The following is a 72,089-nucleotide window of genomic DNA, read 5'->3' on the forward strand; positions in this document are numbered from 1 at the left end:
GCCCCCTTTCTGGCGTCCAGCGCCCAAGGAGCAGAGCCCGGCATCCAAACGCCCAGAGAGGACTCCCTAGCCGACGTTTCACGCCCAAGAGACCTTATGGCACGTGGATCTCATTAAAGATCAGCTCAAACACTCACCAAGTGGACCCCAGAAGTAGATATTAGCACTAAAAAGACTATTTTACACTTACTAGTCATTAGTTTAGTATTTAAGGGATTTAATTTATGTTATTCGAACTTCTTTGACCATCATTCAGCATATTTTCGTGTATCACATTGTTTTTCACATCAGTATGAGTTTCTAAACCTCTTAAGTTGAAGGGAGGACCCTTGCTGAGTGCTATAAATAAATAAAAGTATTACTGTTTCTCTTCGATCCGTTTTTGATTAATTCTAAGATGTATATTTGTTCTTCATCAATATGAATGCGTTGAACTGGCATAAGGTTATCACATTCTACATGGGTTCAGAGTGCATCTTTCATCGGACAATGATGAACCACCAGCTTGAATATACGTCTCTCAGACGGCTAATCCACGACTTCGTTGGAGACTTCTCGAGACACTAGTTCAGCCGATTTACAGAGAGATTAGGGTCTCTGTGGTATAGGCTAGAACCCAATGATGCAGCATTCTCTGATCCGGAAGATCCGACCTTGTCTGTGACGTTTTGAGTAGGATCATTAAGGAGAATGGACTGTACGCGCTTCACCCTCAAGTAGAGATGGATCCACACTAACCCTGAGGTTCAGATTTGGAGGAACATTGATGACCTCTCAATAAAGGCATTAATCACTTACAGCCTGCCATTGAAGAGATCACTCACAAGAAAAGAAGACAGTAATACCAGAGTTAATTCAGAAAAGCTAAGCAACTCCAATCCTCGATTATAACCCTTTTACTAATTTCATTGACAAAATACCTTATACCCTTCTCTCATATTCTTTTTTATGCAATTAAAAATAACATACCAATATCTCCTACTCTTTCATTCACCTGACTAAGAACTGCAGGATAACCATAGCTTGCTTCAAATCACAATCCTCATGGGATCGACCCTGACTCACTCAGGTATTACTTGGATGACCCAGTGCACTTGATGGTACAAATGTACAAAAGTGTGGAGATTCGTGCTACCCCTCTACACACACACACACATAGAGAGAGAGAGAGAGAGGAAATTTGGGATTAGGTTTTCTCTGTTTTATTGTCGTTTCTTTTTTACTTGGCATCAAATCGATGTCATTTCTGAAGGTGATTACAGAATCGGGCCTTCAAAAAATAAAACCAATTTTTTCACCAATTTTTTATAGGACGGTTCTGGGTTCAACTAGACCAGCCAAATAACTAATTCTCGGTCACCCCGGTCAATCTGGTCAGTCTTGTCTAGTTTTCAGAATCTTTGTTAAACTGAATTGACTCGATATAAATTTAGTATATACAGATTTGTAAATTTTATATACTAAAGTAATAAAATTTACTTTTAAAAATTAAATTTAAAAAATGTTATATCATATTAATATAAAAATAAATTAGTTTAAAACAAAAATAATATCTTGTAATATAAAAAACATTAATTGAAGTATATAGGTATAATTTTACTCTAAAATATATTTTTATTATAAAAAATAACTTGTGGCCAGACCAGGTGACTCGAAGCATAATTCGAACCTCGACCTGAAAATAACACCGAGTATAAATAATAAATCCAAACTTGGCAAAATATATTTTAGGTCCAGATCAAATTTTGGGTCATATCGAATCTAACACTCCTACTGTAAAGTCTTTTTTGTTTGGAGGAAAATATTTTGTATTTTTATTTAAATAAAAAATTCATTAATTCTCAACTTACTTACGTATAGACCTAGTTTGGATAAATTTTTTAAATAAGCTATTTCAAAAAAGGAGCTTAAAATATAAGAACTTTTAATAATAGTAACTTATAAATAAGTTATTTTGTTTTTAAATTTTTAGTTATAGAAGTACTGATTTTAAAGTTGTAGCGTTTGAATAAATGACTCAAAAAATACAATTCTTTTTACACAAAGATAATGAATATTAAAATAACGATGATAACAAATACCTTTTAATATTGAATGTTGATTTTACATCACTTAGTCATTGAGATTTGATACCACATACAATATTAAATACAAATTTAATAATAAAAATAGAGTAGTAGAATGATAAAACAAATTAGCGGAAGGAACATATGTAGCAGGTGATTCAGATGGAACATTGTGTGAAAATAATAGTGGAGGGTTAGTACTTTCAGCAGATAAAACATTGCGTGAAAATAGTAGTAGAAGGCTAATACTTCTAGTAGATGGAACATTGTGTGAAAATGGTGGTAAAGGGCTAATATTTCGAGTAAAAACAGGAAATATTTTTTACAGAGCCAAGAATGAAAGTAGCACAATAGTCTCTTTTATTTTGAAGTCAATTTTTTTAATGGGAGTGATAAAATAACTTTTGAAAAAGAAGTCATATTTTTTTACTTCTTCAAAAGCTCCCAATTAACTCTTCGAGAAATTAAAAAAATTTCTCAAAAAAATGGTACCAAACATGCATCAACGGGCCTGTTTGGGAAGTTTCAAAAGTTATTTTTTTGAGCTTTTGATTTATGAAAAGTAGTAGTATTAGTGTTTGGTTTAATTTTTAAAACTAAATTGATGTTAAAAAATGACTTCTCTCATAATAAAATTTTTTTTATCACATTTCTTTTAAAATAAACACTTTTAGAACTAAAAAAACAAATATAAAATAACTTATTTATAAGCTACTTTCAATATAAATATTTATTGTAATGTAACTTTTCATAATTCAAAAATTAAAAAAAAAAATAATTTTTGCTATTTCCCAAACAGGCGAGAATAATATATATCGATTTTGCATAATCGATTTTGTAGAATAACAAATTTACAGTCACAGAGGGTGAAATTAGTAATAAATAGATTTTCAATCTAATTTTGCAAGAATTATAAATGAAATAGAAATAAATCAAAATTAAAAGAAATTTATTTGCATTCAAATAAAGTATAAAAGTATCAAAACTAATAAGAATAAAAATTCAACATTAGTGTGTGATTCAAATTCTAAAAAATATTTTTAAACTTTATAAATTGGAAATAAAATAATTAATTTTTTTAAAATTTATTAAAAATCATGATTCATATTTCATTGATATCTAAAAAATAATTATCGAGATTTTTTATGTTAAAAAAGTTAATCTAATGTATAATCCTCTAAAGTGGTATAGTAATTAAAATTTGAATTTTGCATAATTAAAAGTAACAAAATAATTAAGATTTTGTTATTCACTATTTCAAAAATTAAATGATTTTTTTTTGTAGAGTGCTTTTTTTCAAAGTTATATTTTTTATTTCAAAAAGATAGGACTAAAAAAACAACTATAAACATAGTACATTGACTTTGTTGGGATATAGAAAAGAAAATGAGAGGAAAAAAATAGAAGAAAAAGTAAAATTATTTATGTGTTGTTTGAATGAAGAGAAAATAGATGAAAAGAAAATAGAGAAAAAAATTTTCTTTTGTTTGGATGGAAAGAAAAGTGAGAAGAAAGAAAATCGTAATGGTATAAAACTATATGTAAATTATAATTTATTAATGATAAGGGATAAATGTATAATTTTATTAATATTTGTTACATTTTTCTCTATTTTTATCTCATCTTTGTGGTGAAAATATTTTAGTAGTTTTCACACTATTTTTTTCTTTTCACTCTTTTTTCTTCTCCTCCAAACAACAAAAAATTTATTTTTTCATCTATTTTCTCTTTTTCTATTTTTTTGCCCTTCAAATTCTCCCAGTCCAAACAACTTGTAAGAAGGGAACTATCCAAAAAGTCCAAATTAGGCAAAAGAATGACAAAAACCTTAAAAGAAGAAATGGAGTCCGACCTGCTTAAAAGAAGTCCAACAGTTGAATGGCCGGCTTGCGGCATTATCCAGATTTTTGGCAGGGTCAGCTTTAAGATCGTTTCCACTTTTTTTACTACTCAAAAAAGGACGCTTATTTGAATGGACTCCTGAATGCGAAAAAGCTTTTCAAAAGTTCAAAGACCTTTTAATCTAACTACCAATCATTACTCGTCCAAAAGTAGGAGAGGAACTGGTATTATACTTAGCCGTTACTGACAAGGCGGTAGCTTCAGCTCTGATTCGGGAAGATGAAGGCGGATAGCATTCCATCTATTTCACTAGCAAGGTCTTACAAGGACCAGAATTGAGGTATCAAAAAATAGAAAAATTCGCATATGCCTTAATTATGGGGTCTAGAAGACTCTAACCTTACTCCAAGCATACACTATAAAGGTCCGAACTAATCAACCCATGAAGCATATCCTCTAAAAAACAGACATAGCAGGTCGGATAGTACAATGGGCCATAGAGTTGTCTGAGTTCGATCTGAAATATGAAACTCATACAATCATTAAGACCCAATACCTCACTGATTTTTTGGCAGAATACACTGGTGACAAGGCTGAAACCTCCACAACCTGGAGCCTATATATGGACGAATCTTCTAATAAAGTCGGGAGTGGTGCAGGAATGATCTTGGTCAACGAAAAAGGGACTCAAATAGAGCTCTCCCTAAAATTTGAATTCCCTATTTTTAACAATCAGGTCGAGTATGAAGCCATGATTGTAGGCTTAAAACTTGTCAAAGAAGTCGGAGCAACAAAGGTCATAGTTTTTAGTGATTCTCAAATGGTAACTTCTCAAATTAATGGAGAGTATCAAACAAAGGACCCCAATATGAAAAGGAACTTAGAGAAAACACTCAAACAACTTCAACAATTTCTTGAGACTGAGGTCTGACATATAGCTCGAGAACTTAATAGTAGAGCTGATGCCCTTTTCAAATAGGCAAGTACTAAGCTAGGGGAAATAATAGAAGCTTAATTCAAGAAACTCTCAAAGAGCCATCAATCAGGAAATCAGACAATAAGTCGGACATATTGCCCATCTTCGGTATAGACCTCGGATGGATGCATCCCTTTATCGAATATTTGAAATTCAACATCCTCCTCGAGGTACAGAAGAAGGACAAAAGAATCCGAAGGAAAACCCAAAACTACACCTTAGTGCACAATGTCCTCTATAGAAGAGGGATATCAACACCCTTACTAAAATTGTCCCGACCTGTAGAATCGAAGAAGTCTTAAAAGAGATACATAATGGCATATGCGAAAATCACCTCGGAGCTTGGTCACTATCCAGGAAGGTAATCTGAGCAAGGTTCTTTTGGCCGATCTTACAAAGAGATGTGATCGACTTTGTCAAAAAATGCCCACCTTATCAGATACATGCTAACTTCCATGTCGCTCCCCCCGAAGAACTCATCAGTATAACATCCCTATGGCCTTTTGCAAAATGGGGGCTGGACCTACTTGGGCCTTTTTCCCAAGCTCCAGGACAAGTTAAGTACCTCATCGTGGGGTGGATTACTTTACTAAGTGGATTAAAGCTGAATCACTAGCTACTGTCATTGTCCAAAATAGCCAGAAATTCTTGTATAGGAATATTGTTACTCGGTTTGGGGTTCTCCATTCCATCACCATAGACAATGGTACTCAATTTACCGACTTTACTTTTAGGAGCTTAGTAACGAGTATGAAGATCAAACATTAGTTCACATTGGTAGAGCATCCCTGATGGTGAGAGAATTGTCGTCGGTCTAGATTTTCTTCTTATAGAAAAGAAATACTTCGTTGTGAGTATAGCTCTAAACCAACAAACAACTTTCGCATCAAATTAAAATTGGTTTTGTCACAAGTACAAACCCCAATAAGAGTTACCTAAAGTATTTAAATCTCAGGTCGTCTCACAAGGAATTGCAATAAAGTGCTCAATTATTGGCTATGAAGGAACAAGGGGTTTGATTTTGTAAAGGGGGCAAGAAAATAAAGGGGCAAGAATTTAAATGACAACAAGAGTAAATAAAACTAGCAATTAAAAGGGTTGATTGATAAAGGTGCAAGGAAGTAAAGAGGCAAGAAAAGTAAATCGAGCAAGCAATTAAGGAAACAAGTAATAAAGAGAGACATTTATGCCAAGGGTTGAGAATATAGGCTTTCTATCCTAGTCATACAATGATTAATTCATCCTATTTAGTCAACTCCAACAAATGGAAGAAGGTATCATATTATCTTCATATAGGGAGAGCGTCAAACAAGACTAGTCAATCATATCACAATAATAAACAAGAGTTTATCTTATTACGTCATCTCCGGCGATGGAGGAATGTATCATGTTATCCTCATACTCGAAGAAAGTCTAACAAGACTAGCTAATCTCAATCCATAAGTCCTAATCAACTCACTAATTGAATTAGCAAGAGATTAGAGTCAATGAAAATCATATTAACTAACAACTCTAGATCACCAACATGAATTGGATCTTAATGACTCAAGATCACCTAATTACTCTTTCCAAGCCAAGAATGCTCAAAATCTACTCTAACATCCAACCAAGCATTTTGTCAAATACTTGGATGGCATAAAAGGAAAGCATGGTAAATGTGCAAGAAATAGTAAAATCTACCAACTACCAATTACAAAGAAAGTAAAATCACAATTCAAATCAACAATAAAAGGGCATCAAACATCAAATTTCATTAAAGGAGATTCAAATCCAACATGAGTTCAAGGAAAGTAAACATCGCAAAATTCAAGAATTAACAAGATCCATAATCATCATGAGCAAGAAATCAACAATAACAATGAAGATAAATAGAAAAGAAGACATAGAAACATAAAGTTGCATTAGAAGAGATCAAAATTCAACAATGATTCATCAACATGAGAGAGAGAAAAACAAAGAAATTAGCAAGAAACTAGGAGAGCTAGGGTGTAGCAACAAGAAATTGAAAGGAAATGTAGATCAAAACAAGAATCACACCCTAGATCTAAGATGAAATTAACCTAAAACCCTAATTCTAGAGAGAAGAGGGAGCTTCTCTCTCTAGAAAACTAACAAAAAGCTCATCATGACTAACTAAGTGCTCCCCCATTTGCCCAAACTTGATTTTGCTTGAAATAGCTTCAGGAATGGGTTGGATTTGGGCTTGGACAGCTCAAAAATCGCCCCCAGCGTTTTCACTTTAATGAGGTCACGTGCGAGCAGTGACGCGTACGCGTGGGTCACACGTACGCGTCGCTTGGCATTTTTCCATCCACGCATACGCGTCATGTGCGTGTACGCGTCGCCATGCGACTTCATCTTCGCGCGTGCGCGTCTGCTGCGCGTGTGCGTCCATGAATGCACTCCAAATCCTTGTTTTTCCATGAGTCCACTTTGCATGCTTTTCTCTTCACTCCTTTGATCCATTCCTAGCCTTTTCAACCTAAATTCACTAAATAAACACATCAAGGCATCGAGCGGAATCGAAAGTGAGTTAAAATTACCAATTTAAGGGCTTAAAAAGCATGTTTTTACACTTAAGCACAAATTAGGGGAGAATTACAAAACCATGCTATTTCATTGAATAAATGTGAGAAAAGGTGATAAAATCCCCCAAATTAAGCACAAGATAAACCACAAAATTGGGGTTTATCAAACCTCCCCACACTTAAACTAAGTATGTCCTCATGCTAAACTTAAGAAAGCGACAAAAGGTATCAACATTTATTCAATGTAAACTACCTAGATGCACTACCTACATGCACTCTATCTACATGAATGCAACTACTTTGTCAAAATAAATCAACTTCCAAGAATACATATATAAGTACAAGGGCTAAAGCAATAGTAATCAAAGCAAACCCACAATTGTATTGAATTATTTAAAGAATTTACAAACTTGCAAGAATAAATGATCATGGGTGGAAACATGTAATTGAGCGATCGAACCCTCACCGGATGTGTATCCGTGACGTGGCAGAAATTGGCAGATTAAGAAATTAATATGAGTGATACATTGCAAGTACAGTTCTTAACCAACAAAAATCTGCTTATCAATTTAGAAAGGGTGTCACAAAATCATAATTAAAATACTGGGAGTATGAATCCCAGGTCGTCTCCCAACGAGTTGCAGGAAGATGTGCTATCTTATTAATCAGAGGTTTTCCAAAATGGTTTTTGAGTTGATAAATGGGAAATTAAATTAGAGAATTGATGTAATTTAAATAAAAGTCTTGACCGGGAGTGGATTAATCGGAAGTTCTATCCTTGTTGGAGTTTTCCAAGATCAATTGATAATTGAAGGTTGTTCTACTTAGTTATGCTTTACTAGGTAAAGAAAATTCAAGTAAGTTGGAAGTCTACTTCTATTCACAAGTTCTAATCCTCTCCCTTGGGAAGAATTAGTGTCAGTTACTAGAGAGCCATCCAACAATAAACCCAATTACAATTTTACTCTTGAGCATTCCAACTCAAGGGTCTCCTTTCAATCAACTCCCAATCAAGTTAGGAAACTACTCACTCATCATAGATGTAAAATTCACAAAATAAAAATAAGGAATAAGGGAGGACATGATAGACAATAATCAAAAAGATCAATTAAAAATAAAAATGGTTCTTGTATTAATAAATTCTAAAAATAATCCAATTGTAACTCTGAATAAATTAAGGATATGAAAGAGTAAGAAACAAGTAAAGAAAACAAACAAGAGTGATGAAGCCTTGCGGAGGTAACAACTCTTCTCAATATTCCAAGCCAAAAAGCAATAAAAACCAAATCCTAAGTACTATGAATGTGTAGAGAGAAAACTTAGAGGAGGAGTAAAATCAGATCTAAAAACTAAGAATTCTCTGGAATGAATGTTGTGTCTTATCTCTACATGTTCCCTGGCTCTAATCTGCATTTCTGGGCCAAAAACTGGATTAAAATGCAGTCCAGAATCTATACCAGCAACTTCTGTAATTCTGCAGATCACGCAAGTCACCCGACCGCGTCGTCCATGCGTTCGCGTCACTTAGCGTTTTCCGTGCCACGTGTCCGCGTCGTTCACGCATTCGCATCACTCGTGCAGCTTTCAATCCACGCGTTCACATCGCTGTGAATTTCTCCATTTCGCGCAGTCGCATGAGCTATGCGCCCGCGTCACTTCTCGCTGGTCATCTCCTCAATTTCTCGTGTTCCTTCCATTTTTGCATGCTTCCTCTCCATTCTCTAAGCCATTCCATTCCTATGAAACCTAAAACACTTAACACACAGATCACGGCATCGAATGGTATAAAGGAGAATAAAAATATACAATCAAAAGATCTTTGGGAAGCAAGTTTTCAATCATAGAATATTTTTAGGAAGGAATTGTAAATACATGTAAATCATATGAATAAGTGGGTGAAGACTTGAAAAAACCACACAATTAAACATAATATAAATCATAAAATAATAGTTTATCAATCCGCTCTAGTCGCTCAAGTGTATAGGGTTGATTCACTCAATTCTCCTCTAATCATGCTTTCCAAGATTTGTTTTTCATCTAATAATCAACAATTATTTCATGCATGCATACAAATATCATGAGGACTTTCCCATATGTTGTAATGGTGTAACACCCTACCATACAGAGTCTTATGCTTAAGTCATAATTCAGAGATGGCAAGGTATTACGACCTCTAAAATAAAAATTTAGTACGTATAGTAGTATGAATGATTGATTATAACTAGGAGCCTTTGTAGAAAAAGGGGTAAACAAAAATCGCAACTCGAAAGCGTAACACTCCGATCGATAACGTAACGAACAAGGATAAACCAACGCGAGATTATATATATACAAAGGAGTGCCAAAAACAGGAATATCAAGACTCAAAATCTGGCTGTGAAGATAACCGGTCCGAGCATAGCAATATATACATATGATAAAATAAGGAAAACCCCAAAGGAAACCCAAAGGGACACAAATACAGAAACCTATTCTCCAAAATCACCCATAAGAGGAGTCATCACAGTTTGTATTATTTAGCGGAGATAAAAGTATCTAAGCAAAACATATAAACCAAAACATAGTCCCGAGAACAAAGGATCTTCGCAAATCTAGAAGTCTCCAGCATGCCTCAGCGGGAAACCTCACGTCCTGCATCTGAAAACTACAAATCTGCATGGGTGAGAACCAGAGGTCCCCAGCATGGTAACAGCTTCCACATATATAATACATAATAATAGAGGAAAGTCAAAGGCAATCCTAGAACTTCCTCCAGATAATATCAAAGCTTATAAACAAGCTAAACCATAAGCGGCGACTGACTAAAGATTCTTCAGTCTAACTAATACTTTCCTTTCCAATTCCTTCAGACCTCCCAACCACCAGCAGGAGTACAATGTAGCAAACACAGTTATATCAGACATGAAATATACAAATAGGAACAAATAAGACATTTTGACAATTAGCAAGTACTATGCAGTCAATTAGGCAATCTCAAACAATTCATATAGTATGCATATGATGAATGTCTGTCCCTAGTGGCTGATGATATCATCTGTCAGTTATAGAGCCAACCCGCAAGTCCTGGTAGCTAACCATTGGACTGTCCCTCTGTCGCGCATCCCCAACTCGAGTTATACTCGTCATAAACTTGATCATAATCATGATCCATATCCATCACCCTCACTGGTGAATATTTACGGGGGCGAGCTCATCCGGGTCTTTCACAGTGCCCGGCCACACTTACGACATAGAGTCAAAAGAGCTTCGAGTCTCAACTTGGAGCACGTGGTGGCTAGCCACTGCTTCCTCCCAAGGAAACTCTCATCTCCAACAATGGAAGTGCAATATTCACAATTCATTCAACGGCATATATGCATTTATACTTAGCCATAATCATGGCTCCGCTGTAACACGGCAATAATCTAGCCATCCGGCTCATGGTTAAATCCATAACCAGCCAATTCATCAACAATTACGGCCCTTCGGCCCATGGCATAACAAGCACTTCCACCGCCATCCTCCGCATCTCACATAATCATCTTTGATCCTCATTGATCATTCATTTTTCCCTTACTTCACTCGCAAGTTACCACATTCTCTAGCTCATTTTCTCATTGCTAGGCATATCATAATGATTTAAGACATAAGTGGTGAGATCGGAGGCTTAGAAGTATGAGATTTGGCTTTTAAAACTCAAAAATCAACTTTGGGATGAAAACAGGGCCACGCGTACGCACACTCTACACACACGCGTGGATGGCCACAAAACTCATCGACGCGTATGCGTCATGCACACTAACGCGTGGATTGAAAAATAGCCAAGAGACGTGTACGCATCAGTCACGCGTACGCGTGGGTGCTCTCGTGCCCCAGGCACAGACCTGGCACAATTTTGGCACAACTCTCTGAAAAATGGCTGAGCATTGGGTGCAGTACATCGGCGCGCCCGTGCACACCACGCGCACGTGTGGATGGCGCTTTCTAGAAGAACGGGGCGTACGCGCCAAGTGCGCCTACACGCGGGGGGTCATTCTGCTAAAAATTTTCTAAGTTAAAAGCTGCAGAATTCACAGATTCGACCCCCAATATTCCAACGGACATAACTTTCTCATTTTAAATCTTTTTTACCTGTTCTTCGAACGGCATGGACACACGGATCTAATTTCATTTCTAAACAGATTTGGCACAAAACAGAGATTAGTAGTCCAAGTTATGTCCCGTCAAAGTATGCCCAAAAACCATGTTTTTCATACAAAACCACAAAGTGCCATTTTCAAAACAAGCCATTTTCAACTCTTTTCAAAATCAATCAAAACATGCCAATTTCATCCCTCTTCTTTGAAATCAATCAAAACATACCAAAGTCAACATCAAGCCTCCTCAGCTCACACATTGACACATTATCTCAATTCATAAAATCACTATCCCATCATTTTAACCCACTTCACCTAAGTGGCTCAAACTCAAATACATTGACATATCATATACTCTTCCTCATGCCAATTTTCAACAACACCAATTCCAATTAACCATCATTGTACATAATCAATATCATACTCACCATCATCATGGTTTCACCCACAATTCAACCATAATCAATCATCAAGCATATATCACAACATGCATATTTCTCATACATCATACCATCAAGGCATCAATAATCATCATCACATATATGACCACATCATAAATATCAACTATCCAACAACATCAACAATTCAATGCCTATCTTAGGGCCTCTAGCATAAGTATTTTCTACCACATTACATATTAGATACGGGAAACCGAGACCATACCTTAGCCGATTTCCCAAGCTCAACCGGAGCACTTCCAAACCACTTTTCCTCAAGCTCTCAAGACCTCAACACCTCCAAGAACAGATTTTTCACAACCAAATCCCTTTTTAAGCTTTCCAAAGTCTTAATCAAGCCTCAATATTCACATATATACAACCTAAGCCACAATCATAATACCCATACACAACATCTCAATACCCAAATATCATAGAACAAAAAATTACACTAGGGTTGAGAATCTTACCACACCCAAGGTCCAAGGAGACAAGATTAACCTTCTCCTTTAAGAGAGTTGGGTCCTATAACATCAAAGAGCCCAAAATCTCAACATTTTTGCTCATGAAACTCGAAATCAAAGCTGGAAATTCGAAGAACAAAATGTGGCTTACCTCAAGATTGATTGTATGGGTTTTGTAGAGCTCTCTGCGGTAAACTTATGGCCGCAAATGGTGCGGCAATCGAAGCTCTAGATCAAAAGTTATGGTGGTTTGAAGATCAAGGGAGTGATAGAACTTGAGAGAGTGTTCTCCCCCCCCTCCTTCTAATTTTCAGCGTGTGTGTGTAACAAATGAGGAGAGAGAGTGCTGAAAACTAGGGTTTTGGTTTAGTTTAGTTGGGCCAAGGGCCCACATTAGGTCCGGTTGGCCCGGTTTGACCCGTTCGGTCCAATCTTGGTCCGAATTCTATAAAATTGGTACCGAAATTCTCATCTCAATCTCCTCTATCATATTAAGCCATAAAAATCACATTTTAGGCTTTCTAGAATAAATTCTCATTTATAGGTTAAGTAGCCATTAATTAATCGGGTCTTACATTCTACCCACCTAATTGGGAATTTTGCCCATAAAATTCAAATGTAATTACCTGAGAATAAATGCGGATAACCCGTTCGTATCTCCGACTCAAGTTCCCAAGTGTGTTCCTCAACACTGCCTCGACTCCATGCTACTTTGACTAATGAAACCTCCCTTCCACGCAACCGTTTGATACTAGTATCATCAATTCTGACTGGAGCCACTGGAAGCGTCAAATCTTCCCTTAACTGAACCGACTCAGGTTCTAACACATGGGTAGCATCAGGAGTGTACTTCCAAAGTTGCGACACGTGAAACACGTCGTGCAGGTTCGAAAGATGAGGTGGTAGAGCCATCCGATACGCCACTGGTCCAACCCTCTCCAGGATTTGAAATGGACCAATGTATCGAGGATTCAACTTATTTGCTTTAATTGCCCTACCTACTCCCGTGGTTGGAGTAACCTTAAGGAAGACATGGTCTCCTTCCTCAAATTCTAAGGGCTTTCGCCTTTGATCGGCGTAACTCTTTTGATGACTCCGTGCCGTAAGCATCCTATCTCGGACTTTCTTGACTTGTTCAGTGGTCTCAGCTATCATCCCTGGCCCCAACAAGCCTTTCTCTCTAGCTTCATACCAACATAGCGGAGATTGACATTTCCTCCCATACAAGGCCTCATACGGAGCCATTCCGATGCTTGCATGGTAACTATTATTGTATGCAAACTCCACTAACGGCATATACCAATCCTAACTCGCCGATTGGTCTAAAACACAAGCTCTCAACATATCCTCTAGTGTTTGGATCGTCCTCTCGGATTGACCATCTGTTTGAGGATGGTAAGCTGTACTCAAGCTTAATCGGGTTCCAAAAGCTTTCTGAAATGCACCCCAAAACCTTGAAGTGAAACAAGGATCTCTATCAGATATTATAGTAGCAGGCACACCATGAAGTCTCACAATCTCCTTTATGTATAATCGTGCTAGCTCCTCAAGGGTGTAAGTCATCCGAATGGGTAAAAAGTGAGCTGACTTCGTCAGTCGGTCCACAATCACCCAAATAGCATCAAAACCAGCTCTAATCCTTGGCAATCCCGATACAAAGTCCATTGCAATACTTTCCCACTTCCATTGTGGAACCTCTAAAGGTTGCAACATCCCGGTAGGTCTTTGATGTTCAATCTTTACCTTTTCACAAGTTAAGCACTTTGAACATATTTCGCCACATTATTCTTCATACCCGGCCACCAAAACATCGCCTTTAAATCATGGTACATCTTAGTACTTCCCGGGTGAATGGAGAATCCGCTTTTGTGTGCCTCCTTTAAAATATCTTGCCTCAAAGTGCTAACATCCGGCACAATGATCCTACCCTTGAATCTCCATAACCCATCTTTTTCCTCCGACACTCTCCACTGTTTCCCTTGCTCAATAGCCGGTAACACCTTCCATAACGCTTCATCATTTTGATGAGCCTTTAGGAGTTCGGACTTAAACTCACTTGAGATTTCTAATCGGCTCAAACACAAAGTTCCGGATACTTCTCGAGCACCAATTTTCAGACTCTCGAATCCCTTGAGCAACTTCTCCTCTTAAAGCATCATCCAAGCTGCATATAACGACATCCAACTTAACGCATCCGCCACTACATTCGCCTTTCCCGGATGGTAATTCAAACCAAAGTCGTAGTCTTTCAATAATTCCATCCACCTCCTCTGCCTCATATTAAGCTCTTTCTGATCAACGAGATATTTCAAGCTCTTATGATCAGAGAAAACTTGGAACTTAACCCCATAGAGGTAATGCCTCCATACCTTCAAGGCAAACACAACTGCAGCAAGCTCCAAATCATGCGTAAGATAATTAACTTCATGCGGTCTCAACTGACGTGAGGCATACGCCACCACATTATGATGCTGCATCAGCACACACCCTAGACCCTTCAATGAGGCATCACAGTACACCTCAAATGGCACGTTCAGCTCAGGTAACCCTAACACAGGTGCAGTGGTCAACTTTTTCTTCAATGTCTGAAAGCTCTCCTCGCATTCAGGAGTCCAAACAAAAGGAGTGTCTTTGCGGGTTAACTTTGTCATTGGCAAAGCTATCTGTGAAAAGCCCTTGATAAACCATCGATAATAGCCAGCTAAGCCTAGAAAACTCCTTATCTCCGTTACGGTGGTTGGTTGCTTCCAATCCATCACAGCCTCCACCTTAGTTGTATCTACGGCTATTCCCTTCTTACTCACCACGTGACCCTAAAACTTCACCTCACTCTTCCAAAACTCACACTTAGACAGTTTTGCATAGAGTTTCTTCTCCTTTAGAATCTGCAACACGGTCCTCAAGTGTTCCGCATGCTCTTCCTCAGTCTTAGAATAAATCAATATGTCATCAATGAAGACAACAACGAATTTATCCAGAAACGGACGAAAAACTCTATTCATGTAATCCATAAACACTGCAGGAGCATTCGTCAATCCAAAAGACATCACAGTGTACTCGTAATGACCATAACGAGTCCTAAAAGCGGTCTTAGAGATATCATCACCCCTCACTCTTATCTGGTGATAATCGGATCGCAAATCGATCTTGGAGAAAACTCCAGCTCCTTGTAACTGATCCATGAGATTATCAATTCTCGGCAATGGGTACTTATTCTTTATTGTGACCTTGTTTAGCTACCTGTAATCCTCACAGAGCCGCATACTCCCATCTTTCTTCTTTACCAGTAGTACTGGCGCACCCCACAGAGAGACACTTGGTTGTATAAAATTCTTACCCAATAAATCCTCTAACTGAGACTTTAGCTCGTCCATCTCTAACGGTGACATCCTATAAGGAGCACTTGAGATTGGTCCTGCCCCAGGCACCAATTCAATAGCAAACTCGACCTCTCGGTTAGGTAAAAATTCATCAATGTCATCGGAAAACACTTCTGGAAACTCACACACAACTGGAATCTGTTCCAACCTTTGATCATCACCCGAAACACCCGTGGTTAACAACAGGATACCCTGACATTCGGTCCCGGAACAGTTCACCATCATCGAATTCAAGTAATAATTATTCACCACGACCGGCTCTTCTGTATCTTCCGACATAAAGTACACCAACTTTGTAGAACAATCAAGCAGGACATGGTTCTCAGATAACCATTCCAATCCCAAGATAAGATCAAGACCGATCATCGGCAAGCAGACTAAATTATGAACAAAATTGCGCTGCTTGAACCTAAAAGAAACTTTCGGGCATCCTAGCCTAGTTACCATGGCTTCATGGGTAGAATTATACACTTTTAGGTCATAACTTAAAGTTACAATCTTCAATCCTAATTCATGGGCTTTCTCAAATGCAATGAATGAATGCGATGCTCCCGAATCAAATAAACCATTTAAAATTTGACCAGCCATTTCACAATTACCTCGAATGAGTGTCTCGGATCCCTCGACACCTATAACTGAGGTGGTGAACACCCAACCAGTCTGTTGTGCTTTCCCACCACCTTGTTTCTGCTTCTCCAGACAGCTTGCGGCTTTATGCCCCGCCTTTCCACAACTGTAGCACAAACCCCATCCAGCCTTGCATGGTGCTCCCGGATGGTGACTCCCACATCTAGTACAAGCTTGATCATTCTGAGGTTACTTCCCAAACTTCTTCCCTTGGGAGTTGTTGTTGTTGGGCCTCCTAAAGGAACCTCCCCTCTTGAAAGGCGGACCTCTAGCTGCAAAGCTCTTCCCTCGATTCTGTGGGAATGATCCTTTGTGACTTCCTTTCTCAGCGGCTGCCCTCTTCACACACTCTTCAGCAACCCTACACTTGTTCACCAATTTGAAGAAAGTTCTGATCTCCATTGGTCCTACTGAACTCAAGATATCACTCTGGAGTCCTCCTTCATACTTAACACACTTCCATTCCTCATATTCCACCGGAGTCCCTTGGCACATACGAGAGAACCTGAATAGCTCTTCAAACTTGTCAGTATACTCTGATACGGACATGGTACCCTGCTTCAGCTGTAGTAACTCAAGTTCCTTAGCCGTCCTGGCAGAAGTCGGAAAGTACTTATTATAGAACTCCTCTTGGAAGACATTTCAGGTGATATAGTCATCACCCTGCTGTAGAAGACGTCAGATACCTTGCCACCAATGCGACGCTTCACCAGTGAGCATATAGGTAGCAAACTCGACACGCTGTCCTTCAGGTACTACTTGTACTTGCAGTGCTTGCTCTATAGCCTGAAACCATGTATCAGCCTCAGTCGGGCTAGTAGTTCCCTTGAACATAGGCGGATTAACCTTCAAAAAGTTTGCCAATGTCATCGGGCCCTGAACTCCACCTTCATCATTACCATGGTTGTTCATCTGTTGACCAAGAGCCTCAGCAGTGGCTTGCATAGCAGCAACCATATTCTCCAACGCCGTCATAAAGTTCACCGGATCATTAGAGTTAATCTCCGACGCACGTGCATTCGTACGACCTCTTCCACGGCCTCCACCGCGTCCATGAGGCGCCATCTGGTCCCTATACACACCAAACAATCGATATTAAGTTGATTAGTCTCAATATCGGAAGTCTAGTGCTTCAAAGTCCCAAATGCATACTCATGAACGTTTATGCCAATTATATCAAGCAGATATACTAGTAGCACATAACACACATACAGAGAATGCACAGAAGCATAGTCAGTCCGTCCCTCAGGCTCTACAGGAACGAACTGCTCTGATACCATAATATAACACCCTACCATATAGAGTCTTATGCTTAAGTCATAATTCAGAGATGGCAAGGTATTACGACCTCTAAAATAAAAATTTAGTACGTATAGTAGTATGAATGATTGATTATAACTAGGAGCCTTTGTAGAAAAAGGGGTAAACAAAAATCGCAACTCGAAAGCATAACACTCCGATCGATAACGTAACGAACAAGGATAAACCAACGCGAGATTATATATATACAAAGGAGTGTCAAAAACAGGAATATCAAAACTCAAAATCCGGTTGCGAAGATAACCGGTGCGAGCATAGCAATATATACATATGATAAAATAAGGAAAACCCCAAAGGAAACCCAAAGGGACACAAATACAGAAACCTATTCTCCAAAATCTCCCATAAGAGGAGTCATCACAGTTTGTATTATTTAGCGGAGATAAAAGTATCTAAGCAAAACATATAAACCAAAACATAGTCCCGAGAGCAAAGGATCTTCACAAATCTAGAAGTCTCTAGCATGCCTCAGCGGGAAACCTCACATCCTGCATCTGAAAACCACAAAATCCGCATGTGTGAGAACCAGAGGTCCCCATCATGGTAACAGCTTTCACATATATAATACATAATAATAGAGAAAAGCCAAAGGCAATCCTAGAACTTCCTCCAGATAATATCAAAGCTTATAAACAAGCTAAACCATAAGTGGTAACTGACTAAAGATTCTTCAGTCTAACTAATACTTCCCTTTCCAATTCCTTCAGACCTCCCAACCACCAGCAGGAGTATAATGTAGCAAACACAGTTATATCAGACAAGAAATATACAAATAGGAACAAATAAGGCATTTAGACAATTAGCAAGTAATATGTAGTCAATTAGGCAATCTCAAACAATTCATATAGTATGCATATGATGAATGTCTGTCCCTAGTGGCTGATGATATCATCTGTCGGTTATAGAGCCAACCCGACAAGTCCTGGTAGCTAACCATTGGACTGTCCCTCTGTCGCGCATCCCCAACTCGAGTTATACTCGTCAAAAACTTGATCATAATCATGATCCATATCCATCACCCTCACTGGTGAATATTTACGGGGGCGAGCTCATCCGGGTCTTTCACAGTGCCCGGCCACACTTACGACATAAGATCAAAAGAGTTTCGAGTCTCAACCTGGAGCACGTGGTGGCTAGCCACTGCTTCCTCCCAAGGAAACTCTCATCTCCAACAGTGGAAGTGCAACATTCACAATTCATTCAACAGCATATATGCATTTATACTTAGCCATAATCATGGCTCCGCCGTAACACGGCAATAATCTAGCCATCCGGCTCACGGTTAAATCCATAACCAGCCAATTCATCAACAATTACTACCCTTCGGCCCATGGCATAACAAGCACTTCCACCGCTATCCTCCGCATCTCACATAATGATCTTTGATCCTCATTGATCATTCATTTTTCCCTTGTTTCACTCGCAAGTTACCACATTCTCTAGCTCCTTTTCTCATTGTTAGGCATATCATAATGATTTAAGACATAAGTGGTGAGATCGGAGGCTTAGGGATGAAAACAGGGCCACGCGTACGCGCACTCTACGCGCACGCGTGGATGGCCACAAAACTTATCGACGCGTATGCGTCATGCACGCTAATGCGTGGATTGAAAAATAGCCAAGAGATGTGCACGCGTCATCCACACGTACGCGTGGGTGCTCTCGTGCCCCAGGCACAAACCTGACACAATTCTGGCACAATTCTCTGAAAAATGGCTGAGCATTGGGTGCAGCACATCGGCGCGCCCGCGCACACCATGCGCACGCGTGGATGGCGCTTTCTAGAAGAACGGCACATATGCACCAAGTGCGCCTACGCGTGGGGGGTCATTCTACTAAATATTTTCTAAGTTAAAAGCTGCAGAATTCACAGATTCGACCCCCACTCTTCCAACAGACATAACTTTCTCATTTTAAATCGTTTTTCACCCGTTCTCCGAACGGCATGGACATCCCGGATCTAATTTCATTTCTAAACAGATTTGGCACAAAACAGAGATCCGTAGTCCAAGTTATGTCCCATCAAAGTATGCCCAAAAACCATATTTTTCATACAAAACCACAAAAGTGCCATTTTCAAAACAAGCCATTTTCAACTCTTTTCAAAATCAATCAAAACATGCCAATTTCATCCCTTTTCTTTGAAATCAATCAAAACATACCAAAGTCAACATCAAGCCTCCTCAGCTCACACATTGACACATTATCTCAATTCATAAAATCAATATCCCATCATTTTAACCCACTTCACCTAAGTGGCTCAAACTCAAATACATTGACATATCATATACTCTTCCTCATGCCAATTTTCAACAACACCAATTCCAATTAACCATCATTGTACATAATCAATATCATACTCACCATCATCATGGTTTCACCCATAATTCAACCATAATCAATCATCAAGCATATATCACACAACATGCATATTTCTCATACATCATACCATCAAGGCATCAATAATCATCATCACATATATGACCACATCATATATATCAATCATTCAACAACATCAACAATTCAATGCCTATCTTAGGGCCTCTAGCCTAAGTATTTCCTACCACATTACATATTAGATACCGAAAATCGAGACCATACCTTAGCCGATTTCCCAAGCTCAACCAGAGCACTTCCAAACCACTTTTTCTCAAGCTCTCAAGGCCTCAACACCTCTAAGAACAGATTTTTCACCACCAAATCCCTTTTTAAGCTTTCCAAAGTCTCAATCAAGCCTCAATATTCACATATATATAACCTAAGCCACAATCATCATACCCATACATAACATCTCAATACCCAAACATCATAGAATAATAAATTACACTAGGGTTGAGAATCTTACCACACCCAAGGTCCAAGGAGACAAGATTAACCTTCTCACTCAAGAAAGTTGGGTCTTATAACATCAAAGAGTCCAAAATCTCAACATTTTTGCTCATGAAACTCGAAATCAAAGCTGGAAATTCGAAGAGAAAAACATGGCTTACCTCAATATTGATTGTATGGGTTTTGTAGAGATCTTCGTGGTGAACGCGTGGCCGCAAACGGTGCGGCAATCGGAGCTCTAGATCAAAAGTTATGGTGGTTTGAAGATCAAGGGAGAGATAGAACTTAAGAGAATGTTCTCCCCACCTTCCTTCTAATTTTCAGCGTGTGTGTGTAACAAATGAGGAGAGAGAGTGCTGAAAACTAGGGTTTTGGTTTAGTTTAGTTGGGCCAAGGGCCCACATTGGGTCTGGTTGACCCGGTTTGGCCTGTTCAGTCCAATCCTGGTCTGAATTTTATAAAATTGGTACCGAAATTCTCGTCTCAATCTCCTCTATCATATTAAGCCATAAAATTACATTTTGGGATTTCTAGAATAAATTCTCATTTATAGGTTAATTAGCCGTTAATTAACCAGGTCTTACAAATGGGGCTAGGGTCAAGGTAAGGATGCATATGGTCAAGTGGACTAGAATTTGAATCTTTGATTAACCTAAACTTTCCCACCTAACATATATAGCAACCTATATAATTTCAAAGCTAACCTAACTACCCATTTTTCACTTTTTCACACACTCATACATTCTCTCTTTGATCACAACACATATGCATTGATTTTTATTGAGCTTTACTTTGGGCATTTTGTCCCCTTCTTATTGCTTTTCTTTTTCTTTCTTTTTCCATTTTTTCTCTTTTGATATATATATTTTTTCTTTATTTTGTATATATATATATTTTTATTTTTGCAATAAAGTATATATAAAAGTATCAATGCATATGGTTTTACATTTAATTAACACATGAGTATGTACCCGATTCCCAAAATTTTGACAAAAATATAAAAACACACTTTTATCTTTACCCAATGTTCCCAACTCTCCCAAAATTGAATGATAAGCACTCTCACTAGCCTAAGCTAATCAAAGATCCAAGCAAGGAACATTTATTGTTTTTCACTTAAGGCTTGTAATATGCTAACATTAAGAACAAATGGGTTAAGCATAGGCTCAAAATTGGTTAACAATGGAAGACAAAAGGTAGGATATTTGGATAAGTGAGCTATTTAAAACAATGGTCTCAATCATATAAATGCATGTATACACAAAATAATGGACATATAGAATCTAACAAATCAAAGATTATAATCATAGAAAGAGAATAATGCACACAAGAATAAAAATAAGTGGTTATATGATGTAACCACACCATTAGGCTCAAATCTCACATGCTTGTGTTCTTGACTCAAAAACATGATCCACAATGTATATAATTCAAGCAAGTTCTAAGAAATTTTTTTTTCAATCAATTGGGGTGCCCTAAAGATAAAATCCTTGGAAAATATCATGATTTTGACTAAGCTTAATATATACATATGCAATACAACTAAAAATCCTAAAAGACCTAAAAATGAAATGTAAAAGTGTTGGGATTAGAAACTTGTCACCCAAAAATGCCGAGCGGTTGGACGCTGATAAACCCCAATTTGACGGTTTGTCTTGTATTGAATTTAGAGTATTTTGATGACCTTTTCTCGCATTTAACCTATGAATTAGCATGGTCTTGTAATCTCTCCCTATTTGCGCTTAAGTGTAAAAACATGCTTTTTAAGCCTTATTTTGATGAATTCTAATTCCACTTTGATCCCATAAGATGCCTTGATGTGTTTGCTAGTAATTCCAGGATTGAAATAGGCTAGGCATGGATCAAAAGGAGCAAGGAAGGAAGCATACAAGTGGAGAGAAGCATGAAAAGTCAAAGAAGTGAGATCAGCCAAGTACGCGCACGCGCACAAGGCACTCGCGCACACATTACAGAATCGGCCAGGGGCGCGCACGCATACCGTGCGCACACGGGTCGAAGTCGGCACATGACTTCATTAAAACAACACGTGCCTGGCGCTTTGGAAGGGTTTCTGAACCCATTTTGGTGCCAATTACTGATAAAAAGGAATAAAAGGATCAAGGATTGAAGGGGAAAAGAGTTATGTTAGTTCATTACCATTAGTCATAGTTTTAGTTTTAGAATAGTTTTAGAGAGAGAGGCTCTCTCTTTTCTCTAGAATTAGGATTAGGTTTAGGTTAATCTCTCTTCTTAGATCTAGGTTTAATTCATGCTTTGATTCACTTTTCTTTTATCAATTCTTAATCTTCCCCTTTTCCTCTTTCTAGTTATGTGCTTTAATAATTGTAATTCTTCATTTTGTTTTGGATAGATTGTTGTTTCTTTGTTTTCTTTCAATAATGCAATTTGAGGTAATTCATGATAATTGTGATTTCCTTGATTGTTGTTGTTAATTCTTTGCAATAATTGTTGTTAGATTCTATTCTTGTTCTCAATTTACTATGCTTTCCTTTTATGCCTTCCAAGTGTTTGATGAAATGCTTGGTTGGATTTTAGTATAGGTTTTGTTCTTCTTGGCTTTGGTAGAGTGATTAGTGACTCTTGAGTTATCTAATTCCTTTGTTGATTGTTAATTAGAGATTGCTAATTGATTTGACTACCTCTAAAGCTAGTCATTCCTCTAGAAGTTGATTAGGACTTGAGGAATCAAATTGATTCATCCACTTGACTTTCCTCCATGGTTAGAGGTTAACTAAGTGGGAGCAATGAACAATTGTCATCACAATTGAGGAGGATAACTAGGATAGGACTTCTAGTACTCATATCTTGCCAAGAGCTTTGCTAGTTGTTAGTTTATTTTCTTTGCCATTTATATTTCTTGTCTAAAATCTTAAAAACCCCAATTATAACTCACAACCAATAACAATACACTTTATTGTAATTCCTAGGGAGAACGACCCGAGGTCCAATACTTCGGTTTATAAATTTTAGGGGTTTGTACTAGTGACAAACAACTTTTTGTATGAAAGGATTATTGTTTGGTATAGAAACTATACTTTACAACGAGATTTCATTAGTGAAATTCTAAACTGTCAAAAATCTAATCATCAGACGACCTCCCCACACTTAAAATTTTGCACCGTCCTCAGTGCACTCAAAGATGAGCAAGGGAGTACGGCGACTTTTCGATTTGCTACCTTCAGCTGGTAGGTCAACCGGTGCTGCGTGTTCTTCTCTCGCTTCTATTTTTTGCTTATGATGACTTATCCTAAAAATGAGACAAGTAAATCCACAAGTAAGGAAGCATGAATTGTTAGAATAAGGTAAATCACTATAATGGAGTAAGTGAATTAGCATGACATTAAAGAAACAAGTATGTGAAGTTTAAATTAGGTGCCGTTTAGAACACACACATGATCATAGAATGCTATGTCACAATTACACCAAGGAAGGATGCACTTCACGCATTCTAGTGTGCTTGAAATACTTCAGAAGACTTATAGGTTAAGTCAACCAAACAAGTAGTGAAGAGGCATGAAAGCATTCAAGCAATAAATCAAGCAATTGTGAAATTGGGTAATGCATGGACATTGATTGATGTGTAAGTAAACTTGGTGAACAAAATGGTATATGAAACTTACACAACAATCAATGACACATATTGAAGTTGTTGAAACACCTAAGTGACATAGAGGTGAAACACATGGATGCTATGGAACTTAGGAAAAAGAAGATAGAAGTGGAAATCAATCACATAGCAAGCATGGTCCACAAAGCTTTACAAAGCTAAAAAATATGTCACTAGGTAAGCTTTCGATCCAATTTCACAATTCTACAATCTTAATGTATGAAATAGGTGATGTCAATAAGGGTAAATCATAAACAAGCATCACCTAAAAAAATGCAATGATAATATATGATTGCCTAGCAATGGATGATGAATGCATGGTGGCCAAAACATACAATTCAAAAGATTTAGAAGCTTAAAGGCAATGTAACATGTACTTGGTATTCAAAAACATTGAGCATGAAAAGTTCAGAACCAAATAACAAAACATAACCTCAACAAAGAAGTTCAACAATGAAAATTAAAAACAATTATGCTAAAATAGCATTCAGTTAATAATAGGCAGCAAAAATTAGCAACAAAATTAGTAATCCAACACTTATAATGAAAAATAAAAAATTAAACAAAAATTAAACTAACTACATAACTAACAAACTAGATTAACTAACTAAAAGAAATGGTGTTAGATGGTGCTTGGTAGTTGGTGCACAAAATTGCAAATCACACTTTTCACAACTCGTACCACTAACCAGCAAGTGCATTGGGTCGTCCAAGTAATACCTTACGTGAGTAAGGGTCGATCCCACGGAGATTGTTGGCTTGAAGCAAGCTATGGTTATCTTGTAACTATTAGTCAGGATATAATATCAATAATAATTTTTAGTTTTAATTGTAAAAAGTAAAAGAGCATGAAATAAATACTTATTATGCAGTAATGGAGAATATGTTGGAGTTTTGGAGATGCTTTGTCTTCTGAATTCCTATAACATAATGCTTTCTCACTTTCAAACATGCAAGGCTCCTTCCATGGCAAGCTGTATGTAGGGCATCACCATTGTCAATGGCTACTTCCCATCCTCTCAGTGAAAATGGTCCAAATGCTCTATCACAGCACGGCTAATCATCTGTCGATTCTCGATCATGTTGGAATAAGATCCATTAATCCTTTTGCGTCTGTCACTATGCCTAACACTCGCGAGTTTGAAGCTCGTCACAATCATCCAATCCCATAATCCTACTCGAAATACCACAGACAAGGTTTAGACTTTCCGGATTCTCAAGGATGCTGCCAATTGATTCTAGCTTATACCACGAAGATTCTGATTAAGGAATCTAAGAGACACTCATTCAATCTAATGTAGAACGGAGGTGGTTGTCAGGCACACGTTCATGGATTGAGGAAGGTGATGAGTGTCATGGATCATCACCTTCTTCATAGTGAAGCGCGAATGAACATCTTAGATAGGAACAAGCGTGTTTGAATGGAAAACAGAAATAATTGCATTAATTCATCGAGACACTGCAGAGCTTCTCAACCAACAATGGAGTTTAGAGACTCATGCCGTTAAAAAATATATAATTCAGATCTAAAATGTCATGAGATACCAAATAAGTCTCTAAAAGTTGTTTAAATACTAAACTAGTAACCTAGGTTTACAGAAAATAAGTAAACTAAGATGGATAGTGCAGAAATCCACTTCTGGGGCTCACTTGGTGTGTGCTGGGGCTGAGACTTAAGCTTCTCACGTGCTTAGGCTGTTTCTGGAGTTGAACGCCAGGTTGTAACCTGTTTCTGGCGTTGAACTCCAACTTGCAACCTGTTTATGGCGCTGAACGCCAGAATGCAACATGGAACTGGCGTTAAACTCCAATTTACATCATTTATCTTCGCGCAAAGTATGGACTATTATATATTTCTGGAAAGCTCTGGATGTCTACTTTCCAACCCAATTAAGAGCGCGCCAATTGAACTCTTGTAGCTCCAAAAAATCCATTCCGAGTGCAGGGAGGTTAGAATCCAACAGCATCAGTAGTCCTTTTTCAGCTTGAATCAGATTTTTGCTCAGCTCCCTCAATTTCAGCCAGAAAATACCTGAAATCACAAAAAAACACACAAACTCATAGTAAAGTTCAGAAATATGATTTTTGCCTAAAAACTAATAAAAATATACTAAAAGCTAACTAAAACATACTAAAATCTACATGAAATTACCCCCAAAAAGCGTATAAAATATCCGCTCATCACAACACCAAACTTAAACTGTTGCTTGTCCCCAAGCAACTAGATAAATAAAATAGGATAAAAAAAATTAAGAAGCAATAATATCTCAGAGTTTTAAGTGAAGCTCAGATTCCAATTAGATGAGCGGGACTAGTAGCTTTTTGCTTCTGAACAGTTTTGGCATCTCACTTTATCTTTTGAAATTCAGAATGATTGGAATCCATAGGAACTCAGAGTTTAGATAGTATTATTGATTCTCCTAGTTTAGTATGTTGATTCTTGAACACAGTTACTTTATGAGTCTTGGCCGTGGCCCTAAGCACTTTGTTTTCCAGTATTACCACCGGATACATAAATGCCACAGACACATAACTGGGTGAACCTTTTCAGATTGTGACTTAGCTTTGCTAGAGTCCCCAATTAGAGGTGTCCAGAGTTCTTAAGCACACTCTTTTACTTTGGATCACGACTTTAACCACTCAGTCTCAAGCTTTTCACTTGGACCTGCATGCCACAAGCACATGGTTAGGGACTGCTTGATTTAGCCGCTTAGGCCTGGATTTATTTCCTTGGACCCTCCTATCCATTGATGCTCAAAGCCTTGGATCCTTTTCACCCTTGCCTTTTGGTGTAAAGGGCTATTGGCTTTTTCTACCTCTTTTGCTTTTTTTATTATAAATTTTTTTTCTCTTTTTTTTTTCACTACTTTTTCTTGCTTCAAGAATCAATTTTATGATTTTTTTAGATCAGCAATAATATTTCTCTTGTTTATCATTCTTTCAGGAGCCAACAATTTTAACATTCATAAAATTCAATATCAAAAATATGCACTGTTCAAGCATTCATTCAGAAGACAAAAAGTATTGCCACCACACATAAATAATTAGAATTTTCCTTATTAAGAACTCGTAAAAAAAATATTGCCTCTTTATTCTAAAAATCTACTATTTTATTCATGTTTGATGATGATGAGTAAAATAAATTATAGCTTAATTAGAGATAAAATCAAAATAGATATGCTAATTACTACTACTCATATATAACTTCTAAGATAAATTCCTAATAAGAACAATTATCACAGAGTTAAGGCTAAGATTAGAACTCAACAACCTTTAGTTTGGAAGATGGGTGCTCCATCAACCTGTGGGGTGTCTGGTCCTTCAAGAGACAGCTTCTGGCACTTTAGCTTCTGTATCTTCGGATATTCGTCTTCTTTCAGATCGAATTTAACTTCTGGGATCACTTATCTCAGACCCATTATTTTGTGGTAATGGTCTTCATGTTCTTTGGTTAAGAACTTCTCGTGATTCCAAAGTGGTTTTAGAATATTCTCTTTCTTACCTCTTGAAGTGGTTTGTTTTTCCTTAGGTGCCATGATCTTGATGAGTTTTAACTCAGTGGTCACGGAAAAATACACCAAACTTAGAGGTTTGTTTGTCCTCAAGCAAAAGAAAGGAAAGGAGAGGAATAAAAGGAGAGGAAATTTTGAAAATTCAAAGGATGTGATGAGATTTTGAAAAAGATTTGAGAAAAAATTAAAAAAATTTGACAAGAATTCAAAAAGATAGATGAGTTTTGAAAAAGATTTGAAAAGAGATTGAAGAAAAATGAAGAAATATTTTTAGGATTAAAATTTTTTTGCATTTTGAAGTTGAAAGTTGAGCATTTATAACATGTTTATGCAAGAAATCATGAATTTGAAACATGAAAAAATGAAAGAAATTTGAGTTGAAAACAAATTTACTTCCTCCCCATAATCCTGGCGTTAAACGCCCAAACGCTACATGTTTTGGGCGTTTAACGCCCATCTGTAGCTTCTCCTGGGCGTTTAACGCCCAGCTGTTGCTTCTGGCTGGCGTTAAATGCCAGGAATTCCTTTATCACTGGGCATTTTTCTGAACGCCCAGGACGCTGTAAATCTGGCGTTTAACGCCCAAAAGGTGTTTCTTTCTGGCGTCCAACGCCCAGAAGGTGCTTCTTTCTGGCGTTTAACGCCCAGATGGCTATCTCTACTGCCGTTGAACGCCCAGTAGATGCTTCTTTTGGGCGTTCAACGCCCAAAACAGCTCTTACTGGCTTTTTCGCACCAGTGAGCTTCCTTTTTGCTGTTTTATCCTCTGAATCCTTCTGTAACTCTGTGAACTCAAGCAATTGCTATTTTACCTTTGAAGATAATTGATATAAACCTGTAAAAATCAATTAATTAATAATTAAGCTTTGTTAATGGCTGGGTTGCCTCTCAGCAAGCGCTTCTTTATTGTCTTTAGCTGGACTATTACTGAGCTTTAATCAAGTCTCAATTTTGAGCATTCTTGCTCAAAATTGCTTTCAAGATAATGTTTGACTCTCTGTCCATTAACAATGAACTTTTTGTTAGAATCATTATCCTGAAGCTCCACGTATCCATATGGTGACACACTTGTAATCACATATGGACCTCTCCACCGGAATTTCAATTTTCCGGAGAATAATCTGAGCCTAGAATTAAACAGCAGAACTTTCTGCCCTGGCTCAAAGACTCTGGATGACAACTTCTTATCATGCCATCTTTTTGCTTTTTCTTTGTAAATTTTTGCATTTTCGAAAGCGTTGAGTCTGAATTCCTCTAGCTCAGTTAACTGGAGCAATCATTTTTCTCCAGCTAACTTGGCATCAAGGTTTAGGAATCTGGTTGCCCAATAGGCCTTATGTTCCAGTTCCACTGGCAGGTGACAGGCTTTTCCATACACAAGCTGGTATGGAGAAGTTCCTATAGGAGTCTTGAATGCTGTTCTGTATGTCCACAGAGCATCATCCAAGCTTCTTCCCAATCCCTTCTATGGTTAATCACAATTCGTTCCAGGATTCTTTTAAGTTCTCTATTAGAGACTTCAGCTTGCCCATTTGTCTGTGGATGATATGGAGTGGCCACCCTGTGGCTAACTCCATATCGAACCAAAGCAGAGTAAAGTTGTTTATTGCAGAAATGAGTGCCCCCATCACTGATTAGTACTCTAGGGATACCAAATCTGTTGAAGATATGTTTCTGGAGGAATTTCAGCACTGTCTTAGTATCATTAGTGGGTGTTGCAATAGCTTCCACCTATTTGGATACATAATCCACTGCCACCAGAATATAAGAGTTTGAGTATGATGGTGGGAAAGGCCCCATGAAGTCAATACCCCATACATCAAACAACTTAATCTCCAAGATCCCTTGTTGAGGCATGGCATAACTATGAGGTAGATTGCCAGATCTTTGGCAACTGTCACAATTAAGTACAAACACTCGGGAGTCTTTATAGAGAGTAGGCCAGTAGAAGCCACATTGGAGGACTCTTATGGTTGTTCGCTCACTTCCAAAATGTCCTCCATACTGTGATCCATGGCAGTGCCAGAGGATCTTCTGTGCCTCTTCTTTAGGCACACATCTACGTATTACTCCGTCTGCACATCTCTTGAAGAGATATGGTTCATCCCAAAGATAGTACTTTGCATCCGTGATCAATTTCTTTGGCTGCTTACTGTACTCTTTGGGTATAAATCTCACTGCCTTATAATTTGCAATGTCTGCGAACCATGGCACTTCCTTGGTGCACGAAATTGGAAATCACACTTTTCACAACTCGTACCACTAACCAGCAAGTGCACTGGGTCGTCCAAGTAATACCTTACGTGAGTAAAGGTCGATCCCACGGAGATTGTTGGCTTGAAGCAAGCTATGGTTATCTTGTAACTCTTAGTCAGGATATAATATCAATAATAATTTTTAGTTTTAATTGTAAAAAGTAAAAGAGCATGAAATAAATACTTATTATGCAGTAATGGAGAATATGTTGGAGTTTTGGAGATGCTTTTGTCTTCTGAATTCTTGTAACATAATGCTTTCTCACTTTCAAACATGCAAGGCTCCTTCCATGGTAAACTGTATGTAGGGCATCACCGTTGTCAATGGCTACTTCCCATCCTCTCAGTGAAAATGGTCTAAATGCTCTGTCACAGCACGGCTAATCATCTGTCGGTTCTCGATCATGTCGAAATAAGATCCATTGATCATTTTGCGTCTGTCACTACGCCCAACACTCGCGAGTTTGAAGCTCGTCACAGTCATCCAATCCCAGAATCCTACTCGGAATACCACAGACAAGGTTTAGACTTTCCGGATTCTCAAGGATGCTGCCAATGGATTCTAGCTTATACCACGAAAATTCTGATTAAGGAATCTAAGAGACACTCATTCAATCTAATGTAGAACGGAGGTGGTTGTCAGGCACACGTTCATGGATTGAGGAAGGTGATGAGTGTCACAGATCATCACCTTCTTCATAGTGAAGCGCGAATGAACATCTTACATAGGAACAAGCGTGTTTGAATGAAAAACAGAAATAATTGCATTAATTCATCGAGACGCTGCAGAGCTCCTCAACTCCAACAATGGAGTTTAGAGACTCATGCCGTCAAAAGCTATATAATTCAGATCTAAAATGTCATGAGATACTAAATAAGTCTCTAAAAGTTGTTTAAATACTAAACTAGTAACCTAGGTTTACAGAAAATGAGTAAACTAAGATGGATAGTACAGAAATCTACTTCTGGGGCCCACTTGGTGTGTGATGGGGCTGAGACTTAAGCTTCTCACGTGCCTGTGCTGTTTCTGGAGTTGAACGCCAGGTTGTAACCTATTTCTGGCGCTGAACTCCAACTTGCAACCTGTTTCTGGCGCTGAACGCCAAAATGCAACATGGAACTGGCGTTAAATGCCAGTTTACATCATTTATCTTCACGTAAAGTATGGACTATTATATATTGCTGGAAAGCCCTGGATGTCTACTTTCCAACCCAATTAATAGCGCGTCAATTGGACTTCTGTAGCTCCAAAAAATCCATTTCGAGTGTAGGAAGGTCAGAATCCAACAGAATCAGCAGTCCTTTTTCAGCCTGAATCAGATTTTTGCTCAACTCCCTCAATTTCAGCCAAAAAATACCTGAAATCACAGAAAAATACACAAACTCATAGTAAAGTCCAGAAATATGATTTTTGCCTAAAAACTAATAAAAATCTACAAAAAGCTAACTAAAACATACTAAAATCTACATGAAATTACCCCCCAAAAGCGTATAAAATATCCGGTCATCAGTAGTGTTGGGTGATGATTGAGGGGTGGAAAGAGAAGAAAAGAAGGAAGAATTGGAAAGAAATGGAAAGAAGAGAAGAAGAGAAGAAGGTTGATGCAGAGCAATCCACGCGTGCGCGTATCTCATGCGTAAGCGTGGGGCACGCGTACATGTGATGAGTTATTTGGGGCGATGACGCGTACATGTGGAGCACGCGTACGCGTGGGTAGATTTGTGCCTCAGGCACAAAGTTGGCATGAAGTAAGCACAACTCTCGGTTTCATGTATGGAGGGGTGAAACTTCTGGATCCACGCGTATGCGTTGACAACGCGTGCGCGTGGATGGTCGAAAAAACTTGGGTCACGCGTACACGTGGGTGACGTGTACGCGTGGATTGGTGCTCTGTTTTTCAAAATTTTCCTATGTTTTTGCACCAAACCAAGCATTCCAAACCTCCAAAAGCTACCAAAACATCATAAAACCTTATTTAACATACTAGACTCCCAATTAAACTCAACTAACCAAACAAAATATGAAATTAAACTTATTTTACCAATATTTACAAAAGGGAAAAGGAAAGATGTTACCATGGTGGGGTGTCTCCCACCTAGCACTTTTGTTTATTGTCCTTAAGTTGGACTTATGGGGAGCTCTCCATCAAGGTGGCTTGTGCTTTAATCCATCCTTAAACATCCACCAATGCTTGGACTTCCATTGCGCTTCATCATTCAAAGTTAATAACTCCAAACTTTGATGGAGTTCTTCACAAACTATGGGCTTCTAACCTTGATTCTCTTTGTGTGATACAGGGTCACACACTTTGTTTTCACATCTGTTTTGAAATTGATCATGGTGAATTCCTCCGGGTGGCAAGCAAGATAAATTCTCATGAAGGCACCATACTACCCTCCTAGACCCATCCAATTGGGAATAACACCAACCCTTGCTCCTTGAAGCTTCAACCATAATGAGCCTAGATTTACATGCCAACCACTAAACATCCTTCTCTTACGCTTAATTCCACAAAGCACCCTAAGTTGGCCTTCCATTTCAAGCAAACCAAATTCAAGTGGGATAATAAAGCTATGAGTTAGAAGTTTTACCCACTCAAATGAAGGATTAGATGGCGGCCTAGGTAGAGAAGTTCCCAACGGTCTTAATAAAGCACGTTCCACTACCGTCCATCCTCTTCTAGAGGTTTTCACCACTTGGCAAGGTTCTTCAAGCTCTACCTCTTGCCAAGTTTCCTCGAGTTTACATTCTTATTCACCAATGTCCTCTAGCTCTTCCCCATCACTCAAATCATAGATAGGAGGTTTAGTGAATTCTACCTCATCATCAATTCCAAGCATAGTGGGAAAGGGTTCCTCGAACTCAAAAGGATCATATATTGATGCGGAATCATCATAAATAGGAGGGCCTATCGCTTGGGACACTTCTTCCAATTCTTCAATCACATTGTGCCTTGGAGGTTGTGCACTCTCCTCCTCAACATCAACTTCAAACTCCATGGAAGAAGGCTCTTCAACTTGGTATTTCTCTTTGTACTCAACATCTCCTAAATCTTCAACCACTTCCTTTGGTTCCATGATCTCTACCTTCTCCTCTTGTTGCACTTCTTGTTTTGACTCCTCTTCTTCACCTTGAGGCTTTAAATTCACTCCCTCACTAAGCCCCTTAGTTGCTTCTCCATATTTAACAACGGGGGTGCCTTGATCGCCCAAGTTTAGGCAAGATGAGACTATGTTGCTAACGGCTTCTACTATGATAGCCATCTTGGCTTGTATGGTAGAAGTTTTGGCTTCCAATTCCTTAAACTCCTTTTTTGTCTCCTCTTGTTGTCTTAGGATACGAGATTCAAGATCTCTTAGTTCTAGCATGAGGGCTTCATCGGAGGGCGGTGGTGGAAGAGAGGGTTCATCGTTTGAGGGAAAGTCATTGTAGTCAGAAGGTGGTTCATATTGGTGAAAGTTTTGAGGTAGTGTATATGAAATTTGTGGTTCTTGGGAGTATTGGTGTTGGAATGGTGGTGGCTCTAGATATGGTTCATATGGTGGTTGGTATGGTGGATATGGGTTAGGATCATATGGAGGTGAATAGTGGTATGAGGCTTGTGAGTATGGTAGAGAGCTATATCGTGGAGGGGGTTCATATGCATATGATGATTGTGGTGGGCAACCACAATGAGGGTCATCACACACATTAGATTGATATGCATCTTGGAATGGATCTTGTCCATAGCACATTGGTGGAGGTTGTTGCCATGAAGGTTGATCAAATGCTTGAGGCTCCTCCCACCTTTGATTGTCCCATCCTTGATGCATGTTATCATTGTAATTTCTGTCTCCTACAACACAGTTTGAACCACACTCATAGCCAAAAGGGTGAGAATTCATAGTGATAAGAGAAAATAAAAATAAATACCAATAAGAAACAAAGAAAGCAAAACCCTACAACTAGCAAAAACTAACAAACAAACCAAAAATAAGCTATTCACAATATATACAATAGCCAATAACATAACACCATTGCAACTCCTCGGCAACGGCGCCACTAATTTGATGGCGAGAGAATTATCGTTGATCTAGATTTTTTTCTTATAAAAAATAATTGCTTCATTGTGAGTATAGCTCCAAACCAACAAACAACTCTCACATCAAATTAAAATTGGTTTTGTCACAAGTACAAATCCTAATAAGAATTAACCGAAGTATTTAAACCTCGGCGTCTCACAAGAAATTGCAATAAAGTGCTCAATTATTGGCTATGAAGGAACAAGGGATTTGATTTTGTAAAGGGGGCAAGAAAATAAAGGGGCAAGAATTTAAATGACAACAAGAGTAAATAAAACTAGAAATTAAAGGGGTTGATTGATAAAGGTGCAAGGAAGTAAAGAGGCAAGAAAAGTAAATCGAGCAAGCAATTAAGAAAACAAGTAATACAGAGAGACATTCATGGCAAGCGTTGAGAATATAAGCTTTTTATCCTAGTCATACAATGATTAATTCATCCTATTTAGTCAACTCCAACAAATGGAAGAAGGTATCATGTTATCTTCACATAGGGAGAATGTCAAACAAGACTAATCAATCATATCACAATAATAAACAAGAGTTTATCTTATTACGTCATCCCCGACGATGGAGGAAGGTATCATGTTATCCTCATACTCGAAGAAAGTCTAACAAGACTAGCTAATCTCAATCCATAAGTCCTAATCAAGTCACTAATTGAGTTAGCAAGAGATTAGAGTCAATGGAAATCATATTAACTAACAACTCTAGATCGCCAACATGAATTGGGTCTTAATGACTCAAGATCACCTAATTACTCTTTCCAAAACAAGAATGCTCAAAATCTACTCTAGCATCCAACCAAGCATTTTGTCAAACACTTGGAAGGCATAAAAGGAAAGCATGGTAAATGTGCAAGAAATAGTAATATTTACCAACTACCAATTGCAAAGAAAGTAAAATCACAACTCAAATCAACAATAAAAGGGCATCAAATATCAAATTTCATTAAAGGAGATTCAAATCCAACATGAGTGCAAGGAAAGTAAACATCGTAAAATGCAAGAATTAACAAGATCCATAATCATCATGAGCAAGAAATCAACAATAGCAATGAAGATAAATAGAAAAAAAGACATGAAAACATAAAATTGCATTAGAAGAGATCAAAATCTAACAATGGTTCATCAACATGAGAGAGAGCAAAACATAGGAATTAGCAAGAAACTAGGAGAGCTAGGGTGTAGCAACAAGGAATTGAAAGGAAATGTAGATCAAAACAAGAATCACACCCTAGATCTAAGATGAAATTAACCTAAAATCCTAATTTTAGAGAGAAGAGGGAGCTTCTCTCTCTAGAAAACTAACTAAAGGCTCATCATGACTAACTAAGTGCTCCCTCCTTTGCCCAAGCTTGAATTTTGTATGAAATAGCTTCAGCAATGGGTTGGATTTGGGCTTGTGCAGCTCAAAAATTGCCCCAGCGTTTTCACTTTAATGAGATCACGTGCGAGCAGTGACGCGTACGCGTCGCTTGGCATTTTTCCATCCATGCGTACGCGTCATGTGCGCGTATGCATCGCCATGCAACTTCATCTTTGCGCGTGCGCGTCTGCTGCGCATGTGCGTCCATGAATGCACTCCAAATCCTTGTTTTTCCATGAGTTCTCCACTTTGCATGCTTTTCTCTTCACTCCTTTGATCCATTCCTAGCCTTTTCAACCTGAATTCACTAAATAAACACATCAAGGCATCGAGCGGAATCGAAAGTGAGTTAAAATTACCAATTTAAGGGCCTAAAAATCATGTTTTTATACTTAAGCACAAATTAAGGGAGAATTACAAAACCATGCTATTTCATTGAATAAATGTGAGAAAATGTGATAAAATCTCCCAAATTAAGCACAAGATAAACCACAAAATTAGGGTTTATCAATCCCAAGATAATGGGCAAGTGGAGGCAGAAAATAAAGTCATACTAGCTGGATTAAAAAAAAGGTTAAGGGACACAAAAAGTGCATAGACAGAAGAACTTCCACAAGTCCTATGGGTTTAGCAGATAACTCCTCATTCAACAATTGGAGAGACACCATTTCAACTTGTATACGGGATAGAAGCCAAAATCCCCGTTGAAATTAATGAACAAAGCCCAAGGGTAAGATTTTATGACGAGGTGGAAAACATCCAAGCTCAGAAAGAGGAACTTGAGCTCCTCCCAGAAGTTTGAGAACAAGTTCAGATAAGAGAAGTCATGCTAAAACAAAGAATGTCAGCCAGATAATAAGAATGTCATTCGAAGAAGCTTCACCACAAGTGACTTGGTCCTTATAAGAAACGACATCGGGATAACCAAGTCGGGTGAAAGGAAGCTCGCTGCTAATTGGAAAGGACCTTTTCGAAATAGCTGAAGTCTTAGGAAAAGGCTACTATAAGGTGTCCGACCTAAATGGAACTGTGCTCCCAAGGTCGTGGCACACATACAACATGAAGAGATATTATAGCTAGAAGCTCACCTCGCTCCCTGGTGTACTCTTTTTCCCGACTTCATAGCTTTTTTTCCAAAAAAGATTTTCCTTGAGGGGGTTTTAACGAGGTATCAAAGTGAGGGCTAGGGGCATACCACCCTTAGCAGCCAAAGCATTTTGTAAATCAATTTTTATTAATGATAAAGTATTCTCTAAAGCGTATTCTTAAATTCCGTTGTTTATTCTACGACAAGCGCCAACTTAAGCTCGAAAAATTACGAAAATCAGTTGCCCGACCTAAATGGTCGGCAAGATAAAGCGACGAAGTACAAGTCGACATAAAGAGGTTATACACATCGATCATAAAAGCACAGATTTCATGACTTGTAAGTCAAACGATGATTGGGTCCAAAAAATGCATTGTAAAAATAGTCTAAGTTTTGAAACAGCCAACTTCCAAAAAGAAATCAGTCATCCAAGTATAGCAATGGGAAAATCCTTTACAAAATTCTAAGTTAAAGAAAGGGTAATCACTCCTATCATACAAAGGAACTTCTTATAGACTTTGCAATAGATAAGATAAACAGAAATATCTATAAAAGTTGTTAAATCCTTAAAGGATTAGCATCCACAAAAGTACACAAAAAATACAAAAATATAAAGTGTTCACAAAGGACCCATAAGTTGGGGCTAGAAAGAGCAACTAAATAGGACAATAGGAGGATTCTGATCATCAGGAGTCACAGTGGAGGTTTCAAGCTGAGAATAGGAGGTCGGCACGTTCTTCTCAATCGGAACGACTTCAGGCTGAGGAGAAGGAGTCAGCATAACCTCCTCGGTTGGGGCGGCTTCAGGCTGAAAAGACTCCCCAAGGGGCTCCTTCGAAGCTTTTAGATCGGACATACAAACGTCCCTTTCTCGAGGAGGAGAGACGATCTTCCCGTCGATCACGACCATGTCGGGGTTAAGAGGAAAGAGGTCCAACTCGGGAGCGTAACTCGAAGCTGAGCTATCAAGTTTTCAAACATCTCGTCAATACCCTCAGCGATCGACTCCTCCAACTTGGCATATTCATCCCTAAGTCGGTTCACCTCCTCCTTCAGATCCAAGTTTTCTCCAAAAAACTCGGGTATAACTTTCTTCGTCTTTCTTCTTCAAGCCTTCAGCCATCGCACAAGTAGCTGCAGATTGCTTTTTATTTTCCCGAGCTTTAAGGAGATCGGATTTCAACCTAGACTTCTCTTCGTCCCACTCCTTCTTTTGTTCACTGAGGGAGGTCACCTCGGCTTGTAAGGTCTCCAGAGAATGCTGCGTAGCACCCAAATGAGTCTTTTCCAACTCTTTCAGTAAAGTAGAGCATACCCTGCTATCCAAATTCTACCTCGGATCAAAACTTGGAGATGATTTTTTATTGAAACATCATCCATGGCAATTAAGCTGTGAGGAAGGATGTGTCTATGGCAAAAATTCACCCCATCAAAACCAGTATCATAAATATTGATACTTTCAAATTCTAAAGTTTTTCACTTTTTGGAAGTCGGATCCGAGAAGGGAGGAATAGAAGGGGTAACAACAAAAGGAGGATGATGAGGAGGAGGAGGAAGAGGACGATGATGACGACTTGATACCAACTTAGACTGAGAAGAAGTGCCCGAATCTCATTTGATCAGAGAAGGAGTATCCGACCTCCTTGAATCGTGAAGCTGGAGAGCTCGAGCTCTAGCATTCCTCTTGACCTCTTGAACTTTCTGATATGCCTTTGAACCACTCTTAATTTTTTTCAGCACAAGAACATCAAGAATTAGAAACAACTCGAGACAACAACTAATATTTACAATAATAGCAATAACTACCTAACTCGGTACGAACATAACTCAGCTTTTCAAGAAGAAACTTCTTCGTATCAAGGTTGGAGTCCGTCCCCAAGCCTCTCGGAAGAACTCTACAATAGGCTCCTCAACCTCATCCAAATCTACTAGGTTATACTTATCGATAGGAGTGGACTCTACCCAATATAGTTGGAAGCGAGGTTCATTCTTTTCATTAAGAAAAAATAGATGGTGACCCTCAACAGCCCGAACCTGAAAAAAGAAGTTTTTGAAATCATGGAACGACTTATCGAAAATAGAGAATATCTTCCGACCTTGTATAGCTTGAAAAGAAACCCATTGTTGTTTATTGGTAGAACTGAAAGGTCTTGTGAGCTGAAATAAGAAGAAAAAGATCTTCAAAGAGATCGAAAAATCAAGCTCACGACTCACGAGCTGATAGATTTTCATAAAATCCTAGGAATTCGAGTGAAGTTGGGTGAGAGCCATTTTACAGAAAGACAAGACATCGATTTCAAAATTGAAAAATAGAAAAATCAACCCAAGTCGGGTAAAAAGGCAGTCATACATGAAGAGAAAGTGGGGTTTCGACATGGTAACTCGGTTAAAGAAAACTCGGTCTTCCGGGTCGGAGACTACTATTTCTTACTTTTCCTCGCCATCCCTAGAGCTACAAACCCTATGGTGCCTACGAAATTCATCTACAAACACGTTATCTACTACGGGAACTGCAGAAAGGACCGAGATATCTACCCATCTCGACAACTCTTTGGGTACCTTGGATGACATTCTCGAGACAATTGAACGAGACATATAAAAGAGATATACCTATATTATAAAACAAAAATTATCACTATAAGTCAGAAACTCATCACTACAAGTCAGAAACAAGCAGAAAGCCTTTTTTCAGACAAAAAGAATCAACAGCAAACACAGAGGGAGCATCTCTGGAAAAAGAAAAATGAAATTGTCTCCCAAAGCCAAAAAATTTTATTTAGGAGCATCAAAACACACAAAGGAAACAACTACAGTATCACAGTAGTGCAGTAAACCAAAAAAAAAATACGAAAGAACCAACTTCCATGAAAGTACGAAAAGGAAAAAAGCTACGAAAACAACAAATCCAAAAACAGCAACAGCAACAAACAAGATTTTACGTTTATGCAAGATTTCAGTCCTAAAAAATACACAAAAAGTTCACAAAAAAACAAGGCCAACCACATAGTGAATGTAGACAGGAAAAAAAAAGAAAAGATACAAAACCAACCTGGAGGAAGAAACGAAGGACACCTGCAAACAGCAAAAAGCAAACAAACGATCCTAACGCCTCAAGGAGCAGCACGATAAAACGCTCAGCACTAGAAAGAAAACACAAGAAGGAAGTTCTTTGTAGAGAGAAAACAAAAGAAGAAAGCTTGAGAGAAGAAAAGCTTAAGACAGAATAAGAGGAAACGAAAAAAGAAGAGTGAGAAGAGGGAGAGGTATTTATAAGACCCATGGGGCAAAAATGTAAAACCCCTCCCTCATTCAATGACGTGCACGGTTACCAATGTAACCGCACCCAACATGTTAAAATTGAAACCCAACAGATGCGACGGTTGACGTTTTAAAATCACGTCGGGTTTCCAACTTGAAGACAGAGACCTAAAAATCCCGACGTGATAATCCTACTTACCAACACCTGTCCAACTTCTCATATGCTTGAGTACGACCTGAGTAAAAGGTCGGACTCAAACAAGGACACTGTTCATACCCTGGCTTAAAACTTAAGCCAGGCCCAAAACAGAAAAAGCCCATAAGAGAGTTATCAAGTAGCCGACCTCTTAAGAGGTTGGACAGAATGCTAACAAGTGATAACTCCCTCCTGAAGGAGTTAAACCTAATCCTTACGATCTCTCACCCACTTTTAGAAGAGATATCTTAACAACCCCTAAATAAAGGGGACGATTACCTGCAGACAAAGGTGAAACTACTCCAATGGTGGTTATTGGCTCATCACCTATAAATACACTGATACCTCTCAGGTATACTTAAGATCCAATCTACTATAAACCTGCTTGTACCCTTGCTAACTTAAGTATTGGAGTGTCTTGCAGGTACTATCTCCCATCTCCTCACTAAGAACTCGGACGGCGACCACTTAACACAAGACAAGTCGAGCGCTGTCTCACAAGGAGTCTGGACCTCACGTTTAGGCTTAAATACGACCCAGTTTCAAGTAACTCCCAAAACAACCATTATCCATAAGTAAAATTGAGACTTGAGAACTTTAAGCGTAAAATCTATATTATTAACAATCCTTAACACTAAATTCGAAATTTAACTTTTATAAAATAAATTTTGCTACTAACTATTTATAAAAAATACAAAAATATAAAAGTTTTATCAGTTGAAACTTTTTATGACATTAAGAATAAAATATTCTTTTATTTCTTAATATTTAGGCTAAATCTTAATTTCGTCTCTAATATTCAAAACATTCTATTTTTATTCTAAATATTTTATTTTATTTTATTTTAATCTTCTAATTAAAATTAAAGTTTTTATTTTAAAAATAAGTATTTTCATCTCTTATTATATTTTTTCTCTTATTATTCTGTTATTTTGCAACAACTGGCTATTATAATTACGATTTTTGTTGTTATGTATAAAAAAATTAAAATCAAAGAAAGAATATTTTAAAAGAAAAATTTTAATTTTAATTAAAAACCTAAAATAAAATAAAATATTTTAAATAAAAATAAAACATTTTAAATGTTTGAGCATAAAATTAAGATGATTAAATCAGTACTGTACACTAACATTAAATACACATACGTTTACTTTTGTCTCTAAAGTTATTTCTTTTTATATTCTTATAACCTAAGAAAAACATTTATTAATTTGGTTTTAGTCTGAAAAATAAATGTTATTTTTGTTTATTATAATATTATTACACAAATAATAAAAATATTTGATAACTAAAATAAATTAATAAATATTAAATAAAATAATTTTAATTATTTTGTTTGTCTTCTTAATTTTATTGCACAAATAATAGCTTCCTCTGTTACTCCGTCCTAAAATGGTGAAATGTCAACGTATATGATACAATTTGAAGGAGAAGATACCTCAGTCACAAAAGAAATTCATTTACTCCACATACATCACCCTAATCAATTATTGGACACTAAAAAAATACACTCCTAAGAAACAAACACCGCCATCCACAAAGAGCTATCACTGTCATCACCCTAACAAATGAAGTAGACAAACTTCTCCAATTCCCAACCACTTTTTACTCAAAAATTATCACAGGAAGACCAAAACCTAAATAAATAAATAAATAAGTAACAATCAAAACCAAACACAACCTAAAGCATAACCACATAATAATAATTCTTACTATTATTAGTCACACTACTGCTCACTTATCTTCTTGAACCCCAATCATGGACAAGCGAACCACCACCACCATCACTCACACTCCATCACCGTCGCTGTCGCCACCACCACCATCATCGCAGCTTGTTTTCTATGCTCCTCCGCTCTCCCCCGCTCAAATTGCGATCCTTAATACCCCGCCGCCGCCTTTTCCGGGCGGTTCGAGCTCCTTCGACCTCTCTCCCCTCGAATTCCTCCTCGCCATCGTTGCCATGGTCACACTGCCCGCCGTAATCTACACCTTTATCTTCGCCTACGGCTGCCCGTCTTGCCGCCGGCAACCGGAGCGAAATTCCGGCGAGCATTCCAGTGAGTCCCGCGACGGGGACAGCGTCATCGCCACCGCTGTTGCTGAATTTCGGTACCAGAAGGACTCTCACGTGAAGGAGATCGGCGGCGAGTGTCCGGTATGCTTGTCGGCTTTCGCCGACGGCGAGAAACTCCGGCAACTTAGCGATTGTAAGCATTCGTTTCACGCTGATTGCATCAACTTGTGGCTCAGCAACCACACGAATTGCCCAATTTGCCGCTCCATCGTCGCCGGCGCTGGCAGAAAGCGCCCCAGTTCATCTGCTCCGGCAAGAGATCATCATGATTTTCATCAAGGTCTTCCTGATGCATCCGGTTTGGTATGAACATTTAATTTCTTTTCTTGCCTTTTTTATTTTTCAAAATTCCTTTAATATATAGAAAATGTTGTGAGTTTTAATTTTAAAGGTGTGTAGTGGAATTTGAAATTGGATATAGAGGAAAAAAAAGAAAAATGAAAAAAAAAAAAGAAAAGGATGAAAGTTTGTTAGGGAAATATATAAAATCACACCGTCCAAAAGTTTGTATATGAATATAATGTCCTAAGGGATAAATCATAAATGATATAGTTGATACTTGATAGTTCAACGAAGCAATGATAAACTTTATTTAGCAATTGAATAATTGATTTAATTAGCAAAATATCTGTATGTATGCATGTGTATTAGTATCGTACTGATGCTCGTCTTGCATTGAGCATTTTTTTTTTTAAACAAAGTAAAGGAAGAGAAACGAAAACAGAAACACAAAGCAAATAGAAATTAAGAAATTATATAAAAGTAGGTTTAGAAGAACCGCAATCACTCATTATAGTTGAAATTATAGAACCATATCAGAATCTAATTGTGCACCTCGTTTTACTATCAAGTCTGCAATTTTATTAGTATTCCTTTGAATTAGAACAAAATGGACAACCCATGTTCTTGTTGCTTTAGTTCAAAATTTCTTCTCTGTATGATCTTTCGGCACTTTTCAATTATTAACTAGAAAGAACTGCACACTAAATAGCAAAAAGTTCAGCTCTCAATATATTAACTTCTGAAACTTGACTAGAACACCCTCTAATTAAACATCAAAATCTAGCTCTTGCAACATCTTCAAAAAAGTTCCTATCAAAATTTAATTTGACAAACCTAACTTGAGAATGTGTCCACATATAGATAAAGGAGTTGGACACAAAACAAGACATGACAGTAAAGCAGCCGATATAAATTCTGTTACCAAATAACGAGAACGATAAACATCTTTTATGACAGAAGATATAGTTTCTATCGTTAACTAAATCATTCCAATCTAGCCAAATGCTCCAAAGGCCTACAAGGAAAGTGAATTGACGCATACTCTCAGTTCCATTGGAACCAACGAAAAATGAGTGATAGTTTTGAAAGAAGGAAATGTTAGAACTCCCAATTGACTCCATACATCACAGGTTCGATTACAATCCTGAAGACAGTGAAAAATTGTTTCCAATCGATGCTAACATCTTTGAAAAGAATCTATGGGAGCGAGACATAATTGAAATCTAAAAATAGTTGTTTGCAATGCTTGGGGAAAATGGTCAACCAAACGAGGTGAATTTTTCCTGAAATTCTCAGTTTCCACACTCAGTTCTAATTTATCGATAAATCACATGAATTATCTCGACCAAATAACCAAGAATATCCTCCTTTAGCAGAACAAATTTTGAAAGACGAATGTCTCTACCACCAACCAGGGCCAAGTTTCGATGCAACAAAGATTTGATGTCCCATAGTGTCGTTTTCCAATTCAGCATCCATCATTGTCGTCAATCTATTTAGATGCCACTCAAAATCGTAAAAAAATCCCTTACTCGCAATTGAGTGTTAGTTAGATATATGAATTACATCATTTCTTTCGCCATCACAATCAGAGTTAGAAAAACAAAATGAATCTGCAAGAGATTCTCCATTCCAAACAAAACCATCTCTTAAAATATTAGCTGCTTTGAGAATTGCTTTCCAAGTAGGAGAAACTGCCACCGCAACCTTAATATCAAATAAATTTATCATGATGTTAAAGAAATTATGAGACCAATTTGTCAAGAGCAACATTCATAATCCAAGAATATTTGAAGGCTAAGCCTACTTACCTCTTAGAAGTGGTGAGGATCTTCCAAGAAGTTAACTGCAAACCACAAGATTACTTACCACTCCACACAAAATGCCCTATAGTTTTGTTAATCTCATGACAAATAATATTCGAAAAGAAGGTTACTTGCTTCCTGTATACTAGTATAGAAGCAATGACCGACTTGACTAGACGGATTTGACCAGCTCTATTAAAAACGCTATCCTTCCAAGAGTTCAATATAATTGGACTTCATCAATAATATCATTAAAGATTGATCTTGATACTTTAGCACCAAGATCAGAGGAACACTAAGATAATTCCCAATTAATTAGCAAAACGTATGGTTGATATACTTGCGAAGATCTCTTTTCTATGTTTGGATACATTTTGAGAACAAAGAGCTCTGAATTGTCAAAATTCACCTTTATGCCTGAAACTTTAAGTAACTAATTACACTTGAGTTTTCTTGGCTTTACAAAATAAAATAAAATCATTTGCAAACATAAGATGTGATTGTGATATATAAGGTCCTCCTCAAAAAATAGCAACAGAATCCAACTACTTATGCTGAAGAAATATCATCCGTCAAACCTACAACTCCTTGATTTGTAATGTCTATCTATAGAGTAGTGGCTTCTCTTAAGGTGTTAAATCCACATGAAGGTAGTTCGTGGCTCAAGGAGTGAATATCTTCAATAATTACATCTATCTTCCAGCAATCATTCCCACTCTTGATTCCCTCTGATTCGGCCTTATGCGTTCTTGATCACAATTGCAAACGACCTTGTCCCCTTCTTTTCAGAGAAAGCAGCATCAACGTTAACTTTCAACCACTCTTTTGGGGGCGCTCTCCACACTACTGGTAATATTCTTACTGTTGCTCTTTCTTTCTGTTTTGGATTATTTGCTTCTTTTGTATTATTATACTCTAATGTTAGGACTGCTGCATTTGCTATAGCTATGTCTGGTTGACTATGATTGAAAATTACTGCGTTTTTTATTTTCCAAATGGCCCATATAAGTTAATCTGTTCTGCTCCAGCTCTCCTGTATCCCCTCGTTGACCTCCTTTTTTAATTTCTGTAGCCTCTCCAACAACCATTCTCTGATAGAGTGGACCGTGGTAATTCAGTTTGATTATTGTGTTTTTAGGTGAAAACAACAGTGGGAATCAACCAAAGTCAGTTGAAATCAAGGTATTTTTTTTTTCTTTTCTTTTTCGGCCCACCACCAGAGTAATTATTATTGTCGAGGCACGATGACTAATCATTCATTATTTCAATGAGTAAAACAGCAGGTTCATTTGTAGGCATCTCATGGGCTTATTAAGATTGGATTTCATGGGTTTGATGATTTGTGATGCTTGGTGATCGTGTTTCAATTCATTCTAGAGATAAAGTAATTGAATTCATGTTTGGAACGTTGACTTTGTAGTAGTAGCACTGTAGAACCAAAATTTTGGCCATTGCCTTTTTGACCAAGTTTGAAAAAGATGAAAGAATTCTCTACGCATTTAGTACTTGATTAACGGGCCATATAATTGATTATCACTACCTAAAATTGCAAGAACATATAAATAAATATGATTATTTGACTGTGATAATTGATTACCAAGTTTGGTAATGAATTACTCTGAACCTCATATCATAAAATTGTCAAAATGCATATTTTTTGTGGTGTGTGATAAATTCCAAACAACCATAATCACTCAAAAGATTATTCAAAAAATTCTATAGTGTGGATTGTTAAAAACATTAACACCAAAAGATCTATGTGTCGTACATAGTTGTACGATACGTGATGGGCAGCACCGGATGTCAGTTTTAGTTTTTGCATGTAGTATACTGTTACCACCTGAGCCTTCTAATAGATTTTGAAGAGCCGGAGAGGTAGGAGATTTTGCCACTATCTCTCGCTCTCACGGCCTCACCGCAAAATCATCATCTTCGCCGATCTGCGTCGCAGCTTGTCCATCAGCCTCTTCGCCGTTCTTCCTTCCGGTAAGAAGATTGGAACCATTATTATAGCAAGAAAGTTGTTAAAGGTGCTGATTAGTTTTACTGATTAATGATGATGATGATATGATTGTGGGTGTTGTTGCTGAAGAAGCACTATTACTTGTATTGTTGTTTTTAAATAAGGATAATTAAACAAAATAGTTCAGCGTGTGTGTGCCTCTTGTGCCATTGATGAATTTGAATTATAGAATGAAAAAGTGAGCTGCTATATAAACAACTAATATTGTGCCTCTTTTATTTTTTTCGATTTTTTCTTTATTCTTTTGAAAATTCACTAATATCCGAATATCCAGCTATACAAGACCCCGTTACCCGTTGCAGAGACGAGACGGAAACGGAGAGGACTTTTGGACGCGGGGGCAGAAGGTAGGGGCATGTCCCCGCCCTCGTAGAGACGTTTCCATCTTATCTCATTTAGAGTGCTAATTAATATTTTAGAATTTATATTTTTTAAAATTTAAATTTTATTTTAGAGAGTAGATGTGATCTTTTATTTTTGAATAGTTTTTTTTAATATTTATTTTTGATCTCACTTATAAAATAAATAATAAAAAATCACACTTTATTTTTTAAAATAAAATTTAAATTTTAGAAAATCCAATGCCAATGTTTTAATAGTGTTCAATTCCAAACTTGTTTTATTTTTTTCTTTGCTAATGGGCCGTGTTTTTTTAATTCCAGGCTAAGATTTTTTCGAGCCATGTTAGAGACTATAAACCAGCATTCCAAAAATTTTGTTAGAAAAAAATATATATGTGAAAAAAGATTATAATCGCCTCGTTATAATAATGTACATATAAAATAATGGGTAGTGCTAGGAAATCAATGGCCTAAGTGTACAATGTGTACAACGGACTAAATCTTTAAGCTAATTTTGGGGTTCACCAAGGACCGAACTCAGATCTAAAACTCTAATATCATATCATGAAACCACTTATCTCAAAAGCGTAATCTAATAGGACAATGTAACACTAATTATTATATCTCTAATACTTCCTAAACCTCCATTGTACACATTGTACGCTTAAGCCATTGGCTCCCTATACTTTCCCTAAAATAATTTATGAGCCCCGCTAAGAAGCTAACCAATCATCCCAAAAGTTTAAGTTGATTTTGGAGTTCACCAAAAATCAAATTTTTGATCTTTTAAAACTAGAGTTTTGATACTATGTCATCATGATACCACTCATCCCAAGAGTTTAAACGGATGAAAAAAGGTAACATTAATGGTTATATTTTTAATTCATTCATAAACCTCCATTGTACACATCGTACAAATATTCCATTAACTTCCTATATTTTCTCATTATGTATTTATGTAAAAAGAATTATGTCATTAAATATGAAGACAAGGTTAAAAATTATTGTATTATATAAAATTAATCAATTGAGATTAAAAAAAGTAAAATAAAAAAATAAACAAATAATTAAAAAAAACAACAATAATAATCATCATCTTATCAGTGGGTAACAAACTTAATTAGGGTAAATTGGCATATAATAACATTAAGTAATCATGATGACAAAATTTCTATCTCTCAAGTTCACAATTTTTATTATTTTAGTCTTTTAAATTTAAAATTATTTATACTGATTTTGTGATATCCAATTCTAAATATTATATTGGTCTTTGGATCTTTTCTAGCACTTGAATAAGCAAATTAAATATTAAATTAGCTTTAAACTTGCCATATTGAATACAAAGCTAAACAAAAAAAAAATGAGAAGAAAAAGAAGAATGGATCACACTAGTGTAAAAATTTACTTCATACAGATTTTATATAGATATTTTGTTGTGGTTAAAATTAATAACATGTGTCTTTTTTCTTTTGTTAGAGAGAATTCCAATATAAATGCAAAGACTCTGATTATAATATAGTACAACTATTTGCAGATTATTAAATATTAATTAGTAACTCCGTTTAAAAATGGTTGAAGCAGTTAAAAATTGTTAAAATTTATTACATTTTTTTTATACAACGACCATGGTTTTCTCCGTTTGAATTATTAACTCAAGTTTATTTCTTTTTTCTTTTTTTAATGTAATATACTAATAGATTAAATAAATTATAATTATATGACAGTAAAATAATACATATTTAACCATTTAAATAATAATAACACGTTTTTTATTTTTTTTTTTACGTTTTTATTCACAACTTTTTAAATGATAATTATAAAGAAATAATATTCATATGATATATAAAAAATTGTTAAATATTTATTTATAAGTATATATTAAAAAATAATTATTATAACTTGTATTGTTAATTTGTTATAAATATTTTAACATTTTATTAGTTTGCTTTCTTTTCATTCTTACATGATGAAAATAATTAAACATGTTAAACAAAATTAAGATACTATTACATTTATGTTTAATTTTTATTAATTAATAGAAACTATTCTAACATGATATATAACTTAGTTAAAGTATATGAATTATATTTTTTTTCATTAAAATTATATTGTCTTCACTAATGAAGGATAGTTTTAATTTTACTTCAAATAATTTTTCAAATTTATATATTCAACTATTAAATTTTTAATACAAGATTTCAAACAACTTAATAAAATTAGATAGCCAAATTTTTACCTTTTAATTTAAATACAATTTTCAGCCAAGAAATATATTTTTTATATGTAACAAAATCATATATCATTCATTACGTGATAATGTCAAGTATGATTCATTTGTTATTAGCAACAACAAAGATTTTCAGGTGCTGTTCTATTGTCGCCATCAGTTTTTTGAGGTAAAGACTCTGAAATTATTGGCAAAACTTGTTGATGTGGCATCCAGTTCTAGAGGTTTGAATAGGAATCTCCACTCTAAAGGACATCCAGCCTGCTCTAATTCCATGTCTGTTGGCTTCGGGACAAGAAATACGCAAAATGCAGGAGGTGTATCTAAATTTCAGGTCGGTTAGTACTTTTAGGATAAAGAAGAAGTCGTGTTCAGTGTGAAGACCTATAGCATTCGCCGTGGTGTTGAGTACAAGGTATTGGAATCGGATCATCGCAAATACTATAACAAGGGCAAAAAATTCGGGGACGAGTGCACATAGCTCATCCGGATTAACCTCCGTCAGCGCAAAAGTATTTGAGTTATTAAAGTAATTTGTCCAATTTATTTAAAGCAAAATTATCCAAAAAATTAAGAATATTATTTTTGCATGCTGATTGTTTGTTAAAAATAAAATAAATTCAGCTAATATTAAATTAGTATTATTTTTGTCAATTATTCTTTTTAAGTTATCCGAATAAATTTAATTAAAAATAATGTCTTAACTGTTATTTTTAAAAAATTATTCTTAATTTATATCTAAAATTATTTTATTTTATATATGGTATAAACGATGTTCTGTAATAATTTTTATTTAATACCATATTAGAAAGAACTTTAACACAAGTAATCTTTTAATTTCCAAAAATTTCGTTTTACTATTCTGTAACAAAAATAATAGTTTCTAACTATACTTTAATAATTACAAAGTTTATTTTCTCTTTCTTACATTATTATAATATTTACATCACTCAAGCTATGTGTTGCATAGTGTATTAGTGTATGAATAAAAAAGTATATCTTTAAATTTATATGATTTGTTGTTCTGTACATTATAATTCACCAAGAAAAATTTATATGATGTGTAAATTATTTTATCTCTCCTCATTTTTTTAAATTATTTTGTCTTTCCTTGTTTTAGAGTTCAAATGAAAAAATGTCATTTAGTATTGTTTCTAACATAACAAATTAAAACTAGCTCAACATTCTGTTTATTGACTCAATGTTAGAAAAAGTTTGGACCAATATAATGTTTAGAACTGAATCTTAAAAATTAATATAGTAAATTTTAAATATGAGATACTAAAATGATAAAAATGATAAATCTCAAAAATTATAATAGAGATTTAGTATAATATTAACCAAATTTTAGAATAAACCACAACAATAATTGATATTTAATTAATAATTATGTTGTGAAAGCAATTATCTATATATCTCACTGTTTGCCGAGCCAAGACATTCAATTCAATTTAATTTAGTATATAAAACACGGTTGCATGGTCATTTGGGAGAGCCAACTTCATTGTCTTTGATACGATGGAAATCACGTAATCAGTTGAAGAAAAAATAAAAAATTGAAATTGATTCTCATAATCCCATTCTACCTCTGAAAGCTAGCAATAGGCATTAGTAGTCAAAGAATGGAATAACACAAGTTACAAATCGTCAATGCATTTAACTTGATATAATTGAATTATTATTATTGTTGTTAATAACTTGTTTGTATTTTATTTGATTAATTTAATTTTTATTTTCCATTCTCAATTGATTAATTTTTATATATTACAAAACGTTTATCATTGTCTTTAAATTTAACAACATAATTTTTCTCACATAAGTAAATTATTTTAAGGATGAGGACAACTCAATATATCATTACAATCAGAAAATTATAATTTTCTTCCATATATAATTATTAAGTTTTTTTATAAAAAAACATTTTATTAGGGGACTATAAAAACTAAACATGCTCCTCAAATGGAATGCTGGTTCTGCAACATGGTCCAATAAACATTTTGGTCCCAAATTGTAGAACACGGCCCATTAGAAAAAAAAATAAAAGTGAGCCTTGGATTTAGTATTATTAGTTACAGTCTAATAAAAAAAACAAGTTAGGTTGGCCTAGTAGTTAGTTCATTAGTCCGTTTAAGCAAATGTTGGGAGTTCAAATCCCGCCTTGTACATGCAGTAATTTATTGGCCAATGAAAAATCCTTACCGCGACGAATTAGTCTTTAACCTGTATTAGTCCTTAACCTGTTGGGTTGGGGAATATCGTGAAAAATCAAAATAAAAAAAATTCTAATAAAAAAGAAAAGTTTTAGACATTTTTTGTACATTTGTAGTAGGTTATTGCAGTTGTTGCAGGATACATGCTTAAAAGATTTACACAGTAATTAACAATTTATCGGATGATAATTATACGTTGGTAATATAAACTTTTTTGTATTGTTTATTGTTTAAAATGCTTACTTAATTAGGTCCGTTGCAAAAAATAATACAACTAGTACTTCTAATAAATGACCAAAAAGACAAAAAATTAGTCATACTAGTTAAAAAAAAAAAAGAATATTACTCAATAAAACAATGCGATATCACATTAAAAGGGAAGAAAAAAGGAACAAAAAACATGCGTGCCCCCTACCCCACTAATACTCTACTACAGGTAATAATTTTAATAATAATAGTATTAGTAGTAGTAAATAATTACATTATTGACTAATAATAAATAATTATAATTTGAATAATATATGTAATTTTTTAAAATAATATTAATTTGAATAATTTCAAATTTTTTCAAGCTTTTTGTACAACGTTCAGTTTCTTTACAATTTCAATAATATATAATTTGAATAACATATGTCATTTTTTTAAATAATATTTTGAATGTCTGAATAAATTTATAAAAAATTATAGAATAATATCCTAGATTCTTAATAAATTGTTAGTCAAAATATTTTAATCGTTACCAAATTAATAGTAATTCAATTTCTAAAATAATATTACGTCCGACAAATCAGTTTTTATATCAGACTATATAAAATAAAAGATCATAGATTAATTTAATGAATCAAATTTGTTTAATATTAACTTATTCGATTAAATGTTTATTACGAATCAAATTGTGATATCATTAAAAAATATAAAGCAAAAAAATTATATCTAAATAGTATAAAAGAAATAGTGATTGTATTATTATTTTCTTAAATTGTATTATTAATATTAATATTGTTAATAATCGTATGACTTTTATTACTAATAATAACAATATAATGAATTCAATTAGTATTGATTACTAATAACGTTAGTATTACTATTATAGTAATAATTAATGTTATTAATATCATACATATGAATAATATCAATAGTGAGTAATATTAACATTATAATTATTTATTATTAGTCAATAATGTAATTATTTACTACTACTACTACTATTATTATTATTATTATTATTATTATTATTATTATTATTATTATTATTACGTGTAGTAGAATATTAGCGGGGTGGGGACACGCATGCTTTTTTATTCCTTTTTTCTTCTCTCTTAATGTGAAACGGCATTGTTTTATTGAGTAATATTTTTTTTTTAAATTAGCAGGACTAATTTTTTGTTCTTTTGGTAATTCATTAGAAGTATTAGTTGTATCATTTTTTGTAATAGACCTAATTAAGTAAGCATTTCAAACAATAAACAATACAAAAGAAGCCTATATTATCAAGGCATAATTATCATCGGATAAATTACTAATTACTATATATCCAAGCATGTATCCTGCAGCAACTGCAACAACTTGAAAAGGGATTGAATTTTAACTTTTTTTTTTAATATTAATTTGTCTTTTTAAATAAATTTCAGGAGATATTTTTATATTTGTCTCATAATAAATCAAGAGTCATTTTCTTTTTATCTCATAATAATTCAGGAGATATTTTTCACTACAGAAACAGAATGAATAGAAGAGAAAGAGAGAATCACACTCAAATGTATCCTGGTTCAGCTGCTAAGTGCAATGCATCCTACATCCAGTCTTCATCACAACATTGACGGAATTTCACTAAAATCATCAGATTACAAACACCAATTCTTCCCTAGGATCTACCCAATCCTATCTGGGACAAATCCAGATTCTAACCCAATCTGAACTTGACTTGGGCTCTCATCAAGCTTTCAACTGCAAAGTGCTAACCCAACTTGTAAGGAAATTTCTATAGAATCATGACACACAACTATTGGATGACTTTTCTAGTCATAGTGTCAAAGGAATGAGAAGAAGGTGAGGAAGATGAGTGAGAGTGAATATGTATGTGAGTGTGAGCTTGAGTTGGAGGATTTTTGGGTATGGGGGTTCGGTTGCTTCTACGGTTAGTGAGTTTCTTTCTCATGTTAAAGGAAGAAAAATGGAGAAAGAGAAGATAAAGAAAGTGCCGAAGAAAGTTGAAAGTGGAGAGAGGTTAACTCATCATAAATGCTTAGTAGAAGATATCTCTTTTAAAGCAATCAGCATTAATGAAAAAACGATTTTCAATAAGAAATTTAAAAATAAAAAAGGAATAACTGAAAATACCTTTCCTTGAAAAGTGGGAGGAGTTCTAGGATAAAGATTTGATTTGATAAAACTTCCCTATTGAAAGATATGATGTGAAAACCTTCTCAAAATAAAATATTTGAAAAAATAAAACAAAATTTATGATGCCCAAAAGATAATGAGCCAATATCATAGAGTGGGCCCACAGGTGGTTAAACGGGCTTGAGTCCAAGGTACCAAATTTCAGTCTCTCCCTGTTTAATGACTTGTTCATCACTTACCCAGATTTGTCTCCCTGCTGCCTAAGAGACAAAAACACACAAAAATATTAAATTCACATTTTTTCAACAGAGCACAAATTCATCATCCCTAAACTATTTCTCAATGCATAAAATCTGTCTTCACACAGAGGTTTAGTGAAAATATCAACAAGTTGCTCTTCGGATTTAACAAATTTGATATCAATAGTACCCTTTTGCACATGTTCCCTAATAGAATGATATCTAACTTCAATGTACTCGGTTCTAGAGTGCAATACATGATTTTTTTGAAATATTTATTGCACTCATGTTGTCACAAAATAAAGGTATACTATGGATTTTCAATTTATAATCCTCTAATTGAGTTTTGAGCCATAAAAGTTGAGAACAACAAGCAGCCGCGGATATGTATTCGACTTCAGCCATGGAAAGTGCAACAGTGGCTTGTTTCTTGCTTGACCACATGTTAAGAGAACTTGCAAGGAAGCAACACATTCCGGAAGTGCTCCTTCTATCCACTCGGTCTCCGACATAATCTGCATCACAAAACCTACTGCACAAAATTCATTAGACTTAGTATATCATAAGCCAAGATCACATGTGCCTTTAATGTATCTAATGATTCTTTTAATGGCCGAAAGATAGGATTCTTTTGGGTGAGATTGAAACCTTGAACATACACCCACACTTTATACAGTATCCGGACTAGAGGAAGTAAGATACATAAGTGATCCTATCATCCCTCTATACCTAGTCTCATCCACATCTTTGCCATTTTCATCCTTATCAAGTTTAGTGTTTGGATGCATAGGAGTTTCCATTGGTTTGGAATTTTCTAGGCCAAATTTCTTGATTAACTCTTTGGCATAATTTCCTTAGTGAATAAAGATACCACTAGGAGTTTGTTTGATTTGAAGACCAGAAAAGAAATTTAATTCTCCCATCAAACTCATTTCAAAGTCGCTAGTCATAAGTTTTCCAAACTCTTCACACAAGAATTCATTGGCCAAACCAAACACAATGTCATCCACATAAACTTGAACAAATAATATATCATCATTAGATTCCTTTATAAACAAAGTAGTATCAGTGGTACCCCTTTGAAAATTATTTTCCAACAAGAAGGCACTAAACCTTTCATACCAAGCTCTAGGAGCTTGCCTAAGGCCATAAAGAGCCTTTGAAAGTTTAAAAGCATGATTTGAAAATTCTTTACTTTCAAAACCATGGGATTGAGTCACAAATACTTTCCTATCTATAAAACCATTAAGAAAAGCACATTTGACATCCATTTGATACATTTTAAAGCCTTTGTGGGCAGCATAGGCAAAAAGCAACCTAATTGCTTCCATTGTAGCTACCGGGATGAATGACTCATCAAAGTCAGTGCCTTCCTCTTGGTCGTAACCTTGGGCCACTTGTCTAGCCTTGTTACGAACACACTACCATCCTCACCCAATTTATTTTTGAAAATCCATTTTGTGCCGATTACCTTTTTACCATGTGGATTTGGTACAAGGGTCCAAACCTCATTCTTTTCAAATTGTGCAAGCTCTTCCTCCATGGATTTAACCTATGAGGGGTCTTCAAGTGCTTGCTACACATTAAGAGGTTCTAATTAGGACAAAAAGGCAACATTAATTGGCTCTATTTGCTTCTTGCTTGAGGATCAAGTGGTCATGCCTTCAGAAGGATCACTAATGATGAATTCATGAGGGTAATCCTTCAAAAATTTCCATTCACGTGGCCTTTGAATAATGGTTTTGCTTTGACTAGTTTTAGTTTGCAACTCAATTCTAGGTTCTCTAACTTGTTCAGGAGACAAAACAGAAATGTCTCTTCCTTCCTAACGAGATATTTCTGGACAAATAAATTCAATGATTGGGATAGACTTGGAGTTTTCTTGATTGGCTTGATGGCTCATATTAGCTTCACTACCTGCATCATCATCTAAAAGAACACTGGAAATAGAATTAGAATCACAAAAAGACACATGTATGGATTTCTCAATAGTTCTATGTTCTTTGAGGTAAACTCTAAATGCTTTGCTAGTGGCGGAGTATCCAACAAACATTCCTTCATAAGATTTTGGATTAAATTTTTCAAGATTTTCTTTAATGTTAAGCACAAAACATTTGCATCCAAATATATGAAAATACTTAAAATTGGGAGGTTCCTTTCTAAAGCTCATATAGAGTTTTCTTTAAACATTTTATAATGATGGTTCCATTGAGAATATAACAAGCTGTGTTTACAGCTTCAACCCACAAAAATTTGGAACATCATTTTCACAAAGTATTACCTTAGTTATTTCTTAAAGGCTTCTATTCCTTCTTTCAATAATCCCATTTTGTTGAGGTGTTCTAGGGCAAGAAAAGTGATGAGCTATTCCAAATTTATCACAAAAATTTTCAAAATCTTGGTTTTCAAATCCCTTATCATGATCACTCAAGTGAGCAATTTTTAAATCTTTTTCATTTTGAATCCTTTTACAAAGAGAAGAGAAAGCATGGAATGCGTCCTTTTGTGGGCTAAGAAAAGAACCTAACAAAATCTAGAGTAATCATCCACCACAACCAAACCATAATGTTTACCTCCAAACTTTGACTTCTAGTTGGACCAAAAAGATCAATGGGTAACTTTTTTAATGGCCTTTTAGTGGAAATTTCATCTTTTGGTTTAAAAAATGATCTTACTTATTTGCCTAGTTGACAAGCATCACAAGTAATATCTTTATCAAATTTAATATTAGGAATTCCTCTAACCAAATTTTTCTTCACAAGCTTAGAAATTTGGTACATGCTAGCATGTCCAAATTTCTTATACTAAAGCCATTTTTCAGATTCAAGAGAGGTAAAACAAGTTACTTTTTGATCCTTTAAGTCCTCTAAAGTTAATCCATACACATTATTGCACCTTTTAGCTTTAAATAAAATATCTCTGGATTTTCACAAATAACCAAGCAGTCCAATTTTCTAAAAATAACCATATATCCAAGATCACACAATTGGCTAATGCTTAGTAGATTGTGCTTCAATCCATCAACAAGCAACACATCATTAATGAAAGAAGAGAAGTTCTTACCTACTTTACCTATGACCACTATTTTACCTTTTCCAAAGTTACCGAAAGTAACAAAGCCTCCATCATACTCATCAAGCTTGATGAAGAATGTTGACTTTCCGGTCATATACCTAGAGCACCCACTATCCATATATCACATGTTTTCTTTTCTTTTGGATGCTAGGCAAACCTACAAAAAACTTAAGTAACCTTTGTAACACCCTACCATACAGAGTCTTATGCTTAAGTCATAATTCAGAGATGGCAAGGTATTACGACCTCTAAAATAAAAATTTAGTACATATAGTAGTAGGAATGATTGATTATAACTAGGAGCCTTTGTAGAAAAAGGGGTAAACAAAAACCATCGCAACTCTAAAGCGCAGCACTCCGATCGACAACGTAACGAATAAGGATAAACCAACGCGAGATTATATATATACAAAGGAGTGTCAAAAACAGGAATATCAAGACTCAAAATCCGGCTGCGAAGATAACCGGTCCGAGCATAGCAATATATACATATGATAAAATAAGGAAAACCCCAAAGGAAACCCAAAGGGACACAAATACATAAACCTATTCTCCAAAATCTCCCATAAGAGGAGTCATCACAGTTTGTATTATTTAATGGAGATAAAAGTATCTAAACAAAACATATAAACCAAAACATAGCCCCGAGAACAAAGGATCTTCGCAAATCTAGAAGTCTCCAGCATGCCTCAGCGGGAAACCTCACGTCCTGCATCTGAAAACCACAAAATCCGCATGGGTGAGAACCAGAGGTCCCCAGCATGGTAACAGCTTCCACATATATAATACATAATAATGGAGGAAAGCCGAAGGCAATCCTAAAACTTCCTCCAGATAATATCAAAGCTTATAAACAAACTAAACCATAAAGGGCATCTGACTAAAGATTCTTCAGTCTAACTAATACTTCCCTTTCCAATTCCTTCAAACCTCCCAACCACCAGTAGGAGTATAAAGTAGCAAACACAGTTATATCAAGCAAGAAATATACAATTAGGAACAAGTAAGGCATTTAGATAATTAGCAAGTAATATGCAGTCAAATAGGCAATCTCAAACAATTCACATAATATGCATATGATGAATGTCTGTCCCTAGTGGCTGATGATATCATCTGTCGGTTATAGAGCCAACCCGACGAGTCCTGGTAGCTAACCATTGGACTGTCCTTCTGTCACGCATCCCCAACTCGAGTTATACTCAACATAAACTTGATCATAATCATGATCTATATCCATCACCCTCACTGGTGAATATTTACGGGGGCAAGCTCATCCGGGTCTTTCACAGTGCTCGGCCACACTTATGACATAGGGTCAACAGAGCATCAAGTCTCAACCTGGAGCACGTGGTGGCTAGCCACTGCTACTACCCAGGGAAACTCGTATCTCCGATAGTGGAAGTGCAAATCACAATTATCAATAATTCAGCATAAACATGCATGAATTCTCATCCATGGATCAACATCCATATCAGCCATTCCGGCTCACGGTTAAATCCATAACCAGCCAATATTCATAGCATACACAGCTATTCCGGCTCACGGTTAAATCCATAACCGGCCAATATTCATAGCATACACAGCTATTCCGGCTCACGGTTCAATCCAGAACCAGCCAATATATAAACAATTACGGCCCTTCGGCCAATGGCATAACCAGCACTTCCACCACCATCCTCCGCATCTCACATAATCATGCTTGATCCTCAATGATCATTCATTTTTCCCTTGCTTCATTCGCAAGTTACCTCATTCTCTAGCCCCTTTTTAATAGCTAGGCATGTCATATTGATTTAAGATATGAGTGGTGAGATCGGAGGCTTAGAAGTATGAAATTTGGCTTTTAAAACTCAAAAATCAACTTTGGGATGAAAACAGGTCCACGCGTACGCGCACTCCATGCGCACGCGTGGATGGCCTCAAAAACTCATCGACGCGCAAGTGTCATGCACGCTAACGCGTGGATTAAAAATTTGCCAATCGGCGCGTACGCGTCAACCACGCGTACGCGTGAGTGTTCTCGTGCCCCAGGCACAACACCGACACAGTTCTGGCATAACTCTCTGGAAAATGGCTGGGCATTGGGTGCAGCACAATCGGACATAACTTTCTCATTTTAAATCGTTTTTCACCCGTTCTTCGAACGGCATGGACATCCCGGATCCAATTTCATTTCTAAACAGATTTGGCACAAAACAGAGATCCGTAGTCCAAGTTATGTCCCACCAAAGTATGCCCAAAAACCATGTTTTTCATAAAAACCACAAAGTGCCATTTTCAAAACAAGCCATTTCCAACTCTTTTCAAAATCAATCAAAACATGCCAATTTCATCCCTTTTCTTTGAAATCAATCAAAATATATCAAATTCAACATCAAGCCTCCTCTACTCACACATTGAGACTTTACCACAAATTACAGAATCACTATCTCATCATTTTAACCCACTTCACCCAAGTGGCTCAAACTCAAACATATTGACATATCAAATACTCTTTCTCATGCCAATTATCAACAACACCAATTCCACTAAATCATCATTGTACACAATCAATATCATACTCACCATAAACATGGTTCGACCCACAATTCAACCATAACTAATCATCAAGCATATATCACAACATGCATATTTCTCATACCCCATACCACCAAGGCATCATTAATCATCATTACATATATGACCACATCATATATATCAATAATTCAACAACATCAACAATTCAATGCCTATCTTAGGGCCTCTAGCCTAAGTATTTCCTACCACATTACATATTAGATACGGGAAACCGAAACCATACCTTAGCCGATTTTCCCAAGCTCAACCGGAGCACTTCCAAACCACTTATCCACAAGCTCTCAAGGCCTCAATACCTCCAAGAACAGATTTTTCACCACCAAATCCCTTTTTCAATCTTTTCAAAATCACCAATTAAGCTCCAATATTCACATATACACAACCTAAGCCACAACCATCATACCCATACACAACATCTCAAAACCCAAACATCATAAAATCACAAATCACACTAGGGTTGAGAATCTTAGCACACCCAAGGTCCAAGGAGACAAGATTAACCTTCTCCTTCAAGAGAGTTGGGTCCTATAACATCAAAGAACCCAAAATCTCAACATTTCACCCATGAAACTCGAAAATAGGGGCTGGGATTTCGAACAGAAACTTGTGGCTTACCTCAAGATTGATTGTATGGGTTTTGTAGAGCTCTCCGCGATGAACGCGTGGCCACAAACGGAGCGGCAATCGGAGCTCTAGATCAAAAGTTATGGTGGTTTGAAGATCAACCAAGGGAGAGAACTTGAGAGAGTGTTCTTCCTCCCTTTCTCTCAAATTTCAGCGTGTTTGAGTGTGTTGTGAGGAGAGAGAGTGCTAAAAACTAGGGTTTTGATTTAGTTTAGTTGGGCCAAGGGCCCACTTTGGTCCGGTTGGCCCGGTTTGGCCCGTTCGGTCCAATCTTGGTCCGAATTCTATAAAATTGGTACCGAAATTCTCGTCTCAACCTCCTCTATCATATTTAGCCACAAAAATCACATTTTGGGCTTTCTAGAATAAATTCTCATTTATGGGTTAATTAGCCGTTAATTAACCAGGTTTTACATTCTACCCACCTAATTGGGAATTTTGCCCACAAAATTCAAATGCAATTACCTGAGAATAAATGCGGATAATCCGTTCGCATCTCCGATTCGAGTTCCCAAGTGTGTTCCTCAACACCGCCTCGACTCCATGCCACTTTGACTAATGAAACCTCTTTTCCACGCAACCGTTTGATACTAGTATCATCAATTCTGACTGGAGCCACTGGAAGCGTCAAATCTTCCCTTAACTGAACCGACTCAGGTTCCAACACATGGCTAGCATCAGGAGTGTACTTCCGAAGCTGCGACACGTGAAACACATCGTGCAGATTCGAAAGATGAGGTGGTAGAGCCATCCGATACGCCACCGGTCCAATCCTCTCCAGGATTTGAAATGGACCAATGTATCGAGGATTCAACTTCTTTGCCTTAATCGCCCTACCTACTCCCGTGGTCGGAGTAACCTTAAGGAAAACATGATCTCCTTCCTCAAATTCTAAGGGCTTTCTCCTCTGATCGGCGTAACTCTTTTGACGACTCTATGCCGTAAGCATCCTATCACGGATTTTCTTGACTTGTTCAGTAGTCTCAGCTATCATTTCCGGCCCTAACAAGCTTTTCTCTCCAGCTTCATACCAACATAGCGGAGATTGACATTTCCTCCCATACAAGGCCTCATACGGAGCCATTCCGATGCTCGCATGATAACTATTATTGTATGCAAACTCCACTAATGGCATATACCGATCCTAACTCACCGGTTGGTCCAAAACACAAGCTCTCAACATATCCTCTAGTGTTTGGATCGTCCTCTCGGATTGACCATCTGTTTGAGGATGGTAAGCCGTGCTCAAGCTTAATCGGGTTCCAAAAGCTTTCTGAAATGCACCCCAAAACCTTGAAGTGAAACGAGGATCTCTATCAGAGATTATAGTAGCAGGTACACCATGAAGTCTCACGATCTCCTTTATGTATAACCGTGCTAGCTCTTCAAGGGTGTAAGTCATCCGAATGGGCAAAAAGTGAGCTGACTTCGTTAGTCGGTCCACAATCACCCAAATAGCATCAAAACCAGCCCTAGTCCTTGGCAATCCCGACACAAAGTCCATTGCAATACTTTCCCACTTCCATTGTGGAATCTCTAAAGGTTGCAACATCCCGGAAGGTCTTTGATGTTCAATCTTTACCTTTTGACAAGTTAAGCACTTTGATACATATTCCGCCACATCATTCTTCATACCCGGCCACCAGAACATTGCCTTTAAATCATGGTACATCTTAGTACTCCCCGGGTGAATGGAGAATCCGCTTTTGTGTGCCTCTTTTAAAATATCTTGCCTCAAAGTGCCAACATCCGGCACAATGATCCTAGCCTTGAATCTCCATAACCCATCTTTTTCTTCCGACATTCTCCACCGTTTTCCTTGCTCAATGGCCGGTAACACCTTCCATAACGCTTCATCATTTTGATGAGCCTTTAGGAGTTCGGACTTAAAATCACTTGAGATCTCTAATCGGCTCAAACACAAAGTTCCGGATACTTCTCGAGCACCAATTTTCAGACTCTCAAATCCCTTGAGCAACTTCTCCTCTTGAAGCATCATCCAAGCCGCATATAACGACTTCCGACTTAACGCATCCGCCACTACATTCGCTTTTCCCGGATGGTAATGCAACTCAAAGTCGTAGTCCTTCAACAATTCCATCCACCTTCTCTGCCTCATATTAAGCTCTTTCTGATCAAAGAGATACTTCAAGCTCTTATGATCAGAGAAAACTTGGAACTTAACCCCATAGAGATAATGCCTCCACACCTTCAAGGCAAACACAACTGCAGCGAGTTCCAAATCATGCGTAGGATAACTAACTTCATGAGGTCTCAACTGTCGTGAGGCATACGCCACCACATTATGATGCTGCATCAGCACGCACCCTAGACCCTTCAATGAGGCATCACAATACACCTCAAATGGCTCGTTCGGCTCAGATTCTTTGCGGGTTAACTTTGTCATTGGCAAAGCTATCTGTGAGAAGCCCTTGATAAACCTTCGGTAATAGCCAGCTAAACCCAGAAAACTCCTTATCTCTGTTACGGTGGTTGGTTGCTTCCAGTCCATCATAGCCTCCACCTTAGTTGGATCTACGGCTATTCCCTTCTTACTCACCACGTGACCCAAAAACTTCACCTCACTCTTCCAAAACTCACACTTAGACAGTTTTGCATAGAGTTTCTTCTCCTTTAGAATCTGCAACACGGTCCTCAAGTGTTCCGCATGTTCTTCTTCAGTCTTGGAATAAATCAGTATGTCATCAATGAAGACAACAACGAATTTATCCAAAAACGGACGGAAAACTCTATTCATGTAGTCCATAAACACTGCAGGAGCGTTCGTCAACCCGAAAGACATTACAGTGTACTCATAATGACCATAACGAGTTCTGAAAGCGGTCTTAGGGATATCCTCATCCCTCACCCTTATCTGGTGATAACCGGATCGCAAATCGATCTTGGAGAAAACTCCAGCTCCTTGTAACTGATCCATGAGATCATCAATTCTCAGCAATGGGTACTTATTCTTTATTGTAACCTTGTTCAGCTGCCTGTAATCCACACAAAGCCGCATACTCCCATCTTTCTTCCTTACCAGTAATACTGGAGCACCCCACGGAGAGACACTTGGTCGTATAAAATTCTTTCCCAACAAATCCTCTAACTGAGACTTTAGCTCGTTCATCTCTAACGGTGACATCCTGTAAGGAGCACTTGAGATTGGTCCTGCCCCAGGCACCAATTTAATAGTAAACTCAACCTCTCGGTTAGGTGGAAACTCATCAATATCATCAGGAAACACTTCCGGAAACTCACACACAACCGGAATCTGCTCCAACCTTTGATCATCACCCGAAACACCCGCGGCTAACAACATGATACCCTGACATTCGGTTCCGGAACAGTTCACCATCATTGAATTCAAGTAATAATTATTCACCACGACCGGCCCTTCCGTATCTCCCGGCATAAAGTACACCGACTTTGTAGAACAATCTAGCAGAACATGGTTCTTAGATAACCAGTCCAATCCCAAGATAAGATCAAGACCAATCATCGGTAAGCAGATTAAATTATGAATAAAATCACGCTGCTTGAACCTAAAGGAAACTTCCGGGCATCCTAGCCTAGTTACCATGGCTTCATGGGTAGCATTATACACTCTTAGATCATAACCTAAAGTTACAACCTTCAGTCCTAACTCATGGGCTTTCTCAAATGCAATGAATGAATGTGATGCTCCCGAATCAAATAAAGCATTTAAAGTTTGTCCAGCCATTTCACAGTTACCTCGAATAAGTGTCTTGGATCCCTCAGCTCCTACCGCTGAAGTGGTGAACACCCGACCAGTCTGTTGTACTTTCCCAGCACCTTGTTTCTGCTTCTCAGGACAATTTGCGGCTTTATGCCCCGCCTTTCCACAAGTGTAGCACAAACCCCATCCGGCCTTGCATGGTATTCCCGGATGGTGACTTTCACACCTAGTACAAGCTTGATCATTCTGAGGCTGCTTCCCATACCTTTTTCCTTGGGAGTTGTTGTTGTTGTTGGGCCTCCTGAAAGAGCTTCCCCTCTTGAAAGACGGACCTCTAGGTGCAAAGCTCTTTCCTCGGTTCTGTGGGAATGATCCCCTTTGACTCCCTTTCTCAGCGGTTGCCCTCTTCACACACTCTTCAGCAACCCTACACTTGTTTACCAACTCGGAGAAAGTCCTAATCTCCATTGGTCCCACTGAACTGAAAATATCACTCCGGAGTCCTCCTTCATACTTAACACACTTCCATTCCTCATATTCCACCGGAGTCCCTTGGCACATACGAGAGAACCTGAACATCTCCTCAAACTTGTCAGTATACTCTGATATGGACATGGTACCCTGCTTCAGCTGTAACAATTCAAGTTCCTTAGCCGTCCTAGCAGAAGTCGGAAAGTACTTCTTATAGAACTCCTCTTGGAAGGCATTCCAACTGATATAGTCATCGCCCTGCTGCAGAAGACGTCGGATACCTTGCCACCAATGGGATGCTTCACCGACAAGCATATAGGTAGCAAACTCGACACGCTGTCCTTCAGGCACCACTTGCGCTTGCAGCGCTCGCTCTATAGCCTAAAACCATGTATCAGCCTCAGTCGGGCTAGTAGTCCCCTTGAACTTAGGTGGATTAACCTTTAAAAAGCTTGCCAGTGTCATCGGGCCCTGAACTCCACCTCCATCATTACCATGGTTGTTCATCTGTTGACCAAGAGCCTCAGCAGTGGCTTGCATAGCAGCAGCCATGTTCTCCAACGCAGTCATAAAGTTTACCGGGTCATTAGGGTTATTCTCCGGTGCACGAGCATTCGTACGACCTCTCGCACTACCTCTACCGCGTCCACGAGGCGCCATCTGGTTCCTATACACACCAAACAATCGATATTAAGTTGATCAGTCTCAATATCGGAAGTCTAGTGCTTCAAAGTCCCAAATGCATGCTCATGAACGTTTATGCCAATTATATCAAGCAGATATACTAATAGCACATAACACACACACAGAGAATGCACAGAAGCATAATCAGTCCATCCCTCAGGCTCTACAGGAACGAACTGCTCTGATACCATAATGTAACACCCTACCATACAGAGTCTTATGCTTAAGTCATAATTCAGAGATGGCAAGGTATTCGACCTCTAAAATAAAAATTTAGTACATATAGTAGTAGGAATGATTGATTATAACTAGGAGCCTTTGTAGAAAAAGGGGTAAACAAAAACCATCGCAACTCTAAAGCGCAGCACTCCGATCGACAACGTAACGAATAAGGATAAACCAACGCGAGATTATATATATACAAAGGAGTGTCAAAAACAGGAATATCAAGACTCAAAATCCGGCTGCGAAGATAACCGGTCCGAGCATAGCAATATATACATATGATAAAATAAGGAAAACCCCAAAGGAAACCCAAAGGGACACAAATACATAAACCTATTCTCCAAAATCTCCCATAAGAGGAGTCATCACAGTTTGTATTATTTAATGGAGATAAAAGTATCTAAACAAAACATATAAACCAAAACATAGCCCCGAGAACAAAGGATCTTCGCAAATCTAGAAGTCTCCAGCATGCCTCAGCGGGAAACCTCACGTCCTGCATCTGAAAACCACAAAATCCGCATGGGTGAGAACCAGAGGTCCCCAGCATGGTAACAGCTTCCACATATATAATACATAATAATGGAGGAAAGCCGAAGGCAATCCTAAAACTTCCTCCAGATAATATCAAAGCTTATAAACAAACTAAACCATAAAGGGCATCTGACTAAAGATTCTTCAGTCTAACTAATACTTCCCTTTCCAATTCCTTCAAACCTCCCAACCACCAGTAGGAGTATAAAGTAGCAAACACAGTTATATCAAGCAAGAAATATACAATTAGGAACAAGTAAGGCATTTAGATAATTAGCAAGTAATATGCAGTCAAATAGGCAATCTCAAACAATTCACATAATATGCATATGATGAATGTCTGTCCCTAGTGGCTGATGATATCATCTGTCGGTTATAGAGCCAACCCGACGAGTCCTGGTAGCTAACCATTGGACTGTCCTTCTGTCACGCATCCCCAACTCGAGTTATACTCAACATAAACTTGATCATAATCATGATCTATATCCATCACCCTCACTGGTGAATATTTACGGGGGCAAGCTCATCCGGGTCTTTCACAGTGCCCGGCCACACTTATGACATAGGGTCAACAGAGCATCAAGTCTCAACCTGGAGCACGTGGTGGCTAGCCACTGCTACTACCCAGGGAAACTCGTATCTCCGATAGTGGAAGTGCAAATCACAATTATCAATAATTCAGCATAAACATGCATGAATTCTCATCCATGGATCAACATCCATATCAGCCATTCCGGCTCACGGTTAAATCCATAACCAGCCAATATTCATAGCATACACAGCTATTCCGGCTCACGGTTAAATCCATAACCGGCCAATATTCATAGCATACACAGCTATTCCGGCTCACGGTTCAATCCAGAACCAGCCAATATATAAATAATTACGGCCCTTCGGCCAATGGCATAACCAGCACTTCCACCACCATCCTCCGCATCTCACATAATCATGCTTGATCCTCAATGATCATTCATTTTTCCCTTGCTTCATTCGCAAGTTACCTCATTCTCTAGCCCCTTTTTAATAGCTAGGCATGTCATATTGATTTAAGATATGAGTGGTGAGATCGGAGGCTTAGAAGTATGAAATTTGGCTTTTAAAACTCAAAAATCAACTTTGGGATGAAAACAGGTCCACGCGTACGCGCACTCCATGCGCACGCGTGGATGGCCTCAAAAACTCATCGACGCGCAAGTGTCATGCACGCTAACGCGTGGATTAAAAATTTGCCAATCGGCGCGTACGCGTCAACCACGCGTACGCGTGAGTGTTCTCGTGCCCCAGGCACAACACCGGCACAGTTCTGGCATAACTCTCTGGAAAATGGCTGGGCATTGGGTGCAGCACAATCACGCTCACGCGTAGATGGCATTTTCGGGAAGAACGGCGCGCACGTGCCAAGTGCGCCAACGCGTAAGGGATCATTCTGCTAAAAAAATTTTCTAAGTTAAAAGCTGCAGAATTCACCAATTTGAACCCCAATCTTCCAACGGACATAACTTTCTCATTTTAAATCGTTTTTCACCCGTTCTTCGAACGGCATGGACATCCCGGATCCAATTTCATTTCTAAACAGATTTGGCGCAAAACAGAGATCCGTAGTCCAAGTTATGTCCCACCAAAGTATGCCCAAAAACCATGTTTTTCATAAAAACCACAAAGTGCCATTTTCAAAACAAGCCATTTCCAACTCTTTTCAAAATCATTCAAAACATGCCAATTTCATCCCTTTTCTTTGAAATCAATCAAAATATATCAAATTCAACATCAAGCCTCCTCTACTCACACATTGAGACTTTACCACAAATTACAGAATCACTATCTCATCATTTTAACCCACTTCACCCAAGTGGCTCAAACTCAAACATATTGACATATCATATACTCTTTCTCATGCCAATTATCAACAACACCAATTCCACTAAATCATCATTGTACACAATCAATATCATACTCACCATAAACATGGTTCGACCCACAATTCAACCATAACTAATCATCAAGCATATATCACAACATGCATATTTCTCATACCCCATACCACCAAGGCATCATTAATCATCATTACATATATGACCACATCATATATATCAATAATTCAACAACATCAACAATTCAATGCCTATCTTAGGGCCTCTAGCCTAAGTATTTCCTACCACATTACATATTAGATACGGGAAACCGAAACCATACCTTAGCCGATTTTCCCAAGCTCAACCGAAGCACTTCCAAACCACTTATCCACAAGCTCTCAAGGCCTCAATACCTCCAAGAACAGATTTTTCACCACCAAATCCCTTTTTCAATCTTTTCAAAATCACCAATCAAGCTCCAATATTCACATATACACAACCTAAGCCACAACCATCATACCCATACACAACATCTCAAAACCCAAACATCATAAAATCACAAATCACACTAGGGTTGAGAATCTTAGCACACCCAAGGTCCAAGGAGACAAGATTAACCTTCTCCTTCAAGAGAGTTGGGTCCTATAACATCAAAGAACCCAAAATCTCAACATTTTACCCATGAAACTCGAAAATAGGGGCTGGGATTTCGAACAGAAACTTGTGGCTTACCTCAAGATTGATTGTATGGGTTTTGTAGAGCTCTCCGCGGTGAACGCGTGGCCGCAAACGGAGCGGCAATCGGAGCTCTAGATCAAAAGTTATGGTGGTTTGAAGATCAACCAAGGGAGAGAACTTGAGAGAGTGTTCTTCCTCCCTTTCTCTCAAATTTCAGCGTGTTTGAGTGTGTTGTGAGGAGAGAGAGTGCTGAAAACTAGGGTTTTGATTTAGTTTAGTTGGGCCAAGGGCCCACTTTGGGTCCGGTTGGCCCGGTTTGGCCTGTTCGGTCCAATCTTGGTCCGAATTCTATAAAATTGGTACCGAAATTCTCGTCTCAACCTCCTCTATCATATTTAGCCACAAAAATCACATTTTGGGCTTTCTAGAATAAATTCTCATTTATGAGTTAATTAGCCGTTAATTAACCGGGTTTTACAACCTTAGGTATCCAAATCTTTTTGGATCCTTTAATGTTAAACCATCTTCTTTCTCCAATGCCATTATGGTTACAAACAATCTTGTAAACTTTGTCACCAACCATCCTTTCACTTATGAAACATTGAATTAGAAAATGCCATTCCGATTGCATAACCTACAAAATTTTTCATGTTGCTATTTTTTAAAGTTTGTTGGGTTTTGAAACTTTATGTCATCCGAAGTGGATGCCATGTTGGTAAAAGAATATTTTTTAACAAATTTTTCAGATTTGTGAAAATCCAAACTAGCTTTATCATAAAGAGGTTTTTGACTAGTCAAGAGTTGGTTTAAATTTTTAGAACTTTGGACAAAGTTGGCTAAATCCTCTTTAAATCTTTTTACCTCTTTGAGCAACTTCTCATTTTTCTCAAAACAGTTAAGATATGCAACCACAGAATATTATTTTTCACAACCCTTGATTTCAGCTTTCAACCGTTTGTTTTCTTCAACAAGATCAACAACGGTTTTAACTTCTTTCAGTTTTTCTTTAAGAAAACTATTTTCAACTTTTAGTATAGTAACTTGAGATTCAAAATCATAATTTTCATTTAAGAAGCATCTGATTTTTTCATTGAGATGATCAATCATAAAATGAAGGTCTTTAGTTGAGGGTTCAGGAAATGCTACCTCATTGACTATGTCAGCCATGAGACATGTTTGGGACTTGGTTTCTGTTTCATCTTCTTCATCTGAATCGTTCTCCAAGTCTTCCATGATGCCATGAGTCCTTTTCTTTTTTTCTTTCTCGATTTGTTCTCCTTCTTTAGTTTAGGACAATCAGACTTGAAGTGTCCAATTTCTTTACAGTTGTAACAGATCACCTTGCTTAAGTCCTTCTTTGGTTTTCTTGAACTGCCTCCTTTGTTCCTTTCCTTTAGCTTTATCATCTTCCTGAATTTCTTTGCAAACAAAACAAAATCATTGTCAGAAGAGTTATCACTGGATTCATCATCCAGGGGTTCAGTGATTGATTTGAGAGCAACTCCTTTCTTTTTTGTATCTCTCTTTAAATATGTGTTTTCAAAAACAAGTTTCCTCTCAGATCATCATAAGTCATGTTATCAATGCCACTACTCTCTGCTATTACAATAGCCTTTGTTTCCCACTCTTTAGTGAGACATCTCAATATTTTTCTCACAAGCACATATTCTGGATGTTTGATCCCCGTAGCATCCAAGCCAATGATGATAACGTTGAATCTTTCAAATATTTCATCAATTGTTTCTCCTTCCTTCATTGAGAGCATTTTGTATCCCCTGTTTAGCATGTCTATTCTGGATCTTTTCACTTGGGATGTACCTTCATGAGTAATTTAAAGCTTGTCCCATATTTTCTTTGCTTTGTGCATCTTGATACCCATTGGTATTCGTCGAAGCTGACCGCACAGTTGAGCAAGTTGACAGCTTTGGCGTTGAGCTTTATTTTCTGTCTGTCATCTTCATTCCAATCTGCCTCTGCTTTAGGAACCACCACACCATCAGCTTCTGTTGTAGTTAGAAATTGAGGACCTTCCAGGATTATCTTCCAAAGTCTGTAATCTATAGACTGAATAAAGATCTTTAGTCTTTCTTTCCAGTAGTTGTAATTCTTCCCATTGAAGAATGAGAGTCTGTTGCTTGATTGCCCTTCAGTCAGAGTATAGGCCATTAGATTAGTACCACTGTTGTCTGCCATCAGGATCTTTACTCCAAGCTACAAAGCTTGATCTCTTTGAGACTAAGCTCTTATACCAATTGATGGTAATCAATGGCTAAGAGAAGGGGGGTTGAATCTTAGCCCATTTTTGCTGAATATTAATTTGCCTTTTCAAATGATTTTCAGGAGATATTTTTACTTTTGTCTCGTAACAAGTTAAGAGACATTTTCTTTTTGTCTCATAACGAGTCAGGAGATATTTTTCACTTTTGTCTCCAACGCAACATAAACAGAATAGGAGTAGAAGAGAAAGAGAGAATCACACCCAGATGTATCCTGGTTCAGCTGCTAAGTGCAATGCAGCTCACATCCAGTATCCATCACAACAGTGACAGAATTTTACTATAATCATCATATTACAAACACCAATTTTTTTCTAGAATCTGCCCAATCCTATCTAGGACAAATCCAGATTCTAACCAATCTGAACTTGACTTGGGCTCTCACCAAGCTTTCAACTACAAAGTGCTAACCCAACTTGCAAGAAAATTTTCACAGAATCATGACACACAATATATAGATGTACAAAGAAACTCTGAGACACCTATAGCTTTTTCTCTAGTATTGATCACTGGCTTTTTCTTACAAACATCACCATGTTTGCCTTTTACCATGAGACCTAGACCGACAACACTAAGAAAAAGAAAACAGAATGAAACTCATTGAAGAAGAAGAACTTCATACAGCTTGGGAAGCTATGAGAACTCTGTGCTTTTACTTTCTCTCCTTGATCTCAACCCTTGGCCATTCACCCTTAATATAGAAGGAAAAGCTTCTAAGGTTAAAACCGGTTCAACCAAGCAACTTCTTCTCCAACCCAGAATAGCATCGGTTCAGACAAAGAGAAGAGAAAGAAAAAACCGAAACAAAATCAACATGCATGTACCTCTCTCAACCCTTCTCATCAAATTCCTTTCATCTGAACCCTTGATCTTGACTTTGCCTCCAAGAAAGAATTCGGACCCTTGATGAACTTCTAAACCAAGACAGCTCCTTACCTTCTATTTTTGCTTCTTCCTACGTATAGCTCGGCGGCTATCTTTCTTCTTGATGAACAAATATGGAAATGAACTTTTGCAACTGAGATCTTCCTCTCTGACAAAGGCAGATCCTTTCTTTTCTTGGTACGGAAGATCTTGAAACTCTTCTTGAAATCTTGCCTTCAATGGCAAAAATCTAGCCAAGCGTTACTTCAGATCTTCCTTCTTCATAGGCTCTCTTCATCCTAGCCTTTTCTTCTTCCATAGCTTCACTGTTATTTTTTCTGATAACTTGTTTTTCTTTTCTTTCTTGATGATTGAAGTGATTGAAAGCATAAAGAGAGGAGAGAGAAGAAAGAGAAAACTTTTTAAGGAAGCATTTAAAGCAAATTAAATTCAATTGAAATTTCAATCACAGTCTCCAAAAGGTGGTATAACGTGTGGAGCATTTAATGCAATTAAATCAATTTGAATTTTCTCTTTCAGTTACCAAAGCATGAACCTAATTGAGTTAAAATTTGAAATTCATTAGTTCATGAAAGTAGGTAACCGAAGCATGCTTGAGAATTTTCGGCCAATTGCTTTCCTTCTTCTTCCAATTCGGATCAAAGCGTTTGATGGACCAAGAAGAGAATTGTCTTGGGCTGTGCACATGTTCCTTGGCCCAATATGTTTAACCATATGATTTGCACAAGACTGGATAATTATTGATTAGATTTGGGCTTGATTAATTTTTGGCCCACTATAAAAAAACCTGCACACTAAACAAACACATCATACAATCAATTGGAAGCAAATAACAAATTAATAATTTTTTAATTAATATTTTAATAATGTTTGATCATCACAATAATTTAAGTTTCCAAACTCAACAATATGTCATCAACTTGCTCAATGGAAAGAATGTGTGTCACAGCAACTAATCATTTGATCACTCGTTCTCTTACAAAGTAAAGATTTAATTCAAAATGCTTAGTCCT

The 72,089-nt window shown here is 37.1% G+C and overlaps 1 protein-coding gene across 2 annotated transcripts; it reads left to right on the forward strand.

Annotated features, from left to right (window-relative positions):
• Positions 1 to 41,396: 41,396 nt before the first annotated feature.
• LOC114925594 (RING-H2 finger protein ATL33-like) lies at positions 41,397 to 46,336 on the forward strand. 2 transcript variants are annotated; one of them, XM_072218740.1, is made up of 4 exons: positions 41,397 to 42,327; positions 44,762 to 44,960; positions 45,250 to 45,293; positions 45,395 to 45,700. In XM_072218740.1, the coding sequence occupies exons 1-2, from the start codon at positions 41,707 to 41,709 to the stop codon at positions 44,795 to 44,797; spliced, it is 657 nt and encodes a 218-aa protein (XP_072074841.1). In that variant the 5' UTR covers positions 41,397 to 41,706; the 3' UTR covers positions 44,798 to 44,960; positions 45,250 to 45,293; positions 45,395 to 45,700. The 2 variants fall into 2 exon arrangements, with proteins under 2 accessions (XP_072074841.1, XP_072074843.1); XM_072218742.1 differs by having other exon boundaries at positions 44,901 to 44,960; positions 45,250 to 46,336.
• The last annotated feature ends 25,753 nt before the right edge of the window (positions 46,337 to 72,089 follow it).

Source organism: Arachis hypogaea, chromosome 2 (assembly GCF_003086295.3).
Source record: "Arachis hypogaea cultivar Tifrunner chromosome 2, arahy.Tifrunner.gnm2.J5K5, whole genome shotgun sequence".
Classification (NCBI taxonomy): domain Eukaryota; kingdom Viridiplantae; phylum Streptophyta; class Magnoliopsida; order Fabales; family Fabaceae; genus Arachis; species Arachis hypogaea.

Bases quoted from the DNA above. Each gene is read 5' to 3' on its own strand.
- LOC114925594 (XM_072218740.1), top strand. From the start codon at position 41,707: ATGGACAAGCGAACCACCACCACCATCACTCACACTCCATCACCGTCG. The intron at 42,328-44,761 runs GTATGAACATTT...ATCCACATGAAG, and splicing joins TTCCTGATGCATCCGGTTTG to GTAGTTCGTGGCTCAAGGAG.